The following is a 72,089-nucleotide window of genomic DNA, read 5'->3' on the forward strand; positions in this document are numbered from 1 at the left end:
TCAGTAACACAATAAAACATTTCTTTACATGACATTGTCAGTATAGTGCAATGTGTACTGCATCAATAAAACGAACTGAATAGTGAAAAGAAATAAACAATATATTATTTCTAATAGAATTACAAGTGGATGTTAATTTTTGACCACAAACATCAAAACATCACTAAAATAACATATCCACAAACCTGTGAATATTAGGGACATTCTAAAGTACACATCATACATACTACAAATTGACAAACCACTATAATGTATAACAATATGCTCAAGTTCACTGCCCATATATATAGGTGACATAATACTAAGTCTTTTAATATTAGAATACATTGTTTGATCCAGGAAAAGCTCCAACAAGCTCCTAATTTTACTACTCACGAAAATATTAACTGCTGTGAAGGACAAACTTAAGAGGTACTGTGCAACAACATATTCAAAACGTGATGTAAATTAAGTGTGTATTCTCAAAAACTCCAAAGAACTACAAGAAAATTTAAAATCACTGATTTTTTTTTTAAAAAATGAAAAGCACCCAAACATACGATTTTTCTAAGCTTGATAGAGTCATTCCTCACGACAACTTAAAGACTGACTTTTTGACATCATTGTCAACTACTTCTTCAATTAAAATGGTTCTCGGAAACTTTCACATGATTCGTGTGACTGGTTCTTTACAATTTTAGATATATCTAAATGTCGAGTTGAAGGCCTGGCAAGTGTTTTCTTCTTTTCACGTACAAGATTTTGGACAAATTCTGCTTCATATGAATACAAAAAAAGGTCTGCTAATAATGGGGCGCAATTGGTACCCATGGGAATTCCAACAGATTGTTGGAAGACCTGGTCTCCAAAAACCACATAGATAATGTCAATCAGAAACTCAAGCATCTTTCTAATGTCAACTTCAGAGTACTTGTGTGTACAATCAGAATTTTATTTAACAAAATAATTGCAAATGACCAATGACAAGGTAAGTATATTTACGAGTTCCATTTTTATTGAAAAAACAGCAGTCAATTATATCAAAAAGCCTGGACTTTAATTTATCGTGGGGAATGGTAGTGTATAAAGTAGAAAAGTCGTAAGTTTTTAAGCTGTTGATTTTGGTAAAATCTTGTGATTTCAAATTTTCCAAAAGTTCCTTGGAATTTTTAAGTATCCACATCTGATTTACACCACTTCTCGAATATATTGTTGCACAGTACTCTTGAAGTTTCTCCTTCACCACTGTTAATATCTTAGTGAGGAGTTAAGAAGGAGGCTTGGTTGAACATTTACTGGAACCCGCTATGTATCTTTGTTTGTAAGGATTTTTATGAAGTTTCGGAATCCAGTATAAATATGGTAATTCAAATTCATTTTGGTTGTTTGGAATATTAAAAATATTCAAACCTGACATATGATTTTGAAGAATTTCTTCCTTAGAAAGGGAACTACGAGTTGGATTACCACTTGTAGAATTAAATCCAAGTTCCTCTAAAATACATTTAATATAATGAGCCTTACAAACAAAGACAATGTTGTTACCTGCTTTGTCAGCAGGGACCAGTATGTACTGATCATGTAATCTATCTTATTCTTTTTTCACTTCTGGATTATTGAATACAGAAGGATAGATGGCTCTCATCTTGCCCCTTAATCTTTTAAAGCGTGATTTTAACATACATCTGATACATTTAATCCATTCTGACAAAGTTTCAAGGTCTTCTTTTTCATGTCTGGCCCATCGCCTTGCGTAGTCCTCTACAGAATCCATAATATTTATGAATTTCCGACGCCAGTTGAAGGATCGGGGTTCTCTAAATTTAGGACCTTTTAAAATTAGTGATCTTAGGTCCTCATTATTAACTATATTTACGTCACCAGTAATAACGTGTCCAGCAGGACTAATAGTTATAGGGCGAAGAAGAACATGAACACGATGGAGGATTATGTTTCAGATATTCGATATCCAGGCCCTGTAAAGTTTTCTTGTAATTAAAAAGTTTGAGAGCAATAGTCGATGTATATTTGTAGGAAATACAAGGTGTACCGTATATACTAGCCTATAAGTCGGTTTTTTGGGAGTTAAATATCGGTCCAAAACTCTATGTCCGACTTATAGGCGAGTCATAAAAAGATTAGTATTTTTTTCTGGAGGGCAAAGTGTAGTATTTTATTCACATTTACCCACGAATATCATTGAACAAAATCTAGATATATTATATCATTTATGTATTCTAAAATTACACATAAAGTACAAGTATTTACATATTTTAATAACTTTATTTTTATCTTAAGTGTGTGCATGATATATTTTTTTAATGATTTAAAATTAAGTATTTCTAAAAAAAATATTAATCGAAACCAGGTTAAACATCAGAGCATTGATTTGAAATTGTAAACTGATTCTGGCAAAAAGTTGTTCCGACTTTTAAGCGGGTCAATAGCAAATCCCTCCAAAATAACCTCAAAAAATACAACCGACTTATAGGCAAACCGACTTATAGGCGAGTATATACGGTAGTCTTTAACTTGAAATATGGTGAAATACAAGACTGGACCCTTTTGTGATTAAGAATATTACTTATATTAACCGCGTCAATCCCTTTGTTGGCATATTGAATTTTAAGGAAAAAACGGATTGTTGTGGAATTAGGCACTGATTTTATTTCTTTGTTCATATTGTTATGAAGCAGTATTCATTCAAGAACTTTTACTTGATAAGAAGAAATCTCTAATGACCTTAATATAACATTGAGATATATTGACGACGTCTTATCAATTAAGAATAGTTATTTTCCTTCATATGTCGACTCGATCGATATATCCCAGTAAACTCTTCCATTATTTATGCAGTAATGTCCCAATATCACATGCATATGGTGTTAATTCAACAGGCAAGAGCATGTTGCGAGTACGATCAATTTTTAAGCCGAAACAGGATATTACAGGTCTTTTAACAATCTCGTTTGAAGTTAGCATATTGCATTGCAAATTATATGGTCGATATAATGACCTTGTTTGCAAATACAACTTATCGATGGATCGTATTTTTAATGACTTATTTCGTATCAACTGTAAAGTCATGCTTTACACTAATTTTGACACAGAGGGCCTAGGGCAGGTGAAAACAGTTGACAGTGATGCTCCACCTAGTCCCTGATCTAGGGAGAAGTGTTAAGTTGTAAGCCCAGGCCCCAAGACCATAAACTGAGAACAGACTTAAGTCAAAATTTCAAATCAATATAATTTTTGAAATAATGTTGGTAATTAAACGAAATTTTCAACATGTGTATGAATTTATGAATTAAACAAACCTGAAAGTTTTCATGTTTATTAGAATTCAAGATATTCAAAATCAAAATTTGGACTTAAGTCTGTTCTCAGTTTATGGTCTTGGGGCCTGTTCGCGATTCGTTTTGCTTACAGGATTTACGAGATCGATCATTGTTCGTTATCTTCAGCTTTGTTTTATGTATATATGAAAAATTAGGACCATGGTGTTATTGTTGATCTCATATATGGCACATTATTACCACGGGGACAATGATTTGAACAAACTTGAATCAAGACTACCTGAGGAGGCTTGGATGTAAATATGAAGAATCATTGCCTTGTTGCTCTTTACAGAAGATTTTAAGTTTTTCCCCTACTCAGCTATGTTAAGGAAGCAAATGGAAAATGCGATCTTAGTACATTCTTAATACCGTAGGTATTATTTTTAAAAAAAAAAAAATCTTTGTAACAAAGTAAATGTTAACATGTAGGAAAGGTAATATAGATATCCATAATGGATAGGTTTGTGGCTTACTCAGTACCAGTTACATTGCATGTATCAGCTGTGTGTCACGTGACTGGTATAAAAATAGAATTGTTCAGCTGAATGTAGAAAATGATGCTAGTGCAAGGGCATACGCATGTTTTTGGAGAAAAAAAATATACATATTAAAAAAGATATACATCGGCTTCCCAAAACGTGCTGGGAGCTACTTTGAGCTGTTAGGGAAATACTCGTAATTCTGACGAAAATGCGTATAATAGCTCAAAATTTTCACTTTGCTTAAATTCTGTCATAAATAAAAATAATGTTATGCCGACCAGAATCAGCTCCCAGCACTTTTCTAAATATACTTGATATAAGCAATTGATATTCCGCATTTCATCTCAAACAGTCTAGTCTATGCCCTTGCACTTTTGAGGTTAATCGGGTATACAGGTATCGTGTTAGCAATATTCTTTACATAAATTATCTGTCTTTGTGCAGCTCCATAGCACCTAGATAAATTAATAATCTACATTATTGTTTTAAAGAAATAATTTCCTTTTAATTTCATTGATTAGATTTAAATATTGGTGATGGTTTTATATTTATTTAAGCATTTTTGTAATTATTAAACCAATGGATCCACTCCTCTGGATCACTTGTACTGCATCAAGTCAAGGCTAGTGACGTCATTTATGACAATAGATTTGCTTCTTATAAGTAATAACTCGGCAGTATTGCTATCAAATGTTGTGACTGTACAAGCTTTTATGAATAATTGATAAAATAAATGAATGCAAGTTGTAAATTACACATCATCATGAGGTTGAATAGATTTTTGTCTATTGTTAAATTTTTAATGACGTCACAATGAAACTTCCCATACGGTGCATCACAGATGTGAACTTAGGCCTTCCTTAACGTAGCTGAGTATATATTACCATTAAAACTTTGATCCATTATTGGGGCCCTATCCGATCCTGAAACCCCTATCCCCAAGATTTTTCTTAATTCAAGGGTGCTTTGAGGCAGGTTTGGTTGAATATGGTCAATTGAATCTGGAGAGAAAGGACAGCATGTAATTAGGCATCATGTTCAAAAGCAGTCTTATACTTCAGTCAAAATTTCAGATATTCCTAAAATGACTATTTATTAATCACTTAGAATTTTTTATTAAACATCATGAAAAGAAAACAAATTTTAATTAAACTTCAGATTTTTATGTGTTTCTTAAAGAAAAAAAATGAAATCAATGTACAGAATTAAATATGACCTCAGTCTAAAATGCTACATGATTTGGGACCAAAAAATATCATTTAAACTTTTGGTTCAGGTGATCAAGAAATGGTGAAAACACCAGAAAAAGATATTGATTAATATATATATATATATATATATATATATATATATATATATATATATATATATATATATATATATATATATATATATATATATATATATATATATATATATATATATATATATATATATATATATATATATATATAACATTTGTCTATATTTCCTAGCAGTTTCAAATATTGTCTGGAATCAGTATCTCGTATCCCTTCAAACCCATAAGTTTTTTGGTACTGATTACTTATTTCAATATTTATTTACGAAAGTTTAGGGACAAATTGCACCGATTTGACACGCTCCACTATCTTGATCAAATTGCGAATTCTCTGGACACTTTGTAGCTTTTGCATGGCCATTTTGACATTTATAAAACGCGTCACATGGAAGTTCAAGAAACTGGTAGCTGCCATTTGTCTTTCCAGCGCATGATGGAAGCTTACCATAGGAATACTTATCCCTTGGTATCTCAAATGAAGATAGACATCGTCCATTATAAGGAAATGATCTTGTATTCCATGTTGGGTCAACCGGACAAAAGCCCTCTCTAAGAAATCTTTCTCCATCACAAATCATGAAGTAAGGCGAAGGCTTTTTCACGCCATGTTCATGCAATCCATCGGTTTTGTTATCACAACTTGGGAAACTCAATAAACATGGTTCTGGACTCCAGAAACTTTGAATCATTAGTCGATATTTACCTGACACAAGATAAAGAGCATATAATTTATTTATCTGAAATTATCAAAATTGCAAAATACTTGAAAATTTTTATTTCTTTTTTTTTTATCAAAAGAATTACTTTTCATAAGCATTCAAGCAGCTTGAAAATATAAAGCCACTTACATTTATCCTTAATTTCACGTCTAGTTTTGCATGCCACTTTTCTAAAATTGTCACACCTATTGGTTTCGAGTGAAAATAAATTTGGATAGTCGCATTCCATTAAGTGTTGCTCCATTTGTTTTGGGATAATAGAATAAATCACTGAACAATTGTAATACAATTGACATTCCTCTGGATGGGGAAGAATCAACATGTCATTCACAGAACAACTGATATTAGGGGGAAGCAATGCTGAAAGTAAATGGAAATGGTGGACATATAAATGTGAAAATAGATTTTTTTATGTTTTAAAAATTATTACTTTTTACTGGCAAAACAGTTTAAAAAAAAAAAAAAATAATAATTTCTTGTCTTATTTTAAATAATGTTCAATGCCTTACCTGCAAATGTATTCAAGATCTTTATTTTTTCCAAGACATTTAAAAGATGCTTATTTGTTTCCTGATATATTTTGTAGTTTCTCATTTTTTCCTTTTTCAAATCCTGTTGACATTCGTTTATGTAGTAATCCAAGGTATGCTTGAAATCAATGATGAGGTCATATTCCTTGGCATTTGTTTCGTAGATTTCCTGAAGTAGCGCAGTATTGAATGAAATCAAAATTAAAAATGAAAACATTTTTATACGATGTTTTCAACACCTGTACGCTAGGAATAGATATCTTTGATTTAAACTTCCATGTTCGCTTATCAGACCACGATATATGCACCCCGGCAAGTTTTATTGTAATTTAAATACAAAACACGTGATCTCAAAAGTTGTAAGTTAATCAGTTCCAACAAATTTCTGCAAAATAATCAGAACATTGCTTTGGTCTGTATCTTTCACAGACCTTTAAAAAAAAAGAGGTATTATCTATGCATCCATGTTTGTCAGAAAAGAGAGCTCTCTAGACTAAATGTGAACGAAAAAATAAGTAAATGATACTAAAAACATGGCCACTTATTGCAAAATTTAAATAAGCACATGTTAGAGAGAGGGGTGTGTGTGTTGTGTGTGTGTATGTAAATAAGCACGTTAGAGAGAGAGAGAGAGAGAGAGAGAGAGAGAGAGAGAGAGAGAGAGAGGAAGTGTTTGTGTGTGTGTATGTGTGTGTGTTACTAGTTGAAGTGTACATTGGTCGATTACTGGGGTAAGATAGGGGACATATAGGGCTATCATTTCTCGCTGTCAGAATTAGACTCTAGTAGTAACACCTAGTGGTGCAAAGGGTTAATTGCATATTGAATGAAAAATGTGAAGATAACGAACAGTGATCGATCTCCAAAAAAATCTACAAACCATACAAATCTGTGAATAGGGCACAAAACACGGAATCCCGGAAATTCCAGAAGTGGGATCAGGTGCTTAGGAGGGGTGAGCGTCCCCTGTTGATGGGGCACACCCGACGTGAACCCTGTGTTTTGAAAACCACGTTTTGAGTTAGTAAAACGTCCAAATATGAAACAGATGTGGCAGACTCTCTGGTGTCTTTTATTTCAGGTTCACTGGGATATATCGAGTCGTCATATGAATGAATGTAATTGTTGTTAATTGATAAAACGTTGTCGATATATCTGAATATTGAGTTGATTGATCGATTGATTGTATATTGTTTAACGTCCCATTCGAGAATTTTTCACTCACAAGAGACGTCACCATATACCGGTGAAGGGTTTCAAATTTAGACCTTTACTCGGGACTCAGGGCCATTGCAGCGAGAGATCTTTATCATGTCAACGCCTGTCGTGACACGGGGCCTCGGTTTTTTGAAGGTCTCATCCGAATGACCCGCAACTCTCACTTCAACGTGCCGAGCTCTTGGCGTTGTTACCTATTTTTTATTGACAGGTCAGTCGCAACCGGGGTACGAACCCACGACCTTCCGGAGTGAGCGCTCTACTAACTGAGCTACGGTGACGATTAGTGTTGAGTTGAAGGTCGCAGTTGAAGGCCATAGAAAGTGTTTCCTCTGTAGAAGTTTTTAAATAAATTTTGCTTAATAGGAATATAAAAGCAGGTGGGCTTATAAAGGAACAAAATATTAATGCCCATCGAAATTTCTACATTTTATCGGAAGACCTGGTCTCCAAAGGCTACATAAATGTTGTCAATGAGGCACTCCAGCCACCTTTAAATATCAAATTCACACTACTCTTGTGTAGAATCAAGGTGACTTTTAGCAAAGTTATTGACCAATCACAAGATACTAGAGTTCTATGTTGAAAAAGTAGTTATCTATGATATCAAAAGGTATATATATATATATATATATATATATATATATATATATATATATATATATATATATATATATATATATATATATATATATATATATATATATATATATATATATATATTTTATTTTATTGTGTTATTTTTGTGAGGAATAAAGTTTGGAAAAGTCGTATGTTTTGATGTTTTTTTTTTTTATTTTGAAAAAAAAAAATGTAATTTAAGTTTTTTTTTTTAAAGTTCTTTGACATTTCTGAGAATCCACATGTGATCTACATCACTTCTTTAATATGCTGTAGCACAGTACGTTGGAAGTTTCTCCTTTACAGCGGTTAATATTTTTGTAAGAAGTAAAGGTAGGGACTTGGTAGAGGATTAGCAGGAACCAGCAATGTTTCTTTGTTATTAAGGATTTTCATGAAATTTAGGAATCCAGTATAAGTAGGGTAGAACAGAATAAAATCACCTTGCAGGGCTCTGATTGGCGGCTAATTTAGTCGCCATGGCGCCTAAAACTTATGATTGGCGCCTTAAATTTTTCTATAAGTTGCCAAATTGGCGACCATTTTAAATTGATTTAGTGATTGTCAAATTACTGAACTCTACTCATTTTCATTTTAAAAAAAAGAGCAGAAAAGAACTTTAAAAGTTAGCAATGGACATGTCTCTATATATATTGACATCAGTTTTTAGATTAATGCTTATTAATAAGAAAATTTTACCTGGCGACTAATAATTTGTATTGGCAACTAAATTTTTTTGATTAGGAGCCAAATGGCGCCTATATTTTAGAGATCACATGGAGGCCTGCCTTGGTTGACTGGAATGTTAACAGTTTTAAACATTGAAATGTGATTTTGAAGAATTTCATCCTTTTTAAAACCAGGTTCTTCTAAAATACATTTATAATAATGAGCCTTACATACAAAGTTACAAACTTTGACTGCTGTTACCATAATATATTGTTTCTGTAGTCTTTATAATTCTTATTATCTTCGATTTAGTGAAAACGGAAGGATAGATGGTTCGTAAATTTCCTTAAGTTTTAAGTTTCTAATAGGATTCTTTAATATATTTCTAAAACATTGATCCATTCTGACGAAGTGTTCAGATCCTCCCTTTCATATTTAGGGTTCTGTCGACAATTGAAAGATCATGGCTCCCTGTATTTAGGACCCTTTAAGATGATTCCATTTAGGTCTTCATTTTCAACTATATTTACATCACCAGTAATGTCCAGTGGGACTGCAGTTAAAAGAAGATGATCTTTAGTAGACTGGTAACACTTGACAAATGACACACTTTGCAAATGGCAAAAAGCCCAGTGGGCTTTGCGAGTGATTCTACAACTAACAGATAGAAACATGGATACGAGAACATGAAACAAATGACTATGACGTCATAAAGAAAGCTATTCTAAAGCGGTAAAATTGCACGGCAAGCACGTACAAATTTAGGTAAGTTCAGAGGTTGTAAGCAATTCCTAATGAGACATTTAGGAAGTTTTGTAACCGTGCTACAATTTTTTTTAATATTGGTGCCAGATGGAAAAGGTAAACAAAAACTGCAATACTTTAGTTGACGTTCTTATGCGTGAACAACTTACTAACAGTTCTTCCAGAGATCTACAAATCTGGTTAAAAGAAAGACAACCAAAGTCAATGGAAGAAATGATAGAATTAGCAGGGGCTTATCCTGCACATTAAGGTTCAGTGGAAATGACCAAAGGACCAATATCCCAAAGAGAGGTAAGAAACAAAAGTATCAGAGTCTGAGGCAATATTAATCCTTTGGTAAGTCAGAACTGTTGCGAACAGTCGCAATTTCAAGAACTTTTACAGAAATTGAATGAATTGATTTAATCATGTGAAATCTAGAATGTTCTATATGTTACTTGAATAAATAATCAAGAATTCTCTAGAATATGTGAGAATATGATGACCTAGAATTTTACAGAACTTTCTATTTCTAGATGTTTCCTTCATAGTATATAAGTGACAGTTTTTGAGATTGAGAAAAGGATTGAGATTAGATTGAAAACAAAGATTAAGTATATATCAGAAAACATTCTGAATATCTTAGCCAATGTGGTATTGTGTTTGTTAGCCCTTGTGGATTTGTTATTTGCCTTTAATCGCCATGATAAATGATAAAGATTTCCGTGTGATTGTGAGTTGCCACATTGTTTGGTGCCGGAACCCTGGATTTGGAACCTGAAATTAAGAAATTATCACGGAAAAGAAGATGTCAACCTCATACTTGAAAGGACTTTGTACAAGGCACAAGAATTTACTTATGAAAGAAATGGTTAAAAGTAAGGCATTTCTTTCATCAGAAGCTGTAGAAGAGGATTTGACAACCAAGTTAAGGCAGATTCAATCTTTCTTGAGGCGGTTAAAGGACTTTGGTGCAAAACTTGAGGAATCGATGAAAGAATTTTCCATTGCCTTAGAGGGCAAAGTCGACAACGAGTCTGAAATTGAAAAATTTACTGAAGATAGTGAGATGCTGTTTGAATTGCTCTCTGAAGTTACAGAGCACTCTGAAGGACTTCTACTACAAGAAAAAAGATTGGAGCAAATGGACATTTCATATTTGAAAACGGAAGCATCAAATGACCCAAGAATAGACCACATGATAGATCTGCAGACACGAATGCAGGAACAACTTTTGCATTTCCAAGAACTCCAAATTCAGGAATTGCACAGGAAAGAGAAGATTTACAAAGAGAAAGAAACTCCAGTAGTTAAACTTCCAAAGTTTGAACTACCTTCATTTAATGGAGATAAATTAAAATGGAAAGAATTCTGGGACTCCTTTGAAGCTTTAGTGCACAAGAACTCGAGGCTTTCCAATATTGAAAAGTTCAACTACTTGAAAAGTAAAATGGAAGGAACGGCACAATCTGCTATTTCCGGCCTTATGCTCTCCCATGAAAATTATGATGTAGCTCTCTCAATATTGAAGGAACGATTCGGAGATGTGCAGTCTGTAATAAACAAACATTACATGGACCTTATCAACATTAAGCCTGCACTCAATAACACTTCCAGTCTCCGTAGATTATTGGATGAACTAGAAAAACATATGCGCTGTCTAGAAGCCTTGGAACAGGATGTAAATCAAGATGTCTTTGTTTCCATGATAATAACAAAGTTACCAAAAGAAGCCAGATTACAATTAGAAATACAGAAAAGAAAGAAAGAAAAGTGGACTGTGCAAAAGCTGAGAATATTTCTTGATAATTACATAGTAGCCAGGGAGTCTACAGGTATGGACAACCTAGCCTCTCATCAAGAACAATCTGCTACAAAAACACCATTACCTGGCACGTCATATATAAATACCGTAAAAGGACACGTGCATCTGCAGAAGCCCTAACAACATTATTTCAAGAATCACAAAGAAGAAACAAATATGAAAGAAAACATCCCATATGTATCTTCTGTGAACGAAATCATTGGAGTGATGAATGCAAAGAATTCAGGACAATTGATGGCAGAAAACAGAAGATCAGAGGAAGATGTTATATTTGTCTTAAACCAGGCCATCTGAGCAAAGACTGTAAAATAGACAGACCGTGTGTCCATCGCCATCAGACAAAGAGACATGATCGAAGTCTCTGCAATAAGAGGATTCAGCTTTCGAGAGAACCCTCACACTTTGCTGAAACATTAGAAATTTATGACATAGAACCAGTTAACAGTGTTCCAGAAAACAGTCTACTCTCCTCAGGTAGTATGGTGCTAATGCAGACTGCAAGAATTGATGCATCAGATCTGAAAGGAAGGAGAGTTGAATCTGCAAGAATATTGATGGACTCTGGGTCTCAAAGAACATATGTTACTGAGGAATTAGCTTCAAGGTTGAATTTGCAGAGGAAAAGAACAGAAGAAATATCTCTCATCACCTTTGGATCAACGAAACCAAAGATAGTTAAACTCCAAATGTATCTTTAAGAATTAAAGTAGAGGATGGGCACTGCATGAGAATTGACTGCAAATGTTGTGCCTCAAATAACTGGATCAATACATAGAAGACCGTTGCCACCTAACATCACTGAAAAGATGTAGCACCAATGGAAACATTTACAATTTGCTGATACTCTACCAAAAACTACAGAAAATTCAACCATAGACATCCTTATTGGAAATGACTATAATCTTGATTTAGTATCATCAGAGAAAATTGAAGTTAACCCTGGACTTTACTTACTATCATCAAAGGTAGGATGGATTCTTACTGGAAGAACACAAGAAAATTTGGAGGCGTCCAGAGATCATTTACATGAAATACTGATTGTAAATGGAAATAACTTAACAACAGAATATTGTCTTCATTCCTCCGTCGATCAATGTTTGCCCTCGAAACCATCATTGGATGAGTATTGGAACTTGGAAACGATTGGAATCAAAGACCAGCCTCACTCATCAGATGATGACAAGGCTTTGAAAAACTTTACCGATACAATAAAACTAGTCAATGACAGATACCAAGTCACTTGGCCATGGAAAGATGAGCAACCTGAACTCCCAGAGAACAGAGAACTTGCTTTTGGAAGGTTGAGATCTTTAATTCAAAAACTTAAAAAGAACTCTAAGCTACTTCACAAATATGATGAAATAATTCAGGAGCAGTGCAAGCAAGGCATCATTGAGAAAGTGACAAAGAACAGTGAAGTAAAGAATAGTGTCAAACACTACATACCCCATCATGCTGTTATTGATCCAACAAAACCTACCACAAAAATGCGGATCGTTTATTATGCATCAGCAAAGTTAAAACCAGAGTATAACAGCCTGAATGAATGTCTTTACAGAGGACCAATGATGCTAAATGATTTGTGTGGACTGTTGTTGAGATTTAGAATGAAAAAGATTGCAATTATTGCTGACATAGAAAAGGCATTTCTGCAGATTGAATTACAAGGAAAAAACAGAGATGTGACAAGATTCTTTTGGTTAAAGAATATTGACACTCCAACAACAGAGAACAATATTCAAGTGTATAGATTTACGAGAGTTCCATTTGGAGTTATATCAAGCCCTTTTCTGTTGGCTGCAACTTTAGATTACCATCTTGGAAACTACAACACTGCAACAGCTGAAGACATAAAAGGTAATATCTACGTAGATAACGTTATCACTGGTGTAGAGTCCGTCTCAGAGGCTAGGAAACTATACACAGATGCTAAAGAAATCTTCAGTGCCCTGTCAATGAATTTACGAGACTGGGCATCAAACTCCAAAGAATTTAGTAAGTATATTCCTCCAGCTGATCAAGCTAACAGAGAAACCATAAAAATTCTTGGTTTATCTTGGAAACTTTCTGAGGACTCCATATTTATAAACAGTCCAAAGGATGAAACTCAAATTCCACCTATCACAAAGAGGAAAGTCCTTCAAAGAATTGCTTCTGTTTTTGATCCACTTGGATTCTTCACCCCAGTTACTTTGAGAACAAAGTTGTTTCTACAAAAATTATGGAACCAAAAGAATGAGTGGGATGAAGAACTGACCAAAGAAGACATTCAACACTGGGAAAACATATCCTCAGATCTGGATGATATTCCCAGTTACCATATTCCTCGTTTTAATGGACTTTCTGGTACAGTGACATACAATTTAATGTGCTTTTGTGATGCATCAACGAAAGCGTACGCCTGTTCGGTTTATTTACACCAGAGCAACAATGAAAGAACTTCAGTCAACCTGCTGTTTTCAAAAACTCGATTAGTGCCACTTAAGAAAATAACACTACCTAGATTGAAACTGTTAGCTGTTGTCATTGGAGTCAGATGTGTACACTTTGTTGAACAGCAACTTAAGTTAACTATCACAGAAAAGATCCTTTGGACTGATTCCCAGTGTGTATTGCATTGGATTAGAATGAAGAAACCTCTACTACTTTTGTGGAAACAGAGCAAAAGATATCAGGAACAACAAAGATATCAATTTTCAATATGTATCTACAAAAGATAATCCAGCTGATATTGCAAGCAGAGGAACAACAGTTACAACTCTTCAAGAATTGGAACAATGGTGGAATGGTCCATAATGGTTAATTAAAAAGAGAGATGACTAGCCTTCATGGAACAGTCAACAAACCTGTAAAGAAGTTCAAAATGCCATAGAATCAGAATGCAAGACTCCAAAGATACTTTATGAAGCTAAACTGATGGCTGGGGAGAGTCCTAACGGAAGTAAAAACAATTCAGATTCTGACTCAATGGATATCCAGGCATTATTGACTACCACAGATTTTCATCATTTTTACGTCTTATTCGAGTTTTAGCATGGATTCTAAGGTTTATCAAATTCGAAGAAAATTCAGATGCATGCGAACCATCTAACTTCCTCAGAACTACAGAATGCCAGAATTCTTGTGATAAAGAATATTCAAACTCAGAATTTTAGTGATATCAAAATCGCGCTCAAAGAAAATAGGAGAAACAATTTAGTTAGTCAACTAGGACTGGTATTAGATCAGGAAGGAATTATCAGATGCACTGGAAGACTCGAAGATGCTCAGCTGTCAGAAGGAGCAAGAACTCCCATACTTCTTCCAAGAAAGAACCATGTGACGGGGCTAATTATTGATTACATCCATAAAAAAATCATTTCATGTCGGAGTTTCCCACACGTTATCATTGGTTCGTCAAGAATACTGGATTCCACAGGGAAGATCAGAAGTAAGAAGAATACTACAGAAATGCACAGTCTGTAAGCGGTTTGAGGGTGGTCCTTACAAGATGCCGCTAATGCCTCCACTACCAAACAAACGTGTGAGTGAATCAGCACCATTTACATACGCCGGAGTGGATTACTTTGGACCAATCTTCATTAAAACAGAAACTGGCAGTAAAAAGGTATGGGTGTGTCTATTTACCTGCTTGGTAGTAAGGGCTATACATCTTGAACTCATGCAGGACATGTCCACAGAACAGCTTTTACTAGGACTAAGGAGATTTATTGCACGTTTTGGCAAGCCAAAACAAATCATCTCTGATAACGGTGCTCAATTCAAACTTGCAAGCCTGGTGTTGGAAAAAGGTTGGGAAAAAGTCACTTCGGATAAAGATGTCCAAAGTTATATTGCAAATGAAGAGATTCAGTGGCAATTTATTGTGGAACTGGCACCATGGATGGGAGGATTTTATGAACGTCTGGTTGGTGTCAAACGATGCTTAAGAAAAACTATGGGAAAACTCTGTTTAACAAATAAGCAGATGAGAACTATGCTTGCAGAAGTCGAAGCAGTTGTGAATACTAGACCCTTAGTCTACATTGGAGATGATATTAATTCAAACATCACCTTAACTCCAGCACATTTCCTCACTTTGAACCCAAAAATAGGACTTCAAGATAGTGAAAATTTTGATCCCATGGATCCAGACTATGTACCCCATGCAAGCTCTGTGAACACTTTATTGGCAATTTGGAAGAAAGGTCAACGACTTTAGATACATTCTGGAAGACATGGAGAGATGAATATCTTCTAAGTCTAAGAGAAAGAAAATCTTATAAATTAAAAGGAAAACGAATTCAACACAATAGACCAGTAAAAATTGGTGATGTTGTTCTTATCAAACAAGATTTACCTAGAGGAAGTTGGAAGATCGGAAAAATTTGCGATTTGACAATAAGTCAAGATGGTCAGTTCAGATCGGGAAAAGTAATGTTACCCAACAAAAGGACATTAAACCGACCTATAAATTTACTCTATCCTATAGAATGTACCGATGACTCAGATCATGGTGACAGTGATGCAAATAAGGAAAAACCAACAGTCAGTGATATTCCTCCGTTGCCCAGAGCAAAGAGACAGGCTGCTGAAAAAGCCACAAAACTGATTAAAGAACAATTAAATTCGTGACAGACTTTCCTTGGCCTTGGGAGTGTTGCGAACAGTCGCAATTTCAAGAACTTTTACAGAAATTGAATGAATTGATTTAATTATGTGAAATCTAGAATGTTCTATATGTTACTTGAATAAATAATCAAGAATTCTCTAGAATATGTGAGAATATGATGACCTAGAATTTTACAGAACTTTCTATTTCTAGATGTTTCCTTCATAGTATATAAGTGACAGTTTTTGAGATTGAGAAAAGGATTGAGATTAGATTGAAAACAAAGATTAAGTATATATCAGAAAACATTCTGAATATCTTAGCCAATGTGGTATTGTGTTTGTTAGCCCTTGTGGATTTGTTATTTGTCTTTAATCGCCATAATAAATGATAAAGAAGATTTCCGTGTGATTGTGAGAGAAGGCATAGAAAAGATGTTTTCAGGGTCAAAGAGTGAGTGACTTTATAAGAAATAGTCCTTTATGGAAGCAAATGTCTAAGATTAGTACTACTGCCAGTTTAAGACAACCAGTTCTTGCGGAAAGAAATAGCACAGCACAGGGTCATTCCGGTAAAGATAAGTCAGGTTTGATTCATACACCAACTATAACTAGGAAGGCAGTGGTAATGAAATTTCCAGTCATAGCAAAAGAAAACGAACTTAATGTAGCGTTTCCGAGCGGTCTTAGTTAATTCCTTCTTGTAATATTCAGGTAGCGTAAAAAATCCAATGTCCACAAATATTCATATGGTAATCCCTTGTCTTTAATATCATAGGTTTCTCCTCTTTGTAATAAAACTCAATAACTGGAACCTTACAAATGTTTTTTAAATCCAATGTAAGATAGAATATAATCCAAAGAAATTAAAACAAAATAAATCCAAAATATTAAAGGATGAGTTAAAGGCACTATAAAATCACTTAAGAAAACTTCCTAACCACGATTTCTTCACAACTCCTTCTATAACTACTTCCCCTAATTATTCAATTATCCCGTTTATTTACTCTATTGACTCCTCTTTCTCCCCTCAACTCCCCCTGATCTATTTAACCTAGTCTAGACATAATTAATTACTAACATATTCTCCTCCCATTGATTATAATCGCCTAACTTTCTCCTCCTTACTTAATTACCACTAGCTCCCCATGACCTGTCCACAGTCTGGGTCGAACCTCCAATAAATCTATCTAAGTGACTGGTGTAGTAAAATGGTACATTTAAACTAAAGCTACAGAATAACATGAATTCATAAGTAAATATAAAATAAAAAAAACAAAAGAAAAATAATATATCTACGCTACATTATTGTTAAGTTTGATAGTCAGATCATAGAGGACTAAGGTTGAAGAATACTCAACGAACGGTAAAAGTACACCTGCACTGAGAGATATACTTCGATACAGGGTGCACAAATATCGACATTTCACTTATTTTTATTGTATTTAGTAACTATCTGTAAACTTTTGAGTTGAAACGGGGTTAAAATGCACAGTCTGGTGTAAGTTTAATTCTGATCAGATGAGAAAGTATATTGGAATTGTGCAGCAGTTTTATCAATCTTGACTTCACAATATTCTTTGTTAGCATTATACATTAAAACTGAAAGAACAGAATTTTAATGCAATTATTCAACAATTTCAGTTCTCATGACCTTTTTAGTCATTTGTGGTAGACTTTGCATTCATTTTGTTTGCATATATCCTTTCAACTTATATCAAAATCATAGGTTATTAGTTATATCAACTTATATCAAAAACTTACATTAAAATCATATGACTGTGATGGAGAAACATGAAAAGCTGTTAATTCAGAGATGGAAATGTTGAAAGTGTGGCAACATATTTCTCTGGCAATTTGCCCAGATGATTTTTATATTGTATCTTTCTTCTTGTTTTGTTTTACTTTGTAATTTTTTCATTCATTTTCATATTATATTTTTTGTGTTTAATATACACTGTAGTTGTATTGTGAAACATGAAGATATTAACGAACAGTAATCAAGCTCCAAAATCCATTAAAACAATATACATTTGAAGCAGAGCAAACACTAAATCTCTAAAAATATCAGAGGTAGGATCAGGTGCCATGGAGGAGTAAGCATCCCCTGTCGACCAGTCACACCCGCCGTGATTTACATGTACATGCACACTGATGTAAGGGTTCAGTAAATATTTTAGTGAAATTTTTTTATGTTGCATAAAGATTCTTACAATAATTAAATCGACAAGCCAATGAAAACGGTACCCCGGGCCTGCTCTGGGACTGCTTTTTGTCAGGTTGGGTCTGGTTGGTACTGTAGATGACGTCTATCAATGCATGACAACAAACTTACAGATGTCTTCATGATGTTACTTTTTGGAATTCTTTTTCAGTTCACCCAGAAATCTATCAAATTTCTCACATGCTGTTTTATTTCCATGTGTTTGAATAATCTTTAATCGTGAAATTGAGTTATTATATTAGAATTATTTGAATATTCCAAAGTTCATTTCTATATTCATTCTGTTAATTGTGTGTTGATTAACTCGTTTAGCGTCGAATGTAAGAATGAATGACGTTAAGGCTGGATTCTTCTCATATTTATTGTATCTAAAAATTAATTAGTTATTGGCTTGAACATAAAATAAAAAAAAAATATTCGTATGACGTCACAGTCTATGTCACTGTGTTAAGAAAAGACAGAGGCAAAGGCAAAATCAAAGAAAATGTAATAAACAGAAAATCCAATGTTTTGTAGTTGGCTATGGAATTTATTTCACGAGTGGGGCAGGATTTTTTTTTATATTTTCACTCATGCTTCGCACGAGTGAAAATATTAAAAAAATTCCATCCCACTCATGAAATAAATTCCATATCCAACAACAAAACATTGAATATCCTCTCTATATATAATATGAAAATGAATAATGTACATGTTATACTGCCCTAATATAATAGTTCTCTTCTAAACAGAACAAAGCAAAATTGTCATTCCTTTTTTTTTTATTCATGGTTTGGAAATTTTTAAATTATATCAGCATGAAAGACAATTAAAGATTTTAATTTTTATAGTCTAAGAAGCTACAAAATTTTCTGTACATACCATTACAATTGGCTGACATTACAAAATGTACTGAAGAAAAAAAAAACAGGAAAGAAAATGTTTCTGAATTTTCATATTACAATCAACGTTCCTGTTTTCTATTTCTAAATTTTGCCGCTTAATAAACTAAGATGCATGCAATTATGTTAATTGATGATTTAACATAATTAATACATAATAAAAACAATAATATTATTCATTAAAATGTACATAAAAATACATAAAACAAACCAAAATACATTAAATTAAGTCCTTAATGCTTATTCACATGACAACAAAATTATAATCCATCACACATACCCACATACATACAAATATATAATCTTGATGAATTATATTACTGTTTAATGATAATCCTAGCCTGATAATAGATTTATCTTATTATAATCATGATTTTCTTAGTCTTTTCTTGTAATTCTCTTTTTTCCTTTCCAAATGGCGACATCTACCAAATGCCAATTCCAGCTTTGTTTCTGAAGGCAAACGTTTAAAGATGCTGCTTTCCTTATAAGAATCCAGAGAAAAAAATCTCAGATGATGTAAAGCCTTCTGGTAGAGTTGTTGAAATCCATAGGTTGTGGCTATATATAGGCTGTCTAGTAAATATCTCAATCCTTTAGATACTTCTAAACTTTGTAGAAGTATATTTTGACAATCTTTCTTCAGATAGTCCACTTGATATTCATCTACATAGGGTAAAATCTTTGTGAGAACATCCCCTAAATCATGGAATAAAATAAGGGAATTACTATATTTATAGCTTGCAGGTTTCCAAGAATGGATTTTAATCTGTAGTATCATCTGAGGAAGGAGCCAGCAGCAGACACAGCAAACATATGCTACATTGTTTAGAAGTTTAAAAAAAAGAGAAATCTCGCAAAACCTTTTGGGTGATCTGCATGATATAGAAAACAGTTGATTGATTGATTGTATTTTGTTTAACGTCCCTCTCGAGAATTTTTCACTCATATGGAGACGCCACCACTTGCCAGTGGAGAGCTGCAAATTTTGTCCTATACTCGGCACTTATGGCCATTGAGCAGTGAGGGATCTTTTTCGTGCCAGCACCTACTGCGACATGGGACCTCGGTTTATATGGTCTCATCTGAAGGACCGGTCTCCACGTCCCACAGTGGGATTCGAACCCGGGACGTAAGGATCAACTCCTTACTTCGCGACTCTAGAGCAGACGCTCTAACCACTGCACCATGGGGGCGACAAAAAACAGTTGAATACACTGCATTCTTTCTCATTTGCATGCATGATGTAGAAAGGAAAGCAGCATTATTATATCAGGTTCTGACAATATGAAAATAAATTATCTAAAGCCCAGTAGCTGTTCCACAAGTTGATGACCTAGTAACTATATAGTAACATATTACATGTATATTGCATAATTTTGGGCAAATCATCATATGAATTACTAGGATGTTAATATATATAGGAAATGAATTTAATTTTTGACATTAATGAATGAAGTACAAGAACTATGAAGCTTCTTGCCTGAATATTTAACATGAAAGGGCTGATGGTTTCATGGATTATGAAGCTGCAGATCTTCAGTGCACTGGTCTGAAAAATTTAGGATGGATGACAAGAGAGCTGCAGTGCCACCTATTGCAGCAAATTATAGCTAAGGTTAAACTTTCTCAAATGCAAATCAAATATGTTGGTACCCAAAGTAAGGTCATGTCTTGAGGAATAAAGCCGTGAAATAAGAAAGCCCTAGCAGCAACCATTGAATACACTTGGAAAAGGTTAAAGCTTTTTTTTTCAAAAGTAGGTCAAACATCAAGGCCAAGGTCAAAATTAATGGTGGCCAAGGAAAGGCCTTCTCCCAAGAAATACACAGGTGAAATATGAAAGCCGAAGCACCAATCGTTCAAAAGTTATGGCCAAGGTTGGAGTTTTCAAAAAGTAGGTCAAACTCCACGGTCAAAGGGTCAAAGTTGTTGGTATCCAATGGAAGTTCTTGTCACAAGGATTACACATGTGAAGTATGAAAGCCCTAGCCTGACCGTTCAAAAGTTACGACCAAGGTTAAAGTTTTTCAAAAGTAGGTCAAACTCCTAGGTCAAGGTCAAAATTGTTGGTATCCAAAGGAAGGTCTTGTCACAAGGATTACATATGTGAAGTATGAAAGCCCTAGCACCAATTGTTTAAAAGTTATGGCCAAGGTAAAAGTTTGGATTTTGCAAAACTGATACAAGGACATAAAAAAAATGCAGATGGAGAAAGAAAAAAAAAACCCATCCACCTTGACTTATCAGCTTTTGCCTTTAAGTCGAATTGACCTCAAAATCAATAAGGGTCTTCTTTAAGTCACTGTAATTATGATATAAAATATTTCATTGAAAAACTCAATGAAAACTAAAGTAACCTTGATAAAGTAACCATTTTTTGCAATGTTTGAATTTTTGACATTGACCTTTTGACCTCAAAATCAATATGGATTTTCTAAAGGCTGTAAGGAATTATAAAATTTCACTGCAAATGAAAAGCTTAAAAATTGATGAGATATCTTCCAGAAATAAAAGTTTTACACATAGACAGAATGTATGAATTTCTGACCTTGACCTTTTGACCTCAAAATCAATAGGGATTGTATTTAGGCCATAAGAAGTTATGATATAAAATTTCATTGTGAAAGACTTTTTGAGATAATGTCTGGAAATGAAAGTGTTACAAACAGACAGAATGATGGATGGACAGAACCAAATTAATATCACCCATTCACATGGAAAGCAGGGGAGAAAAATATTACATGTACATGTTTTTTTCCCCAAAGTAACGTGAAATTTTTATCCCTTGAAAACCATTGTTGACCTCCATTTTGCATCTGTCAACAATGGTTTTTGCAGGATAACAATTTCACAAGTAATTATAATTTAATTGTAAGAACCTTTAACAGCAGAGGGTAGTCATTTTTGACCAACATATTGGGTTTGTTGCCATTTTATCATCCACTGAACTCTGTTAGCATTATCTAGTGAGGTGTGACTGACCTTTAAGGTATTTCTTGTCACGTATAAATGCTGAAGCCAAAGAAAACAGAAATTTTGCTGTTTTGGTACTGCACCTGTACTGATTGGCCACCATATTTACCTGTGAGAGGAGGTCGTTCCCCAGGATAAATTTGAGCTAAAAACAATACAAAGTTGTCATATTTCTTTCCAGGAAGTTGAATCTCTTGTTGCCTCTTTTCTTTGAAGTCTGATGTAAACATTGTTTTAAAAACAGGAGAAACATGCATGAGGATAGCTTTCGTCACATAAATTCTCCTCCCCTCTACAATTAAAACAAGATCTGTAACACCAGGCTCTTCTTCAAATTTACTCATAGTGTCTGGGACGTAGGATTGTCAAATTTTATTGTTTCAGAGCAGTTCCTATGTAGAACCTTTGATAAATGTTTGTAAAACTCCTCTCCTCAGACTCCTGTGATTCAATGCATCGAAACGGTGAAGTAATCAGGTTTTGGTGAAATAACTTAGGCTAAACCTGAAATAAGCAACAAAGCACTGCAATAACTTAATAACCTCAAAAATCAATTAATAGTGATAGCAGCTAGTGGCGCAAAGCGCCGCTCGTCACTGCGAGCTCTATAAGCAAGCCTGGGCGAAGAGAAAATTCGGACTTTGCACATATTGATCCAAACAAATTTTTTTCCGCTGTAACCTGTGGTTCCATAATGCTTTGTGAATTGCATCTCACCACAAATTACGTTATCACAGTAGCAACAAAAGAAGCATTCTTCATTAAAACTAGCACTGTTCAGGCTTCCATTTGGTAATGCAACTTACATACGACGTCAGGGGTACTACTAAACAGAGAACTCCAGAGAACCCTAAGAAAGCCCTAATGATTTTGAATTATTTATCGTCTGTAAATGAAATATTTATGTTTTAAATAACAAAAAAAAAAAAAAAAAAAAATAATAATAATAATAATACTAAATAAAAAAATAATGTGAACGAATAGTAAACTTATGTTATAAAATTATTATTTTCAATAAACACCGTTTTTGAAATTCAATCGGGATCGAGATGACATTAAATATTTTTTTAACCATCAATTTTGTGGTGTCGGGTGGTTACGTTCCGATTCCGTGTTCGACCCGCGTGGTTACGACCCAAGTGGTTTCGACCTTCTCTAATATATATCCCTACATGTCAATACCTGAGTACAGGGGTATACACTGTGAGGTAAACAAATGGATATTCGGTAGCTGTATATTGTATGGCTTCAGAGATGTGCGTGTCAATAGGTAGTTGTTTCCGTATATGTATAGTCAACATGCAGTGAGAAGGTTTCCTAACATTTTTTTTCTACTATCGCGGAGCATGGATGTTGATAAATTTGATTTGTAATGTATTATATTTGAACAGTTTTTCCATAAAAATTAATTAAATACTTCTTCAAATGTACCGTGATCACATATGCACTGTCTAAACAATGTATGTTTCTCCAAATTAAATTACATACGATAAATAACACAAATATACGTGGTCGATATAAAAAAAAATGTAGACGAAAAAATGAAATGTAAAACTGTTGAAAGTGTTAATTAATTTCGTTCCGAAGCAATTAATTGTTAATTAATTGCTTTGGAACGAAACCACTCGGGTCGAACATGGATTCGTGTCGAAACCACTCGGGTCGAACAAGTAATCGGAACGTAACCACCCGCATTCAATTTTGTTACTTTAAAAGTTTTCGATTATTTTCGAGGGAAAACATTCATAAAATGATCTTGTTTTTGTTTGAATGCATAGAATATGATTTAAAAAGTGAAAATCAACTCAATTGAGTATGAAACTTAATTTATTTACCAAATAAACGCTGAGTTCTCTAGGGTTCTTTGTTTAGTAGGACCGATCTGCACTCGCCTTAACGGTCGCACCGTCAACATATTAGCTAAGAAATATAGAGCTTTTAAGTTCAATTCTTACCTATACCGTTATATTATAGCCGATTTTATCGTAGATATTGGAGCCGGAGGAAATCGACCGCCATTATCATGATTACTGGGTTAGAAAGCTCGTATTTCATGCCCGATTTTTTTTTTTTTAAATCATGCTTCAGTTTTGTTTATGTTTATTTCATTTCCTTTTGTATTGTTTTAATATGAATATTCCAGTATGATATGCCATTATGTTTGATTTCAGTTATAAAATTAATAATGGACTATCCGGATTTTTTCGACTTCGAATCAGATTTTAGTGTAAAGGTCTTTTAAATGTTTCAGGAATTGATTATTTATACTTGAAAAACACATTTGCTCTACATCGATTGTTTGCCAACATGACGGATCGAGATAGTACTGCTTCGGAAACTTCGTCTACTCCAGCAACTAATCCTCTGTCAAGGAAGCTGAACAAGATTCTGGAAACTAGACTTGACAATGATAAGGTAGACCACAGGAGTCTGCATAAAACAACGTAAACAACAACCAGTGAGCTTCGCGAGCGAAGCGATCGCTACGCTCGCGAAGCTCACTGGTTGTTGTTTACGTTGCTTTATGGATAAAACTACAGACTCCTGTGGGTATACATACAAATCCAAATAATCTGTCTGACCATGCAATCTTGTCCGGGCCATAATTTTGTAATGGAGAAACACTGGAAGCTAATACATGTACTTGGCACCATAGGGGCTTGTCTTCCGGAGTGCGGGACGGTTCGCCCCGAAAGACCATTCGCGCTGAGACGTTTCGCCCCAAGACGGTTCGCGCCGAAGATCAATTAATCAATTATGTGGTAATTATCACTTGTTAACAGCAATTATTAACTTCTTAATAACTTTTGTACTGTGCTATATAAATCCAATCCATTGGTTCAATCAATAACCCGTAATTGGCGACTTCATTGTATATCCCCCCCGGCCCGCCCATAACCACACTAAAATTGAAAAAAAAATTGTCAGACCTGATTTTTTTTTAATGAATTCCTGTTATTTAAAAAAAAGAAGATATTTCTAAATGACCTGATATTTTTTTTATGATGTGAGAAAACAGCAACTCGTGATTATTTTAATGACATGATGATTTAAAAGAAAAAAAAATATCTATTTTGATGTAATAGGCATAGAAATGTCACTTTTGAAATTAGTTATATGAAAAGATTTTTTTGAGAAGTATATTTTTGATAAGAACTTATCATGCTTATATAGCATTACTCAAAATCGCAAAGAAAATTGGAGTCAGTGTGCATCCTAGCTATTGAGCAACGGTAAAATGAACTTGACACCCGTCTCATAATTTAATTCTCCTCTTTATCTTGACATGATGAAGAATCTCCAAATTATAGTTATAACACCTTACTTACAAAACTGAATCAGCCAATTATGATTGCTGAATAAACATAATTATATCTGCACATGGATAATTATACATTTAATTATGGTATAAGTCTATTTTCAACAACTTTTAAAACATAAAAGTTTTTTAGTAACCTTAGAACTTTTTTTTAACACAGTCAATATTAACCTTATATATAAATATTTATCTTAAAACATCGTAATATATCGTTGTAGACAATGTAGACAATGTAGATTAAATTGGACGCGAAACGTCGCGGCGCGAAACGTCTTTTGGGGCGAATGGTCTCGGCGCGAAACGTCAATAGGGGCGAAACGTCCCGTCTTCCGGATTGTTAAATATAAAATAAATTTTAAAAATTTTGAATCTTCTTTAAATACACTTAAAAGTTGTTAAAATAGAGATTCTGACACTTTCAGTCAAGAAAAACCACAGTTAAAAAAGACGTACCACACCTATATACATAAACTCTACAAGGGACGAAAGCTCTCGTCTTGGAAAAAATACCCCAACCGACTTCAGCACCTATTTCTGGACTCTAAAGCATTAATTTATTTCGTTGCCATAGTTCTGTCCCATACGTTGATGATTTTCCTAAATGTTGATGCGTTTGTCAGTCGTCAACACACGTTTAATCAACAGAAAACGGATACAATTTCCTCGATTTGGTGGGGCTCATTTTTCTAATTCGACCTGGGTAGAATGGAAGTTTATGTGGTTGCATGGTAACGATGCAAGGGCATTAATCGTGGTATAACATATAGCTCACTTGTATAGGAAGTGTCCTGTAAATTTTGTAACAAATTAGTTATACATTAAATAATATGAGTCTTCCCGGTGCCGCCTTAGTCCCTGAAAACCAAACATTAGCCAGTTTTTATCATTTTCACTGTCTTTTCTTGTCGGTAAACATTTTTTCCGCGAAACTGGAAGTCCATGGGTGTTACCATTCGCTTTCGATTACCCTCTGAGTTTTCCCTATACATCTATTATCTGCCCTTGCAATTTTGTAAACTTCCATTCTTTTGAGATCGATGAGCTTTCGTCCCTTGTAGAGTTTATGTATATAGGTGTGGTACGTCTTTTTTAAACATGGCTTTTCTTGACTGAAAGTGTCAGAATCTCTATTTTAACAACTTTTAAGTGTATTTAAAGAAGATTCAAAATTTTTAAAATTTATTTAATATTTAACAATCCAGAAGACAAGCCCCTTTGTTTGGCACAGAGATTGCTTTTGACCCAAACGTAAGTCATGACCTTAACCCAAGGTCATTCCTGCAAGTTCAAGGTCACTGACAGAAAAAAAGTATAAAATTGGGCTATATTTTAAATTTGTAATAGAGTATCAATGGAAGCTCATTCTTGGCACAGAGATTGCTTTTGACCCAAGGGTAAGTCATAACCTTAACCCAAGGTCATTATGGCAAGTTCAAGATCACTGGCAGAAAAGTAAAAAATTCTTGTCAGGGCTATAATTTTGTAATGGAGAATCATTTTAAGCTCATACTTGGTACAGGAATTGATTATAACATGTGGGGTTAATCATGACCTTTAACCAACGTCATTCTAGCAAGTTCAAGGTCACTGGCAGTAAAGTTATAAAATTAGTGTCTTAGCTTTAACTTTGTAATGAAGAATTACTATGAGCATATACTTGATACAGAGATTACAGATGGTTCAAGGGTGTTTCATGACCTTGACCCATGGAATGTCAGACACCTCGGCCCAACGACACCTCGGCCCATTGACATCTCGGCCCAATGACACTTCAGCCTTGACTGGTTGGCCCAAAATTGAAGACACCTTGGCCCATACATAAAGCAGTTAAAAATCGAAATCGTGCACAGTCAAATTGTAGAATAAATAACTTTATCTTAGTCTCAAAAAAACTTTACCCTAATCGTAAATAAATAGTTCAAAAACTTTACCCTAATCTGCACCAAAACTTTGACATGCATTTTCTTTTTAATTACGCTAAAGTTGAATTCAGTCTTCAAGTGAGCATGTAAAACTGAAGCTGCCAGACAAATTGTGCAAAATAAAGAAAAACTTTACTCTAGAAATCACCAATATTTGTTTGAGAAAATGTGAAGTGTTTTTGCCTATCGCCATCTTGGACTCGGGTAACGCACTTTACCCTAGTCCGTTTCTACACAGTGTGGATTCTCCAGTGCGTGTCATGTTGGTGACAATGATGGAATAATTACGAGCAGGGTTAATTTTGAGACAGTCATTCTGAACATTTACATCCATTTATTTCTTAGGAATTCCACTTACATTAAAAATAAGTTCGAGCCCTGATTTTTTTTTTTTTTTTTTTTTTTTTTAGCTATCTGTATCAAACTGTGTTTTTCAATCAATGAACATCATACGAGGAACTTAATTCAGATCATTCTAATGCAATTATTTTATGTACTTAAACTATTATTTTATACGATTATTTATACTGACATAAGTATTTAAACAATAAAACGTTCTTCTTTTTTTTTTTTGTTGATGCAAGATTAACGACCGCAACCATGTAGCAGAATTTCTTCGTTTATCTGATTTATGCAATTTTCCTGTAATATAGCTGCAATTGTTAAATTCTCGCATTTACAAAAAAGTTACTGTTTAAATGAAGTCCATATATCTCATGTATATATCTTTTCACGAATATTATCAGCCCATCTCAGATGTTTCATATCGTCAGAGAAATAATGCAAAATGTTACGATAAAGTTCCGGCAATTCTTATAGAAAGTCAAATCATAAGAATGCTGTATATATTGGGGATTTTCCACAAGAGATAGATGTTATTTAAGGACCAGTTTTCTATTATGGAACCCCCCCCCCCCCTTTGACTTTTAATTTAAAAAAGTCTTTTTTAAAACTGTCAGAAAGAATAATTACATTGATAATAATAACAATTCAGACACTGAATTATTTTTTTCTATCATAAAATTTCGCTTGGGCCGATGTGTCTTTTAAATGGGCCGATGTGTCAATAATCTTGGGCCAACCTGTCAGGGCCGAAGTGACATCAGACCTCACGGGCTGAGGTGCCGTTGGGCCGAGATGTCTGTCTACTGACCCAAGTTCATTCTGTTAAGTTCAAGATTACTGGCAGAAAAGTGTAAAATTCTTGTCTTGGCTATATTTTTGTAATGGAGAATCATTGGAAGCTCCTTCTTGACCCACGACCAGTACAGAAATTGTTCATGAGGGTGTGTCATGACCTTGACCCAAGGTCATTCTGGCAAATTCTAAGTCACTGGCTTAAAAAGTGGAAAATTCATAGCAGATGTATAATTTTTTTGTGGGGAAACTTTTGTATGTCTATATTTCACTGAAAGATTACTAATGATCAGAGAATGTATCTTTTTTTTTTAACCAAGATGTTTTTGTCAAGTTCAAGGTCACATTTACAAAGTTAGAATGGGCACTTGAAAAAAAAGATTGTGGGGTGGTTTTATTTTGTGAGGTTACTCACAGTACCTCTTGTTTACACAATTTTCTGCCTATTGTTGTAGGATAGGTGATCCAAACTATTGCAACTAAGTTTAACTTGCAAACCTCAGATGCTGAAAAAGGGGGGGGGGGGATTAAAGTAAAGATTAAATATATTCACACAAGACCAGCTGTAGACATGGAGACTGTGAAATGAATGAAGAAATAAAATTTGATTCAGATACTTGGCAATATTCAGGCAGGTTCCTTATAAGGTATGACAAAGAAGCTTCATTTGTAAACAGGTCATGGAAACTGTAACTGAAGTTCCTTTCAGTAAATCCAATTGTTTAAAATGTTGTCTAATCTAAATTATTGTCTAATATTGCTAATTTCTTTGGAACCAGTGGTGTCTGGATTAGATAAGTTTTACTGGATTTGAATTTACCTGAAGATCGAATCTTGAAATCTTGGTAATATTTCAGTTTTATTATTCTAATGTTTCTGATGTAGACCCTTACTTTTTGTCTGATTATAAATTTTAAATGTAAATAAGTTCTGTAATTCAAGTGCTATATTTTTGCAATTTATATCTTTGTTGTACAAACATTTTTGTTTTCATTTTATTACATATATTCATATAGACAGTCATCATTGAAAATTAGAATAAAATATATTATTACATGATGGGTACATGTATATATTTGGTTTTGAGTTGTTTTGAGTACAGTACATTAATTAAAAGTGTTTGTATTTTTATCTGTATGATGTTAAACTGTTATCTGTAAGATTGTTGAAGGTATATCTGAACAAGACTTTATTGCATTTACCGGTACGAAAGTTTTATGTGTGTTTCCTGGGTAGTTTATTGGACATGTTTATGATGTGCAACTACAGGGATAAGAAATCATATTGCCTAATTCCCAGGGCTAGTGATTTTCTTTATTAACCACTTGCCCAAGGTCAAATAACTTTAAAAAAAAATTAATAAATTTTGGTTTTACAACTAGACACAGGGCTTAATTGTCATGACCAATTTGTCTTCTACCTTTTGAAATTTATGGTGGCTGGGGCAAGTTAATTTAAAAATTGAGATAGGGCAAGCAAATTTGGACCATGCACTTGCCCATGGGCTAGTGCTTGAAAATCTGTTTGTCAGCCCCTGTATCAAAAATATGTACATACAATTTTCAAATATTTCAGGAAATGCTTGAATCTCTCAAAGCCTTGTCAACATTTTTCATGGAGAACAGTCTTCGAACAAGAAGAAACCTCAGAAGTGATATAGAACGCAGGAGCCTGTCTATAAATGAGGAATTTTTACAGACTTTTCAAGGAGTTAAAGAGGTGGGTTTACGAATAATGTTGGTTTTAGATAACAGTTGAACTAACAACGAGTGCCAAATTAATTCAAATTGACTTCATATTGTGTTTTCTGAGTTAATCAATTGGATATACCGGGTATATTTTGTTTAGATGAGTAAATTTATAATTCGATACATTCAGTTTTCTCGAGTTGGGTTCAGTGAATCCTGATCAAATTTTGTCTGTCATCTGTCTGTTGTGCATCTATTGCCTGTAAATATTTTTATGTTTTCAACTTCTATAGAACCAATGTGGGTCAGTTATATTCAAGACTGGCACAATGAAGCATCCTTGGGTGATGGAAATTTAATTTATTTTGAATGAAGGGCAATGCTGCAATCAAAGGTATAATGATAAATCATTATATGAAAAATTAGCCTAAGGATAACGAGTAAGTAAAAGGTTGGGTTGAAGTTACACTAGTAGGTTTTCTGATAAATATCACAGCTAGTGCACCATCTGTAGTTGCTTCTCTCACAGGAGCTGGTAATTAACATATACTGTGCTTTATTTTAATGTGATGTATATACATATATATACTAGACTAGTGTACAAAAAGGTATATACACAATGGTGTATAGTGATCATGTGATATCAAGCATAGTATGTTAACAGGTTACTGGCCCCTATGACTTCTTCGAATTGTAGCCTAGATATGGGGTCCTAATGGAATAATATTTGAGATATAATGGAACATTTTATGAGATAATATAAGGTGTTGAAACCCTTGATTTCATTGACAAGTTAATGGTCATATTAAGGCATTTCATTGACTTGTATCTCCATATTCAATCATCAGATAGAAATGTGCCTCAGGTTAGCATTATGAACTAAAGGTCTTTGGTGATAATGTATATACATGTGTACCGGTACACAGTATGATATCACTGTATATAACACTTTGAAATTTACATTTTCAGAAGCTTATTTTTGTTATATTTTATTTTTTTTCACACAAAAGTTTTTTTTACTTTACCATTATTAGCAACTTGACAGTGTGTATGCAGATGTAAAGGCCATGAATGACTGTTGTGAAGATATGACATCACGATTGAAGGTAAAAAAAAAAAAAATATGCATACATCTGTCTGCCTCACGAAGTTCTGTTGCTGTAGAAATTGGATCTACATACAGTCCAAAAATATAAAGTAAAACCTGTCTAATTTAGATTTGGTGTATTCCAAAACATTGCCTATCACAGTGAAAAGTTTTAGTCTCTTGCAGTAAATCATGTTGTTTAAAATATTGCATATTCTGGAATGTTGTCTAATGCAGCATATAATATTGGGATTACATGAATTGCCAAGATAGACAAGTTTTACATTATATTTACATATATGCTTCAGATTTTGAATAACAATTGTTCATTTACCATGGCACTTTAAAAAAATAATTTAAAAATTGTGAAAATTGGCTTTCTAACATAATTTGTCCTGTTTTTGCTGCTTTCGTGTAATTTCAGCCAGAAATTACAATAGAACAATATACTTTTTATATGCCAGTCTAATGTTTTAAAGTATACATGTACATACATGTATATATACACAAATTCACCTATATAATTCTAATAGGCAGCAAAAGAACAGACCCAGGATTTAATATCTCAGACTACGAAACTCCATGCTGAAAGGTTGGTTCATTATTAATATATTACTTTTTTTGTTCAATAAAAAAATATTTATTTTACAAACATAATAAGCCAGAAACTGCTTCATGGAGAAGAAATACAGAGAATAAAAAATATATATTTTATTATGTTTAAGATACTGTGTATAAAAAAATGTAGTTAGAAATTCAGTTTTTGATTTGTATGATCATACCTATGTGTTAGTCAAAAGGTACAAATGAAGTCACAAGTGGCTGATGTTTTTCTGGATAAATTTCAACTGAAATCAGAGGAAGTTAAGGCCCTTAGAGGAAGTCGAGATGGATCACTAAGTCAGGTAAAAGTTCAAGTCAGTCAGGTCAGGGGTCAAATATCAGCTAATAAATTGATTGATCACATGTCAGTACATGTTGTACAAATAATTGTTGTACTAAATAAATTAAAAAAAAAATTGTTTTGGTATAGAAATGAATTAAAAAGAATTTTTTATTCACATGCATACATGTACATGTAGATAACACATATTTATAAATTTAATATTGCCTGTTCCAAAAACAATGCAGACTTCTAAGAACAATAATCTGCAACATGCATATATTTATAATCACACAATTCTTAATTTGCCAATTGCAGAATTTGGTAGCAGTTCTAAATGTATTAAATCATCTACAGCCTGAAGTATTGTATTTTTTGATATTCATAAATGCCTTTTAATTTTTTTTAAAATCACTTTGAGTATACAAGTAATGTTATACCATTATGAAAATTAGCTTTTATTATTGTATATTAATTATCTATTAACATTTTAATTTACTTGTTAAGTATAAAAAACTAAAACTTTCAAAATCAAAATTGTGCATGTTTCTCCTTTTTTTATTTTTTGTTTTTCTTAAATGGTGTAGATACAGGGGTATTATATATGCTTAGCTATGCAACTAATTACTCAAACATTATTTCAGGGATCCCTCATGTACCAATCTTTTTACTTGTGTTTTATCAGCATTTAAGAATGTGTTGGCATTGAAGAAAATTTTTGCTTAATTTAATTAGTGTAATTAACAACATACATAAAACATTTGTGTGTGACAGTACATGTAATTTGCACTGATAAAAATCATAGAATTTTTTTTTCTAATTTTAATTAGGAGTTTTTTACCAGCTTAAACAAAGTCAAGCAGATTCATAATGACTGTAAGATCTTGCTGAGGACCAATCAACAAACTGCTGGGTGTGTACAGAGATTTAATGTAATATATACTAGTATGTATTCATGTGTATACATTTGAACCTCTTTATCTTGAACTCAATGGGACCAAGAAAAAACTTACAGATATACAAGAATTCAAGATATTAAGGTTAAAATACATAGAAAAAAAGAAGTTTGGACTTCCATCTCACGTTGACACACCCATCGTATTTGAGATATCGGTGTTCGAGATACCAAAGTTCAACTGTATATCTATAATATTATAATATACATGTACCTACTAATAAACACATAAGTTCTGCACCATGCGATACAGTTTCATCATAATTAACACCCAATATGAGTGATGATTTAATTGTTATTTATCCATGTACACTTTATGTTATTTACATGTGTTTGAAATGTACCATGTTTTGATTGGGCCTCTTTGAGAGATATTGGTCCTGTTTGTACAACTCTAATCAAATCTAAAGTACATCTCTACTCATTGCAAGTCTTCTGTCTTTTACACTTATATTATATTTGTTAGGTTAGAGATTATGGAAGCTATGGCCCTTCATCAAGAGTCATCATATGAGAGATTATACAGATGGACCCAGAGTAAGCCTACCTTATACTTGTTTGTAGAGAAAAGTTGTGTACTCCATTTTTGATGCATATTAACCAAATTTCATACAATGATACATATTGGTGAGATGTATTCAACTGTAGCAGAATTTTTTACCTTGACCTTCCCTGTGATCTTGACCTCATTAGTCTTATTTTGTGTTTACCTACTGTATGTCTGATTGGACATATTTATAATTTATCATTGAATGCCATCAAATTTTTTGTGTAGACAAGTCAAGGAAATATTATTTTACAGTTTATATGTATTCTGCAATATCAGAAATTGCTAGTTGTAATCTATAATATTATTTTAAAAAAATTATTTTCACAATTTTCATTGGCTGAAAGGACACTTGATATTCATCCTTTTCTGATATTGATACAAAGGCACGTCCATGGAATATATTAGTGCAAAACTCACCATTTTTAGCAAAAATGGCCGCACCAAAGTTGCATAGAAAATGACCTCACAATTTTTACAATTGTGACATTATGACAGTCTGTTTTGATAGGACGGTGACAGATTATTCACTCTGAGTGATTATATAATATAACTATTATGGACTTCAGGGAACTGTCAATATATGGTTATGAGGATCCATGTCAAGTGATATTGACCTCAGGCGAAAAAATGATAGCAACCTCGCAAGCTTGGTCAATATAATCACTTCCTGTGTTTTGGTCAATATCACTTGACATGGGTCCTTATAGCCACATATTGACCTACGCTGAAGTCCATAATTGTATAGTACTTATTTTTAGATGAGTGTAGAACCTTGACGGGGGACTCCCCTGATGTGTCCCCCATGCTTTGTCAGAGTATGGAGGCCCTTCAGGATAGACCAGTCTTATTTAGGTAAGTAAAGAAAATTGTAAATTAAAACCATATTTTCTTTATGCATTGTTTTGAGAATAGATATTAACATAATGAATGAGAAAAGATACTGTCCATTAAATGAGAAGTGACTGACAAATCAACATTATGTAACAGCGTATTCTTCAAAAATAAATGTACCTCTCTCCAGAAAACCTATGCATGTAAGTGAGATCCAATAGAAAAATTATCTGGACTTAAATTTTCAATATGCGAAGCAAGTATATGTAACAGTGTTACATGTATGTTGTAGGTATTCATTAGATGAATATGGAACAGCAAGACGTACGGCTGTAGTACGCGGACTTATTGATGCCCTCACAAGGGGAGGTAAGTAATAAGAACAAAAGTATAGTCCCTTGCTCTCTCTCCTTCTCTCTCACATACAGTATAAATATATACATATTTGAATTCTTAACTTATATGATGACATAGAGTTCATTTACAGTTTAACTTCAGTGTCTCAAACATTTATACCCTAAATACCATAGATGTATCAAAATGAGTTGGAAGTCCAAACCATATGTATTTTAACCTCAATATCTGGAATCCTTGGATATCTTCAAATTTTTTCTTGTCCCATTGGGTTCAGTATAATTAAGTTTCACTGTATGTTCACTATGTTGATTTGCAAGAAACTATGAGAATCAGAATTTGGAAAGAACAATATCTTTAATTTATACTCTTAAGATATGGGCACATGAACAATTTATTTTAATGAAAGAATCACTGGAACAGTTTTTGATATATTTTTTTCGTAGGGCCTGGAGGAACACCAAGACCAATTGAGTTACATTCCCATGATCCTTTGCGGTATGTTGGAGACATGTTGGCATGGTTACACCAGGCAGCTGCCTCGGAGAAGGAGTATGTACACACACTGCTGAAAAAATGTGAAGGTAAAAATATAAGTCTTTGGAAAAACATTTATAGTAAGTACATGCATCTACCATAGTCATGTACTCATTAAATGTTCTTATACATGTATGTTAAAATATGTTTATGCTTTTTATGCCCTCCTTTGAAGAAGGGAGGGCGTATTACTTTGCTGCTGTCTGTCGGTCGGTCTATCCGTCGGTCCACCAACAGTTTCTGTTCATTTTCTTCACAGAGGTTGCACATACTGAGATGAAATTTGGTATACAGATTTATCATAAGAATATCTAGGTCAGGATCTGTTTTGGGTACGATCGAGCAATTTTTTACAGAGTTATATGTATGCCCCTTGGACTTTGAAATATTCCATTATGGGGGGGGGGGGCATAAGTGTTTCATAAACATCTCTTGTTATCAAAGTTTTTTTTATGAATTACATTACAAACATGTATTTAAGCATTTTTTGCAATTACTGTTCTTCAAAGAAGTGTACATACAGTTGAATAAGTAAAATATGATAGTATGATTTAAAACATAATAAAGTGATAAAAAAACAACAAAAACTCTATGCTATTTCATTATGGATTGTTCAAACTCATTGAAATGTTTATTTTACATAATTATCTTTCTATGTGTTAAATAATGGATTGTGGAGTTCAGATGCTAACAATAATAAATTCTTTGCTTCAGAAACATATGATTCATTGTATTTTAATCATTAATTACAGTTACTTCAGAAATGATTCAAGACATTCTTGGACACATCTCAGAGGGTGTCTGTAGGCCATTTAAGGTAACTCATATACATTTTCCAAAGATATTGGAAGAATAGGATTTTGAAAAAAAAACAAAACAAAACATAATACATCAAGAAAGTAAGACACAATGACTTTTTCTTCCATGTTAGATTTTTTTAAGCAGCTATTGAATATTGTAAATGTACTTTTTTTCCATGAGGTCAAAATTCTGTGGAATCACAATATTTGTTCAATCCACAGGTAAAAATTTTTGCAGTTTTCTTAGATAGCCACTATATGAATTAAATGCACTTTAAATATGCTGAGAGAAATTTCTGTGGAAGATTTGTGACCATTTAATTAGAGTAAATTAATAACCATGAGGAAAAAAGTACTTTTACAGTATAAACACAACACAGGTAGAAACCCTTTCTTGATAGTTTTAGATTGAAAAAAAGATTAAATGTCATTCACATACATTGTTCTTTGCTTTTATGTTTTTAAATTATGTGTAAATTAAAATGCTTTGTAAAAGCTTTGAACTGATTGAATTATTATGCATTCATAATGTAGTCATGAATTTTAAAAAAAAAAGCCCGCATTTAGAAAAAAAAAAATCTTGATTAAAAATATTCATCCATTGTGTGAATTTATATAACCATGGCAAAAAAGCAAAAGAAAAAAAGGTTATGATTCATTTGTTTGCAAGGGGCAAGGCCCACTAAGAACTTGTATATACTGTACACAGGGAGATTTTTACCCTCATTTTATTTTCACCCAATGGGCATATAAAGTCCTTGTTGCAAGAGTACAAATTTAAAATGGGGCAAATTCAAAAAGGTAGAATTATCTCTAAAATACAGCTGTGTCTAGGCAAATTTAAGGGGCAAAATTGTTTGCAAGTGCGAAAGGGCAAAACATAAGGTGAAGATAACCCTGTATACAGAAGAGAATGCCCTATTTTTAGGTGAGGGTGGAACAAGTCCTGGTGTCCGAGCAGGATGCTGTCACACTGTACAAACTCAATAACCTTCTCAAGTTCTACCACAACACTATAGGGTAAGTCATTTTACCACAACACTATAGAGTAAGTCGTTCTACCACAACACTATAGGGTAAGTAGTTCTACCACAACACTATAGGGTAAGTAGTTCTATTACAACACTATAGGGTAAGTAGTTCTATTACAACACTATAGGGTAAGTAGTTCTACCACAACACTATAGGGTAAGTAGGTCTACCACAACACTATAGGGTAAGTAGTTCTATTACAACACTATAGGGTAAGTAGTTCTATTACAACACTATAGGGTAAGTAGTTCTACCACAACACTGTAGGGTAAGTCATTTTACCACAACACTATAGAGTAAGTCGTTCTACCACAACACTATAGGGTAAGTAGTTCTACCACAACACTATAGGGTAAGTAGTTCTATTACAACACTATAGGGTAATTAGTTCTACCACAACACTATAGGGTAAATAGTTCTACCACAACACTATAGGGTAAGTAGGTCTACCACAACACTATAGGGTAAGTAAATCTACCACAACACTATAGGGTAAGTAATTCTACCACAGCACTATATAGTAAGTAGTTCTACCACAACACTATAGAGTAAGTCGTTCTACCACAACACTATAGGGTAAGTAGTTGTACCACAACACTATATAGTAAGTAGTTCTACCACAACACTATAGAGTAAGTCGTTCTACCACAACACTATAGGGTAATTAGTTCTACCACAACACTATAGGGTAAGTAGTTCTATTACAACACTATAGGGTAAGTAGTTCTACCACAACACTATAGGGTAAGTAGGTCTACCACAACACTATAGGGTAAGTAGTTCTACCACAACACTATATAGTAATTAGTTCTACCACAACACTATAGGGTAAGTAGTTGTACCACAACACTATATAGTAAGTAGTTCTATTATAACACTATAGGGTAAGTAGTTCTACCTCAACACTATATAGTAAGTAGTTGTACCACAACACTATAGGGTAATTAGTTCTACCACAACACTGTAGGGTAAGTAGTTCTATTACAACACTTTAGGGTAAGTTTTGTTTGTTTGTTTGTATGTTGTTTAACGTCCCTCTAGTTATATCACAATGCTATAGAATAAGTAGTTATACTACAACACCATAGGGTAAGTAGTTGTACCACAACAGTATAGGGTAAGTAGTTCTACCACAACACTGTAGGGTAAGTAGTTCTACCACAACACTGTAGGGTAAGTAGTTCTACCACAACACTAAGGGTAAGTAGTTCTTTTACAACACTATAGGGTAAGTAATTCTACCCCAACACTATAGGGTAAGTAGCTGTACCACAACATTATAGGGTAAGTAGTTCTACCACAACACTATAGGGTAAGTAGTTGTACCACAACACTATAGGGTAAGTAGTTCTATCACAACACTGTAGGGTAAGTAGTTCTACCACAACACTGTAGGGTAAGTAGTTCTACAACAACACTGTAGGGTAAGTAGTTCTACCACAACACTGTAGGGTAAGTAGTTCTACCACAACACTGTAGGGTAAGTAGTTCTATTACAACACTTTAGGGTAAGTAGTTATATCACAATGCTATAGAATAAGTAGTTCTACTACAACACCATAGGGTAAGTAGTTGTACCACAACACTATAGGGTAAGTAGTTCTACCACAACACTGTAGGGTAAGTAGTTCTATTACAACACTATAGGGTAAGTAGTTCTATTACAACACTATAGGGTAAGTAGTTCTACCACAACACTGTAGGGTAAGTCATTTTACCACAACACTATAGAGTAAGTCGTTCTACCACAACACTATAGGGTAAGTAGTTCTACCACAACACTATAGGGTAAGTATTTCTATTACAACACTATAGGGTAATTAGTTCTACCACAACACTATAGGGTAAGTAGTTCTACCACAACACTATAGGGTAAGTAGGTCTACCACAACACTATAGGGTAAGTAGTTCTATCACAACACTGTAGGGTAAGTAGTTCTACCACAACACTGTAGGGTAAGTAGTTTACAACAACACTGTAGGGTAAGTAGTTCTACCACAACACTGTAGGGTAAGTAGTTCTATTACAACACTTTAGGGTAAGTAGTTATATCACAATGCTATAGAATAAGTAGTTCTACTACAACACCATAGGGTAAGTAGTTGTACCACAACACTATAGGGTAAGTAGTTGTACCACAACACTATAGGGTAAGTTGGAGGTAGACTTAATCCAATCTGTTTTTCAACCAATAATCTACAGTATGTTTTTGGACTTTAAATTATTTAACAATACATTTAATAGAATTATATCACCTTTTTTTCATGCAAAAAGTTAATTAAAATGATAAAGTTTGATCTAGGTATCAGCATTAAAGGGTTGCAGATTTTCTTTGGAAGACTTTTATATCAATTAACCCAAATAACATGTATATCTTATACTGGAACTGCCTTGAAATTCATTAAAATATGATAGAAAAAATGTGAAAATAGTTTGAAAATATTACTGGGAGTTATTATCTATTGATTCCACTTAATTTCTAAAGCAACAAAATGCATCCCTAATCTTCTGCTGCTATAGAATATGCCTTGATATATATACAATAAACCTACACTGCATAAATATATCAGATTCCATGTCATCTTTTATTCAAGAACTGTCAATGAAATGCTGTGTGTGCCTATAGGGATATCCTACAATTGTATTTCTGATACAAAAATGCATTTGAAAGACCATCCACCCCCATCCCCCCAAAAAAACAAACAAAAACAAAAAAACAAAAACACAAAACAATTAAAAAAAAAAACCCTGTCCATTTCAGGAATCAATGTGATACACTGTGAGACTTATATGGAGACCTTGCAGTGATATACTGTGAATAAAAATAGATTCTAAAAATAGAGTAAGGAAATCACTAGCTTTTTCTTATCTTGTAAAATAAACTAGACAGGAATGCATACTATCAATTTTGTGAACGTACAAATTATGTGATTTCTGTCACAGTGCAAAAATGATCATTCAGTGCGTAGATAATTGAAAGTGAGCTTTCTTTTATGAATTATATTCAGCTGTTAGTGACTATTTTGCAACAAGAAATTTTTATGACTGGGATTAACCCACAAGTCTTGTAAATATTTTTTGCAGTTAACTGTTTTTGTGTGTACATGCAAGTTTTTTTTAACAGGTTTGTAAAATTTGTTATTAATTTTAAATAGAATTTCAATTCAGTTTCATTATATAAAAGTATTTCAAAATATTTTTTTTTCAATTATGATCAACTTGTAGAGGCAATAGGTAAGTAAAGTTGGGAACATGCATTATAAGTTTTTCTTCATTTATTTATCTTTTTTTTTTTCATCTCAAACTGGTATTCACTGTTTGTTTTTTTTTTCTTTTTTATTTATTTAATTTTAACCTTTCGATATGGATAATATTTGGAGTTTAAAGTTATTTAAAAGTTACTGAAACTTAGCAGTTATATATGAATTTATTTTTGTATCTGTTTAATACTTTCCTGTAAAATGCTTAGAGACACTGATACATTTTACAAACATATGAAAATATAGAATTTATTATCAAATGTTTATATTATATTTTAAATCAAATAGAGGCTTAAATTTCATTTTATAGTCATGTAACATTGTTCTATCATACTCATCTTCCTGGTATATTTTAAGCCATGTACATTGCTTAATTAATTTTCATCATTTTTTTATAATTGGAATTGCTTAAACTTATAAGCTTTTGAATATACTTGTACTAAATATCTTTTCAAAAATGCCTTTCAACGTAAACTTGTAAACATTTACTTTCATTTATTTACAATTGGGAATAATTTAATTCTGGTTGTAACGTGCCATTTGATTAGATAAAAAATAATATTGTATAAACTGTGTTGCCTATGTCACAATGACTTGCGTCAAAAACATCTCTATCCTCCTGATGTTACATTTAAATTTTGTACAATTTCAACCCCTTTTTAAGGGCAATCATCTTATTTACTTATTCTAAATGAATGAAAATTAAATTATAAATAAGGAATGAATTTAATACCTACCTAGTTTATACAGTACAAACTGGGTTGGGGCAGTTCACACTTTATAAATCACAAAACTTAAGTTTGACAAATAGCTGCTGAAAAGCTGTGTAATTTTGTTAGGAAAATATCTTTATATATACATGTATCCACAAAATAAATAAATAATAAATTAAAAGTGCTTTTATAAAGTTTTGAAAATAACTTTTTACGAGCAGTTGATGTAATGAATTCTTAAATGATAAGTTTTTAAACTTATATACAGTACATTGTAATCATAGCATTGCATAGAAAAAAACATTTTATAATTTCAATGTTTAAAACAGACAGATACTGTGTAAAGACGCCGCCTTGCTGACCACCATTACTGAAATCCAAGACCTCAGCCATAGGATGTTCTTCAACAGTCTGAGCTGTCATGCAAACAAACTGTTGGATAAAGTATGCTTTATCATATCTTTATTTCTTGTATCTTATATGCATGAGAAAAAGGATCTTGCAGATTTTTAAAAGATGATAAGAGTCGGTTTTATCTTATTTTATAATTACAGTAAAACTTGTCTAATCCAGACACCACTGGTTCCAAAGAAATTTGCCAGTTCTCATTATTTACTAATTCATCTTCTTATAACTGTTCAAAGTATAAGGTCAAATGATAAATGATGCATTTAATGATTAAGAGAATATGTTCAAGTACCAGAGTCATCCAGAACCTGTTGGGCCTTTCAGAGAAAAACATGTCTAAAAAGCCAGAGGTGTTCTGGATGGTACCACAATGTGATTTTGTAGGTGGAGCTGCCCCCTGCTGACCTATCTACCCCTGCAGCTCTGAGTCAGACGATGCAGCTGTTGAAGGATGTTCTGGCCTGCCATGATGCTTCTGTTGTAGCAATTGATGATAAGAAACAGGATTTCAAACAGGTTAGAATTACGATCAGTAAAGAAAGCATGGAATGTAAACTTAATGGTAGAATCTGGGATTAACATTGCAGGAACTATAATATTTTTTTTTAATAATTCATTATCAATGTTCCTGGCACCAATAATTTAGTAAACATTGCTCATCATATATTCAATCCCTCTATTTATCCTACATGTAGTCACTGGGGTAAAGTTTTATAGTAATTAAAAAAAACTGCAGGGAAGTAGGAACTTCAAGATAATTTATAGTAGAGGAGGATTTCCCAAATTATTCATGATAAATGTACTTGTTGTTACTTTTTTGCAGATTTTATCCTGCATTGTGGACCCCCTTGTTCAGATGTGTTCTGTTTCTGCGAGCAGACTAAACACAATTGACATGGCCTGCTACATGGTGAACTGTATATATGTAATGCAAACTACCCTGTCATTGTATGAATTTACAGACACAAGACTGGAAATGCTACAGGCTCAAGTAAAATTAAACACATATTTGTTCAGATTTTTTAATCTATGTATAGAGCATTCTGTTTGATACACACTTGCACATGTATCAGGAAAATTCTTCCCCAAAAGAGTAGAAAGCACTTTATAAAAGATCTGGTACATCTGAAAACTTACGTTTTCTACCCAGAACATAACTTTCTAACCAATCCAAATACACAAAGCCTCTACATCAGTTGGCAAGGATATTTGAGAGGGGTCTTTTAATGAAAAAGTAGGTTTGTTAAATATAGTGGAAGTATTATTACATGTGTGTGTATAATTTTTAGGTTGATGCACAATTAGACACCCTGGTTAATGAGCAGGCAGCCATTGTCTTGAATCGTGTGGGACTAGCAGAAGCCTACAGGACTGTACAGGCATACCAACCCAAGCAGGTGACTATGATATTTCTATGCAATCTTGCATTGTTAAGCTTAAAAATTGGGAATTTCTGTTTATGGTATCTGTCACAGAGGTTTCATTTCACTTCAATATGATGACTGTATCGGGCAGTTGTAAGAACATTTTGATCCACCTGAGAACAAGACATTTGATTGATTTTCTTTTTTGTTTCTAAGATTTAAAAACCTGTACATTATGAAAAAAAACATACCAAATTTAAAAGATTTACTCTGCAGTGTTCTTCTAATGTCAACCATTTCATGTTCACATTTTCAATGAGGTTAACTAAATACTAGTAAATGTTCAAGATTTACTGACTGTACATGTATATGTGATGGTGCAATTTTCAACATTTTACAATGTAATAATGATAATTCCTCCGTGAAAATCACCATTCCATTCATTAATAGGAAAAAATCTTCCTTTTGAAAGAGAAAACTTCTGTTAGAAGCAGCAGTAATGTTATTTTTCAGGGTCCTCTCTCTTCCCTCCAAGGCATGGATGCTGGAACATTAAAAGCAGCAATGGTATGAAGCAGAACTCATTCAATTATATACATTTTAACTTGAGTGTGACTTTTGTTAACTACATTTGATAAGTATATAAATGTTGTAGTTATCTTGAGATTGAATTTTTGATGTAAAACTATATAATTTATTATAAAATCCATGAGGGAAGAGAACCGAATGCAATTGTATATTATACATTTGTTCTGTGTTCAATGTAGATGCAGTTTGACAGCTTTTTGGCCAATCCTGATGCATTAGTCCTGCCACAGTGCAGTCTAATACTTAGTGCACGGATACGGTAAGACACTTTGTTAGATAATGGAGTCCTGTTGGTCCACAATGCATTAGTCTATAAAACACAAATGCAAAACCTAACAAAATTCTTCCTGTGGAAAACTCTTGTGTTTATAGTATGAATGTGAAACAGATGTAAGGATTGCTTGGAGACATAAACTGGTGCCTATAGAAAAAACGAAATCTTTTAATAAAATTATTAGAGTTTTTATAGAAGGATGTTTTATTCAAGCATGTTTTACTTATTCATGGAAAAGGTGTGATTTGAGGACTTTAGAGGTCTTTGATAATAAGTGTTCATAAAATCACTGTTCTCTAACCCAAGCTTGTGCAATGCATACAGGTCCAATAAATTGCTTTGCTTAAAACTTGAAATATTCCAATTTTTTTTAAATGAACACTCTACATAATTGTAAGGACAAAAATGAAAGCCAGAAATGGCCTGCAGAAACTGTTTTGAAAATAAGAAACCAAACACTATAAATGTACATGTATTTAGTGTGTATAATATTTAACAAAAATTTATTTTTCAACAAGTTTGATTTAGCACACTTCATAACAAATATATTATTTTCTATGTATACAAAACAATTAGCAATAATTCAGTGGAAGCTGCTTTCCTCAAAAAGTGCTAAATGGAATACATATCCAAATGTAATATGTTTACAGTGTGGTTTCTGTAGGTTTATTACTGTACTATGTACTGTTCCTCAAAGTGTTCTTTAATCTTGATCTGAAAATGAAAACACAATAGAATTGAAGTACATTCAAATCATTACAAATGGTTTATTATTCAATTGATTTTCTCCCTAAACTTGTAAATGCTGTTGATAATCACTTTTCTTTTGCCTTTTAGGGAATCAATAAAGAAAAGATCTATGGAATTGATTAATGAATCATATCGAATATTGTATGACCACATCAAAAATCCAGCAAATGAATATAAAGAACCACAGGGCATTGTTCCCAGAACACCAGACCAAGTTATGAAGCTTCTACATTATTAACATGACTTATGATTATTTATTATGCCATATAAGTATATTATTTTCATGTTGAACATGTTTCTTTTATTTACAATAAAATATACTAAAAAATGTCAGTCTCTTTCACTGATATGGAAGCAAAGTTTTGTTTCTGAAAAAGCACACCAAATTCACAAAATGATCTATGAAGCGTAGTTTTATGCTTAACGAGGCATAAACTGTAGTTAATGATTTGTTAACAAGTTTCCATTTATTCAACTAATGATTGTAATCTAAAGTTTACCAAATGTTAAAGCAAGTTAATCTGCCAGTGAATAGATTTAAATAAAAGGTTTTGTTGATGAATATAAATTCTCACTTGCAAACAAAAATTAACATTTGTGAACCAGGGTTGAGTTGTTAATCATAGTTTCACAAATGAAACTACATGTATATCAGATCAACTACTACATGTAGTATGCTAAACGTGTGTAAATTATAGGTTTGTTAATTTAGTTAAGAGAAATTTATACTCAATAAACTATATTAAACAGACACAAACTTTAATTTATAATCTGTAGCTTTGAGAGAAACTAAACTGTATTAAAATTTGTCATTAATTTTTATTTTCATAAACTATATTTCACACTCCTAAACTGCTGGTAAGGTTAGAGATGTTAGATATAGTTTATGAATTTTAAAAATCTGTTGATGATGATTTTGAATTTAAAATATCGAGGAACCGATCGATTTACAAACAAAACTATTGTTAACTATTGCTTTAAACATAGAGTTATAAAACAAAGTTTCACAGAAAAATGCAATTTCGATACAAAATGGGAGATTTTGTTTTGAAACTATGATTCTCAAATGTAAAACAATATTCATTTTGTGAATTCAGCATCTAACATAGCTGTAAGCTAAAATTTTAAAGCCATGAAGTTCTAGGGATGGCAATTTCTAACCGGTTAACCGATTACTTGGTCGGAACGATGGTAATCGGTTAGAAAATCTGTAATCGGTTAGTTGGAAAAAATAAAATATACCCCAGTATTTCAATTTAAAATTTTTACAATTCATTTCTAAAAAGAAAACTCTGCATAAAAGTTAATAATTTAGCCTCTTCACATATCTATTTAAATCTATTTAAGCTGATTTGGAGGTAATTATGGCTTTTCAGATCGAGATCGCGGGATAATTGTCTTAATTACTGTTTTAAAAAACACAGTGTCGTTACCCCACTGTCCTGTAATTCTTTAATGATATTTAATGAATCATCGTTGAGCACTGTGTATTGGCATATCTATTACATTATTTTATTAGACAAACAGTAGATTACATTAAAGTTCAGACATACTGCAGTTTTCATTATGGTGACAATTCAGAACTAATAGGGCTTCTGGTGTGACATCTGCACTGAAAAATTATTAATGTTTAATTTCTCAGGGATGTTTCATGGTTTTCTTAACATTTTTCTTAACTTTTCTTAACTTCTTGTCTAGTGAAATTGAAATAAAATAAATGTACATAAAGTTTCCTTATCAAGATAAACAAAATGTTCCTAGCTTCTAACGTCTTTTTTAGTCTTCTAATTTATAAGAATACAGCTACTTGAAAAAGAAAAATATGTCAAGAAAATATGTACATGTACCTTGATACGATTAACCAGTTAATCGGTCGGAACGTCTTGCGGTTAACTGATTAGCAATTTTGTATTCGATTGCCATCCCTACGGCATAAACTATAGTTAAAATTTATTTACTATAGTTAGAATTGCTAACAAGAGTTTACTAATCGACGAATGTATTGATCATATGAACCGTGTGTTGAGTTTGCGATATATTGTTTTCACCGTTATATTGTTTACACTTGTAATACATGTATAGATTGAGGCGCAACCTATGGTTAAGCCGTTACATAAAGAATAACTTCACTAACTATAGTTAACACTTCTTAAGCTATATAGTTTACAATTGATAAACCTTGTTTATCAACTGTTAAACTATGTTTTGCTTATTTTTGTGAATTTAGCGTGCCATAATAAAGTCTGACTTTATAACTACACGTTTACAAATGAATACATGGAATATGAAGAATTGAAAATTCAGTTGAATTGGATGTTTCAGATTTATCTCTTTTAACATATCAGGAATGTTTATGCATATTTACAATGTGGATGTTTAACCTGCTGCCATCTAATGTATTGCAGAATGAAAGGGCGACAAGTCGGTATAAAGTTGGTGACCACAAGGGCGTTACAAAACTTTAATTTAGTGAGCTGCTGCTCATCACAATCCAATGACAAGCAAAGTCCAGAACTGCATTTCTTCCCTTTCCTAAAAATTACCAGTTGCTCTCACGATACATTTAGTATTGTGTACATTCTACAAAGTTATTGATAACATTCATTACAATATGGTATGACGACACAATCATACTGGCATCAGCATACTCACCTCACCTCACCTATCCTCTCCGTGCCCAATGACACATAATGTCCCAATACACTGAGTCAACTTGCCTCTGTCTCTGGCTGCTGCCCTTGCTGAGTCCAGCTGTGACCATTCGTGCAAAGTTTTTGGCCAGCTCACTTTCCGCCTTCCTTTTTGATGCCATGTTGACGTTATTGCGATGGTGCATATGTGTATATATATATATATACCCTGATGTTTTCCATAGTACAGGTTAAGATAACACGCAACGATCAATCTCGTAGAACTAGTAAAGAAAACGAATCATGAACAGGGCAAAAACACGGACCCCTGGAAACACCAGAGGTGGGATCAGTTGTCCAGGAGGACTAAACATCACCTGTCGAACGGTCACACCCGTTGTGAGCCCCATGTATTGATTAGGTAGGCGGAATGCTCAGTGAAATAAGTATAAATGCATGCAATTTGACCTTTAACAAATAGTATGAAACATGTCAGACAAGGGTGAATTAAAAAAAAAATGACCACCAAACTGAATTTTTTTTGGCAAAATTCAACTACTTATGTCATATTTTTCACTTATATCATCATATTGCAAATGCATTCTAGTTTAAAATCCTGAAGTGGCAATAGAATAGACAATTGGATTATAAAGTTTCAGAATTTTTATTAGTAAAATTTCTTTTGAAAAAAGAAAATATCATTACACCTTAAAAGACTTTTTAAAATACATAATCACAAGAAATTATAGTTTTTTATGCTTCAAAATGGTAAAAGGGGTATAAATGATTAAATCTAGACCTTGAATGAGTATCTTCTCTTGTACATGTGACAAAAAATTGGCTTTTTGATTGTTATTTTACATTATTTTTTCAATTCTGGTTTGAAAAGTTTTAATATGAAAAAAATATGTAGCAATAAAATTCCCCAAAATTCACTTTTTTTGTCCGTTCAAGTCAATTCTTTAAATCTAAGCCAAAAAAGAATTGTTATATACGAGTTCTCTTACAAAAAATACTAGATTTTGAAGTGACCCTATGTTACATTATTGTGTTGCACTCCTGACATTTGATATGTATTTTATTTAACATTGTTTAAAAAATTATAACACACAATAACCCATTCTTACTTTGTAAATCAATTTGTTGTGTTGATATTTTTCATTGTTTACAGCAGGTTTTTCATATTTTGAAGACCTTAAAACATGATTATTTGCAAAGTGTAATATATATAAATTGTATATAAAATATATGTGAAATGATGAAAACTATTCCCTGAATTGACTGTAAAATTTCTGTAATTTGTTGATAGACATGGTGTTTTGAACATCAAATAGTATCAAGCATTTTTTTTTTCAACTTATTTTTTAGTAAAGATAGTTAAAAAGCATCGGTAATTATGAAGCAGTTTTGTTGCACTCCTGACTGCAGTACAGTTTAAAATTAAAACCATAGAACACAAAAATTCATAAAGTGTTGGCAACATCAAGTGGTAATGAAAATGTGCAATACTTATAGTCCAATACTTCATAATTAAAACAGATGAAAGTATTTAAAATTTGCATTTTATCTGGAATTATACCCTATTTTATGCCGAAAAACTAGCTTAAATGTATATTTAGAAGATAAAATATATTTTAAAGCATATTTTCCTTTAGAAGACAAACACAGTAACCCACCAGAAAAATTCTACTCATCATTTTTTTCTTTATTTTTATTCTTTTTGGATGATTTATAATTCTAACATATTTGTTGCACTCCTGACCAAAAGCATTGCGGCCTTTAAAGTAGAATTGTGAAGTGAACATTACATAAGAACTTGTTCTGTTGTTTCAGTGAAGTTGAGGAGGAATTACTTGAATTTTATGGCAATGTTTTAGTGTGTTTATTTTTAACGTTCATTAAAAAAATCACAAAAAAGATAAAAACACATCTGAATTGATAAAATTGAAAAAGGAAGGATTTTGATAATAAAACTGTCAATAATTTAGCATTTAATTATACAAAAAGATCATTACTAATTAATGAATACTTCTAAGCATGAATAGAAGTCTTTTCGTCACACAACTTGAATCTTTAAAAAAAATGTGTTGCACTCCTGACCATAGAAATATGGATCTGAAGCACAGACAGAGCCTGTAACTGATAAATCTATTTGGTAAAAATGTTCTTTGTCTCTTTATTTTCCAAAATAAAAATCAGAAAATCATATAATGATAATAGTTTTTTCATGCTTGGGAGGAAAAAATCAAATGTTGCACTCCTGACATTTTTGGGTATGCACATATACTTGACTCTCATTAATGCTACTTGTGATTTATATAACATTTTTAAGTTTTAAAATGTATATCAGTTATTATTTTACACTTCCAAAATTCTTTTTTGTCTTAATTTTCTATCAGAATTTTACAATTGATGTTTTTTGGCAACACTACATTTTTTCTGTTGCACTCCTGACATGGTATAACATTTTTTTAAACATCAGCCATGACCACAGTCAACCTGATTAAACAAAAGTTTCAACAGTCCACCTTTAAAGCTCAATACTTTGAATATTATCAGGAAAGTCTTTATTTTCAACATGAAGCATTATTTTTTATTTCACAGATCTCCAAAAAATATTGAAATTTCAAAATGTCACAAAAAGGTGTTGCACTCCTGACAATTTTAGCATCATTTTTGGGCATAACTTTTTTGTTAATTGAGATATCAACGAGATATTTGGCAGGTAATTAGACACTATCTAGAGACATATGTTGAGACATGGAAATCTATTTTCTTTGCCTGTATTTTTAGTGGGCGTTGATAAATATGCATTTGGTCATTTTTTTTGAATTCACCCACAAAAAACAGCCAAACGATAAGTTGTATTTACAAATAAGGTCCTTATAACGACTGTAGAATTTGCGAAAATCTGACTTTAAACGAGGTTGTTAATATCCTTGTAACATACACTAATTTGTAACTAGCCTGCCTCGGTTTAAATATTGATCGTATTCAGAGCATGCTCTTTAGTATCGAATTAGTTTGGAGACATAAACACTATATGTAGGTGAAGTTGGAATATTTTTTACATAAATAAGGTGACGACGATGGCAAAGCTAAGTCATTCCGTTTGTCACACAGTTGAGTTATTAGCCATTATAAACTATAGTCAGCAAAACATCCTAATTTGAAACAGATGTGGCAGATTATATCGTCTCTTATTTTACGTTTTATGGATATGGTGTTGTATTTTTCAGGTTCAAGGGATATATTGAGTCGACATATGAATGAAAGTAGCTATTGTTAATTGATAAAACGTCGTCGATACATCTAAATGTTGAGTTGAAGGCCACAGCAAGTTTTCTTACTCTCATGAAGAAGTTTTTGATTAAACTCTGCTTCATAGGTATATAAAAAAAAAACAAGTCGGCTAATAAAGTAATGCCCATCGAAATTCCAACAGATTTTCGGAAACCTGGTCTTCAAAGGTTTCATAGATATTGTCAATAAGTAACTCAAGCATCATTTTAATATCAACTTCAGTACTTTTGTATAGAATCAGAATGATTTTTAACAAAGTAATTTTGTAGGTGACCAATTATAAGAGATGAAAATTTTGATGAGCTCTAAATTTTTCTGGGCCAATTCTAAATTGAACTTTTCCCAATTGATTGGCAATGTCCTCGTCGGATACTCCCTTTGATTTTATCTCTCCTCCAAGGTAAAGGGATATTTCTTCATGTTTATCCTAAGGCCAACTTGACTTGCATTTTCATGTAGTCTCTGTTTTTTGTTGGATGTTTTGAAATTTCGAGGAAAGTAGAACAAGGTCAAGTGCGAAGTCATAGATTTTCAATTTTTAGGTAGACTTGCATCTTCCTGTTGATTCTATTTCTGTAGTTCTTTTCATTATATAGTCTACTATAGTCTAAATTAGGAATACAGACATTGCGCAACCTTTCTTCCCTACTGTTGTTACCCGGGATCAGTCGGATTCTTCACCATCTTCTAGCACTGCACATTGAAATGATTAAAAGATTCACCATTCTGACCAGCTGGTCTAGGATGTCATACCGGAAATTTACAATGTTGAGTTCCATTCGATACATTGTTCTATCATGTTAGGGAGTGTAAAAAGATGTCGGGTTTTTATTTCTTCTAAAACCAGCTTGTTTTTCACTCAGTTACCTTTTCACCCCATCCTGAATCCTTTGTATCACTATTCCAGTAACTATAGAGAGCTTTTCAAAGTATTAGCTGTTGTTTCTGTCTCCATTTAATAATTCTGATGTTAAAAATCAACTCCTCCAGCTTCTCCGTTCTTTAATTTCTTTATAGCCTTGAAGATTTCTCCCTTTCTTATGGGACCAGTATCTACCTCATCTACCGAATCTCTACTCTCAACTTCGTACGGATGTTCAGGTTGTGAACGGTTCAATATTTCTTGAAAGTGCTTTTTTTTAAAAGAAAAAAACCTTTTCTTTACTTCATCTTAGCTGCTCATGATTTTGCCCTTTTTTTCATTTATTGCTGTTGTTCTTTTCTTCTCGTTATTCAACACTCTGGTTATGAGATGAACAGTTTTTATGTGGCCAATGCTGGCTGCTCTTTCTGCATCTGTAATCATGTCTTAAAATTGTCCACTTTCTCCTGTCTCATGCTGCCTTTTACCTCTGTCTTTATCGCTTTATTTTCTTTTTTAAGTTTCTTTTCAATCGTTCTAATTTACTCTTGGCAAGTTTCAGTTTCAGCCGTTTCCTTTCCTCTACCAATTTCCTTGAATCTTTTGTTCTTTTCCCTCTCTTGTATAATGTCCGCTGTCTCAGTATAACTTTTCACAGCTGTCTTTCAATTCCTTTAGTACTTGAAATCTATTTTTGAACTCCATTGTGAATGCTTTTCTCTGGCTGTTGGGAATTTGTGTCACCATTATAATAGATGTCTTTTTATATGGATTCCCCCCCCCCTTTTTTTCTGATCTTGCTCCGTATCAGTTTTTGATTACTGCTTGCATCAGCTTCTCCCATTGCGAAGTTTGATTTTTAGTGTTTCCATCAGGTGAAATCAAGGAGAATTTTTGTCTTGGTTTATGAGGAAATATTGTTTCTGTAATGACTATGAATTTTTTATCTCGCAAACATCCAATAAGTTCTCTCTATTTTGATTCATTTCGTTCTATTCCATGCGTCCCCATAGCACTTTCTTGACCTATATTGTTGCTGCTAACTTTTGCATTAAAATCTCAAATTATGAGCAAAATATGTAAATGTTAATGACTTCTTGTAATTACTCAAGAGATACCTCTTTTGTCTCTTCAGGACTTTCATTTGTAGAATATATATTTCCTATGATCAGGCGATTTTTAACATATAAAGTTTGAATTAATTATTGTCCAAGGTTCCAAATTTTTAACTTTGGTGTGATTTCACTACATAATTCATTTACTTTGACCATAATTGAGAAATGACTTTGCTGTAAGATCATACCGTTACATAGCAACAAAAGTTATACAAGTCAGGATTTCAAGCACGGGAGGGTTTGTGTCAAACAAACCGATAAACATTCATAACAGAAACAATATTCCCAGTCTGTTTTGGAGAGGGGACAAAGTTTCCAGTCTGTTGGAGAGAGGAGACAAAGTTTCCAGTCTGTTGGAGAGAGGGAACAAAGTCTTCAATCTGTTGGAGAGAGGAGACAAAGTCTCCAGTCTGTTGGAGAGACGAGACAAAGTTTTCAGTCCAATTGTAGAGAGTAAACAAAGTTTTCAGTCCAATTGTAGAGAGTAAACAAAGTTTTTAGTCCAATTGTAGAGAGTAGATAAAGTTTTCAGTCTGTTGTAGAGAGAAGTTAAAGTCTCCAGTCTGTTGTAAAGAGGAGACAAAATCTCGAGTCTGTTGTAGAGAGTAAACAAAGTCTCCAGCCTGTTATAGAGAGTAGACAAAGACTCCAGCCTGTTGTAGAGAGTAAACAGTCTTCAGTCTGTTGTAGAGAGTAAACAAAGTCTCCAGCCTGTTGTAGAGAGTAAACAAAGACTCCAGCCTGTTGTAGAGAGTAAACAAAGTCTTCAGTCTGTTGTAGAGAGTAAACAAAGTCTTCAGCCTGTTATAGAGAGTAAACAAAGTCTCCAGTCTGTTGTAGAGAGTAGACAAAGTCTCCAGTCTATTATAGAGAGTAAACAAAGTCTCCAGTGTATTGTAGAGAGTAAACAAAGTCTCCAGTCTGTTGGAGAGAGTAAACAGTTTCCAGTCTATTGTACAGAGTAGACAATGTTTCCAGTCTGTTGGAGAGAGGATACGAAGTCTCCAGCCTATTTGAGAGGGGGGTTCTCCGGTCTGTTGTAGAGAGTAGACAAAGTCTCCGGTCTGTCTGAGAGACAAAGAGATTACGTAGCCCATTACAAGCAGCATTAGCGAAAATGTCATTACATGTACATATTATTCGATTTTTTTTTCAGAATAAAGGTCCTCAATTCTGTGAAAGGTAGTAATACTGTTTAGAATGCTATAACTATGATTCATCATTCAGACAAAAAGTTCAGCTTGGTGAATGAATTCATAATAAAACAAATTCTTGAAAGACAGAATGACACTGTGCTAGAAGTTTATCATAACAAGTCTACTTTGTGTTCATAATTCAAATATTCTAAAGGTAATTGTACGAAAAATTTGGAATCACGCTTCCGGCTGGGGGTAGAGGGAGGGGGTTGATATGCCTTTTAAGTGAAAAAAAAAATGCAGAAAGGCAAAATAAGATGAATTAAAACAGCCTCATTACCCAAAAAGGCTTATTTAATCGAAAAGGGGCGATCTTAAGTCTTTCAAAAACTTGTCATTTTTTGCGACATTACGGCCTTTTGTCGAAATTGCGATTACTAGATCTTTTGAAAGTAATTAAGAAATTAAGCAAATTAAGAGATGCCTAACGTCAAGAATTCTTTACTCTTATAGCAAAAAATACATTATCGAGGTTCTCTCCTGAGCTTTTGAGCAGATTTTTATCTTAACCTATATTTCAAAAATTCTGCATAATATTTTAGTTCTTACAATAAATTTGGATTCTACAATGCTAATTAAACGATATTCAGTTAAAACTCCTTGATCAAATTCCATACCAAAAGCATAAAGTGAGGATATATATTTTGTGGCGGAACGATCATTTTTTTCTCTTTCAAAGTATTTAAAGTATGTTAAGTTTGGATTACTATTTTTCCATGCAGCCAGCACACAGAGTTATTCTGTGTCGTGAACTCTTTTATGCTGGCCCTAAATTATATATTAAATAAACTATCATGAATTCTATCATCATATTTGATAAATATAGCAAATATATTGTAAAAATCCAGAACAAAATAGTCCTAATTTAAGCTTAAAATTAGCACTAATTATTCTGCTTAAAATCAGTAAAATGTCATTACTTTCAAATGATTTTATTGCTTGTTAAATTTTTAATACCAAAAAAAAAAAAAAAATGATATTTTTTGAGTGCAAAAAGGTCAAATAATTGAACATGCGACGTAATTTAAAAATTTTTGTTGTCACAAATTTTAATGTGTCTTTTCAAGATGAAATAAGACTGTGTTTGTTCCTATAATTTAGTTGAATAAAAAATATTGCAGGAAAAACTTTATAAATTGATTTATGTGTAAGACGTATTTACAGTGCAAAAAGGTCAAACTACATGTAAATGCTCTGTAGCGCCAGAAGAAGCGCATTGACCCCCATTTTTTGTTTTAGATTTTAATTAAGCTATGTGTGTAGATTTTAAAAATATACTTGATAAAAAAATTGTCATTACTTTTGATGGCAGGATCCAACCTCCGTAAAAGGATTAATTCATCAACTTATTCGTCTCAGTTGGCTCTTTTAAATCAGGTAAGTTCAAAATTGGACAGTCATTTTGTGACATGAAAAATATGTATTTATTTAATTATTAATTATTTAGTTTCGATTTGCTTGCTTTAACTATGAGACCTGGTAATAAGAAAATTACAATTACATGTCTCTAATTCATGTTTAAAATATATTATATGCGAGTAGATAAAAACCTAAACAACAAAATGCACTTATTCGTAACACTTATCACACTGCATAAAAGAAAAGAAAAGCAGGGCATATATCAATCGTGTTGTGTTTTGCATTAAGAAAAAGAAAGTCATGACAGTTCTCTACAAAAAAAATGTCGAATTCTGATAATTTTCTGAGTGAAGGGGAACATAGTCCCATGGAAATATCTCATTTTCAGTAGGCTGACACATGTAACTGACATGTTCACATATCAATTCACGTGGCCATTTATTCAATAAATACCGAGGTTTTCCGAGTTTTGTACAGAGCCATTGTCCACTCCACTGATCAACGGTAAGAAAATTAAATTAAGTTTTATTCCGAGTAAGATAAAAGAAAAAAAGTTAAACTTATTTCTTTTTTCTTGGATTATTAATCATTGTACAATGCTGCTTTTATTGTGAACATTGCAAGTACCTAAAAAATAAAGCTTCTTAGTTCTGATAAATTACAGAAATTAAAATTTCTGAGAGCATTCTTTGTATATATAGTGTTGAAACTGAATTAACTCTGAAAACATTGCAATTGGATGCGTATAGTTATAGCTTGAATTTACCAGGCAAAACAAATATACAAAAAAAAAGTTTACTAGAGCCATATACATTTTTTTAATAAAGTGTTCTTAGAGAATAGTGGAGAACATAGCTCCTTGATCGGCAGAACAACTATACATGCTATAAGAGACCAAAAATTAAACGATTACATTTATGTGATTAAGTATGGCGTGTACAATGTTACATTTTTTAAAAAATACAAATCTTGTGATTCGTAAAACCTGCGATTGATATTCAAATTATTCATATTCGAAAACTCCTTATACATATTCATAAACTGATTTATTTTCTAAATCTTGTGATTTATATTCGATAATTGGTTATTCATATTTGTAAACTTATGATTTATATGCGAAATCTTCTGATTTGCATTTAAAAAAAAAATTGATACATGTATTTATATTCAAAAAAAAAAAAAAAAAAAAAAAAAAAAAAAAAAATGTAATAACATATATGCAAAAACTTGATTCGTATTCGATGATCTTGTGATTTATATCCGATTAATTTGATTTAGATACGAAATCTTTTTATTTTTTCGAAAAATGTTAATGTTACTTAATTTCGAGAAATTGTTATATTTATATACAAAAACTCGTAATTCATATTTAATAATCTTGTGATTTATATCAAATAATAAATATGTTTGATATGCGAAATCTTGTTATTCATACATGCGAAGTCTTGTTATCTATATATGCGAAATCTTGTGCTTTATATATATGCGAGATCTCGTGATTTGTATTTTTCACATTATTTGTATTTTTCACATTAGAAACTTGTTAATTATAAGCAAAATTTCGTGATTCATATCGGAGACAAAAACAACATTATATATGTCTCTTTTAATATTCGATTAACTTGTTATCTATATGCAATATGAATGACAACATAATCGAATATGAATCACAATTTTTTGAATAAAAATAAGTTTTTGAAGACGAATATCACATTTTCGCATATTAATCACAAGATTATTGTATGTATAAATCAAATGTCCACAGATATGAATATTTAACAATTATAGAACATAATCACAATATTTAGAATATGAGTCATATATTTACAAATATGAATCTAAAGTTTTCGAATATGAACAAGTTTTCAAATATGAGCAAGTTTTTGAAAATAATAAGTTTTATCAAACATAAAACAATATTTGTATAGTACAACGTTTACACCCCACAATTAAACAGAAGTGAACGAAATTAAACTTATTTTAGTTTGTCTTTAAAGAAATGATAAATACTTAGTCGGAAATTTTGCTTAAGGAGTTATAGTCAGTTAATTTAAGAGATATTTAAAGATATATTATGCAATTGTACTTAGGGTATTTTTTTGTCGATTTTAAATTACTTTATAACATTCTAGTCCATTCAATTAAATTTTTTTCTTTTAGACCATGAAGACCTTCGCCATTTTTTCTGCTGTCCTGGTAGCTGTGTCCGCCACGTTTTATGGTGGCGGAATAGGAGGCGGCATTGGTGTGCCATATGGCAGTGGTGGATATGGTAGCATTGGTGGAGGATACGGTGGATACGGTGGATATGGTGGCATAGGAAGTGGATACGGTGGATTGGGAGGAGGATACGGTGGATTGGGAGGAGGATATGGCGGACTTGGAGGAGGATACGGTGGACCTGGTGGATTTGGTGGATACGGTGGACTAGGGGGTGGATATGGCGGACTAGGAGGATATGGAGGACTAGGGGGAGGATATGGTGGATTAGGAGGATATGGTGGACTAGGGGGTGGATATGGTGGACTAGGAGGGTATGGGGGCATAAGGGGCGGATATAGTGGACTAGGAGGATACGGTGGATATGGAGGATACGGTAGCAGGGGATTTATTGCCGGTGGAAGGAGTGGATTTATCGGTGGCGGTGCTGGAGGCATTATTGGTGGAGGAAGAGGAGGTAATAAACTTTGAAACTTTTTTTTCGAATCACTGTAGGTATACTTATTGTTGAATATTAAAAAGATTAGCTCAAATTATGTTAGAAGATACTTGGAAAAATTGAATCCTGAATTATCCCTCTAACTTTCTCTCTCTCTCTCTCTCTCTCTCTCTCTCTCTATATATATATATATATATATATATATATATATATATATGAGAGATAGCGAGAGAGAGAGAGAGAGAGAGAGAGAGAGATTTTGGCATATGCATAATTCGCACTCAAGGCATTGCGCCAAAATCGTTAAATTGAAAATTAAGTATATATTAGTATACAGAAAAACTTTTTATGTTAATAAATCTAAGGATTGTCTTTTAACTCCGCCCATACTCGCTTTAAGTAATGTGTCGGGGGGGGGGGGGGGGTCTTAGTGAGTCAAGTTCATTAATTTCAGCTTTATCACTCAGTTTGTCAAGTTTTCGAAATTGAAGTTGAAGGAATTTTATAATAGCATCTGCACATTCCTATTTACTCTTTTAGGTATCATTGGAAGCAGCTATGGAAAGCCACGTAAGTAAATTTGCTCCAGAATTTGCTGGGGCGATACGTTCTGTAGTTCAGGTGCGATGTTATTTCCTTTATCACCGCAACATCTATTACACATGTAAAATGGTTAACAATATTCTGCTTAAAAATAAAATATAATCCACAATAAATTTGGCGTTTTAGAAACCTAGAAGAGAAAATTGAGCGATAACGATCTACTAGCATTAGACATGTTTATATTATTTTATCATTAAAATTATATAGCATAGGTTTCTTGAATTGAAAGTTCACAATTTCTATAGATATTCTTTAAGATATAAAATACAATAACCTTTTTTTTCTTGCAGAATATTAATCTCACAGACCCACGTTAAGAAGCTGGAGGAGTTAGATTATCTATCATTTATTTTTAATTAAAGATGTTTGCAAATTTTTATCTTTTTATTAATTTAATAAAAAAGACCAACATAGTCGCAAAGTTAATTAAAAATTCAAATATACATGTACATATATACAAGACGGCGTACTTGTGTCATAACCATAACTTTATGTTTTTAATGTTTTTATATTATGCATACATATTGCTTATATATGCATGTACATGTAGTGATTTTTTAATAACAAAAATATAACTTTAAAGAGTAGTCATGAAATATCAATGTTAAGTGCATTATTATTCATTATCACAGTGAACATGATGAAAAAAAGGTACATGCATGTCCTTTTTTAAAATTCTTCAGATGAAGTCATCACGGTTGCTCATTCGGTAGTCTATAGCTAAGAGCGCTCGCTTCGTGATTGGAAAGCCGTACGTTCAAGCCCCGTTCGCAACAAACCTAAGTCGATATAAAATAAGTGGCAACTGTTCCTTCACCAAGTTCATCGAAATGAATTTTGCATCTTTTGGATGAGAGCTTAAAAACTTATTTCTTGTTACGGCAGGTGTTGGCACGCTAACAAACCCTCACTACTCAATGACTTTAGGTACCGGTGTAAAGACGAATAATGACCCCGTAGAAAAATGACCGCTGGTCATTATTTGATGTCAAAAAATGATCCTTTTGCCTGAAGAAAAAGTGGCACCACCCTTAAAATCTGCATACTGTATGTGAAGAAATATAACCACCGTAGAATAATGAAGCCTCGTAGATTTTATTAGGGATATAGTTTTCTTTTTGGTAAAAAAAATGAGAATTTTAAATCGAGAGGCCTGTGGATAAAAATGCTCAGCTAAAAATATTCAATAGCTTCAAGTCAGATAAGGGAATTTCTTAATTTTTAACACTAAATGAAAACATCGCTTAAAGTTAAACAAGGTTATTGCAAGTTCAGGAAGCTCGTCTTTGAATCGTTTTTGTTTTCTCCTTTCCGATTACAGTATTTTTATTTTCCAATTCTTCTATGATCAATAAAAATTATGTTTTAAAATAATCATTGTAAACTTAAGATCAAACATTGCTGTTTCATAAATAATCACATTTAATTGTTTTTGTTCAGTAAGTTCAAATTTGATGGATATCAGCACTGAGACAGTCTGACATTACACTTGATATTAGACTGCTCACTAATATCGGACTGCTGCAGGTAAACTTTTAGACTGCAAGAACAAAGGAATGACATCACAGCAATTTTAAAAGAAGAATTACTTGATGATTTAGAGGCATTAATTAACTATCCAGTGTATGTGGCAAACAAAAGTTGAGATGCAAGCAATTTTGACGTACACTGCAAGAAAACTTCCATGAAAACCCTCGAAACTGCAAAGGAATAGAGTCAATAAAAAAACCTGATCAGATATCGATATCTGGTAACCAACGTGCACTTGATGCATGTGCAATATACATGAACCATCTTTGGTTTCCTGGATGCTTTTCTTTATCAGAGAAAAGTCTTGTCCAGAGAAGAAACATCAAATCTGTTCGAACAAATACATATAATATTCGCTAAATTATACAAGTAAATATCCAGTTCGTCTGAACAATTCCAAACAAAAACAATTTAATCTACTTTCTTCTAGAATACGAGTATACCTAATTCGTCGGAAGAAAGAACTAATTTATCCACATGAATATTTTGATCTCAGGGTAATATTGAAAATTCCAAAACTTTATTGCACATCTACGTACAGGACACCATCTTTCATATTCCAAAAAAAAAAAAAAATGGTTACTGCTAAATAAGAGGAGTTTGACGGAAAAGAATGTTAGACTGACGGACAGTGCAGGTATAAATACTTTAATTAAATGCAGACACTAAATATATGGTTTAAATGAAAAGAGAACACATATACATTCAATTACTTTATATCTGCATTTTTTTTTAAAACATCCAATCAAAGCTAACATTTTTGTTAGATTTTTTGTTTTACAAGACTTCAGACTTATCTTCCAGGTGTTTTATAAAGTTTGTATATTTGATATACATTTTTCCCCTTATAACCGCCCCCAAGGACAGGTCCGACACTTCCACCGAGAACAGGCCCGACTCCTCCACCGAGAACAGGCCCGAATCCTTCACCGAAAACAGGTCCAATTCCTTCACCGAGAACAGGTCCAATTCCTCCTCCTGCTCCTCTGAGAGGCCCAGCTCCTCCTCCGAGAGGTAGAGTTTGGCCGTAAAATACAGGATAAGAGCATGTGTTCACACCACCATTGTATCCTTTACAGCAATTAAGCGGCCCATAGCATTGATAATCGTGATTACAATATCCGTATCCTGACTGGCTGAACTGTGGACAGCCCCCGGGTTTGCTATATTCTTCTAGAACCTTGCATACTTTAATCAACGATAAGGATATGTAACAACATTTCTGGACCCCTGGACAGCTATAATCACTTACACAGTTCCTACTGCCTGCTCCTCCTGCGCCATAAGATGGACATGTACCGTATTTATTCTCTAGGCAATGAGAAGACAAAGGTTACTTTTTGCATTAGTTCTAGACGAAAGGGGCGAACGGGAATTTCATTTTGACTCAAATTGAAAAATCATTTCAAAAATCAATCAAAACATGTATCATCAAGATAATGCAAATGCAGTTCAATTTGAATCAAATTACACTCAGTTAACTCTTTTCCTTGGTTAATTTTCCTTAAAGTTTCAGTGCTAAAACAATTTGTCCACAGAATTGCTCTGATTTAATAGGTATTAGGACCGCCGAACATTAAGTAACGAGATTGGAAATATGTAGCTTACGTTATTTTCATCTGTTAGAGTCGAAACATTTGATGATAGACAATGAAATGGACGGATGCAGTTCGATACGGACGTCTAAGAAAACATTAGATCGAAATTCTTGTTTGAAATTCATTTCAATCCACCTCAGCTATGCTCGTAGGCAAATGTTACTGATTTCTCCAGAAGACAAATAATCTTAATTTTGAATAGTTTTTTTAAAATTAAATCAGAATTTTCTGTCCAGTGTTTTTATAGAAATAAAAAGAGGATGATAATTTGTCTCCTGTTTGGAGGATCCGGAGGGGGTTGAAATGTCTAGGAAATTAATCAGAAAGTTTTGAGTTTGGGAACCTCTCCCTCTTTTGATTGTCAAACATTTTTTAGTGAAGAAAAAAGTAAAAAAATTCTCTTGTCATCCTAGAAATAAGTATATTCTGTTACGTGAAGGCACGAACATAAATTATCTGATTTGACAAAATTTGTCAGACCCCTCCCCCTTTTTAGAATCAAATTGCCGTCCCCTGAAAGAATACATGTATAAGTTATTGAGTGTTCTTAAAATCTTTGTCTTTTGGATTATGCATTAACTTTGCGTTTGAAAGTAGCTTAGATGGATTGCAAATGAATATCGAACTAGAATTTCAATCGAATCTTTTCTCAGACGTCCTTGTCGAATTGTACCAGCCCATTTCATTGTCTATCATCAAATGTTTTGACTTTAGCAGATGGAAATGACGTAAGCTGCATATTTCCAATCTTGCCGGTTAATATTCCGTCGTCTTAAGTTATAGGCAAGCAGGATGGAAGTTAAGATGATAAGCTGTCAAAGCAGGTAACAACATTGTCTTTGTTTGTAAGGCTCATTATTTTAAATGTATTTTAGAAGAACTGGGATTTAATTCTACAAGGGCAATCCAACTTACACCCATAGCTCCCTTTCTAAGCAGGAAATTCCTCAAAGTCATATGTCAGTTTTGAATATTTTTAATATTCCCAACAACTAAAATGAATTTGAATTACCATATTTATACTGGATTCCGAAACTTCATGAAATTCCTTACATGTACAAAGATACATAGCGGGTTCCAGTAAATGTTCTACTAAGCCTCTTTCTATACTATATAGATTTCTTACTATATTAAAAGATGTAGACTTTAACAATTTCCTCCAGATGCATGACCCTAATGAAATACTAACTGAATTCTACGAATTATTTAATAGCGTACTTGACCAGCATGCACAAGTTAAAACCAAACGAGTAAAGAGTGAAATCCGTCCTAAATGGATGACACAAGAAATAAACGATGCTAGACACTTACGTGACTCTTACCACAAAGAAGGAGATATGGAAAACTATTGACTTTATCGGAACAAAGTTAGTCTTCTTATAGATAAATCAAAATCTTCATACTATAAAACAGCGATTGAACAGAGTTCAAATCCCAAAGAAATGTGGAACTATCTTAATCAATTAACATGTAATTCAAAGAATATAACTCCATCTCGTGTGTTTTCTAACGGGGGAATTATTGATAATTTACAGGATATTGCAAATACTTTTAATAACCACTTTTCAGATGTCTCAAAGAAGCTTCTTTTGAGAAAATGCCAAAACATGAGTATGATCCAAATATATTACGTAATTTTGTTAGGTCTAAGCTTGATGATGAAACCTTTTTTAGTATTCATCTAATTGAGGAAAGTGAAGTTTTTAACATGTTAAATTCTCTTAATATCAATAAATCAGCTGGCGTTGACTTTATTGGACCGCGACAAATTTAAAACAAGCCAAAGTAACACCTATTTTTAAGAAAGGTGACAAAGCTGACCCGAATAATTATCGTCCAATTTCTATTCTACCGACTATATCTAAATTGATAGAAAAACATGTAGCTAAGCTAATACAAAATTTCACTAATGAATTTAATCTACTAACACAATCCCAGTCGGGGTTTAGAGAATTCCATTCGTGTCAAACTTCACTTACAAAACTAACAGAAAGTTGGCTTAATGCAATGGATCGTGGTGAACTAATCGGTATTACATTTATAGATTTTAGTAAAGCATTTGATTTGGTGAATCATAATATTCTTCTAGAGAAATTAACCCATTACAAATTTGACCATACAGCTATAAAGTGGTTTAAGTCATATCTTTACGACAGGACCCAGTGTGTTAAATTTGGAACATGTGTCTCCAATATTCTACCCGTCACAGCAGGAGTACCACAGGGCTCAATTTTGGGTCCACTTTTATTTTTATTGTACATAAATGACCTTCCATTACATGTAAACAATTCAAATATTGATATGTTTGCTGATGATGTAACTCTGTATTCTAATAATCATAATGCAAGATGTTTAGAAAATACACTAAATTCAGATATTTGCGAGATTGAGAAATGGTGTGCTCAAAACCAAATGGTATTGATTGATTGTATATTGTTTTACGTCCCATTCGAGAATTTTTCACTCATATAGAGACGTCACCATATACCGGTGAAGGGCTTCAAATTTTGACCTTTACTCGGCACTCAGGGCCATTGAGCAGTGAGGGATCTTTATCGTGCCAACGCCTGCCGTGACACGGGGCTTCGGTTTTTAAGGTCTCATCCGAAAGACCCGCAACTTTCACTTCAAAGTGCCGAGCGCATGGCGAAGGAACAGTTGCTACCTATTTTTTATCGACTTAGGTCTGTCGCGGCCGAGATTCGAACTCACGACCTCCCGATCACGAAGCGAGCGCTCTACCGACTGAGCTACCGTGAACGGTCACCAAATGCTATTAAATGTAGACAAAACAAAATGTATGCTAATGGGGACATAGCAAAGAAAATCAAAACTAGATAATCCAAATTTACAACTTTATGCCTCAGACAAAACAATTGAAATGGTTGAAACTGAGAAACTTCTTGGTGTACATATTGATGATAAGTTACAGTATGCAAATCATATTGATTCAGTTTGTAAAAACCATAAACTATAAGTTATTTACTCTACGTAAGATAAAAAAAAATTCTTCCCCTACATACCAGAAAACTATATTACAATGCTTATATTCTACCATCTATTAACTATTGTTTGACTATTTGGGGTAATGCCCCCAAGCAGGACATGGGTAGACTATTTAATTTACAAAAAAGGGCAGCCAGGATTATTCTTGACGCAAGTCCTGATTCTTCTTCTAAACCACTGTTTGAGAAACTTGGATGGTTAACTGTTTATGAGCTAGTTGATCCATACAAATACATATTATTATACAAAATTTTCAGCAGAATGACTCCCGAATATCTTTGTAATTTATTTGAATTTCATTACTCAACTTCTTATAACCTGCGATCTGAAACTAATTATCACCTTAAATTACCTAAGTTCCGTACAATCTTATTCAAAACCTCTTTTCAGTACTCAGGTGTGCACCTATGGAATAAACTTCCCCAGCACATAAGACTCTCTCAATCTCTACGAGCATTTAAGTGTAATGTAGAAAATTACATTATCAGCTGTCGTACAATTATTTGAGCACAGTAAGATTTTGATATCCTATCTACAATGTGATTGTTAGTTGTATGTACATATTACCAGACATGGACACTCTATTCATAATTTTGTGATTGTAATTCCTTAAGACTATATCTGTTTTATGTCGAATTGTATATTTACATGTGTACTTGTTTATCTCTGTAATTGATATATAGAAGGCCATGGGGAAGAATAGTGCATGCACTAACCAGGTTACCTTCTTTAAATAAAGTTTTATTATTATTATACTTCTCACTAAAATATTACTGCAGTGAAGGAGAAACTTCAGGAGTACTGTGCAACAGTATATTCGATAAGTGGTGTAAATCAGATGTGGATACTTAAAGATTCCAAGGAACTTATGGAAAGGACGAGATAGGCTAAAGCCCCTTTTATGGCCCCTGGTTTGGAGTGCTTTTCAGAATGATGTAACAGTTTATCAATAAACAAGGAACTTTTGGAAAATTTAAAATCACAAAATGTTACCAAAATCAATAGCATAAAAACTTAAGACTTTTCAACTCTGTATACAACCATCCCCAACGATAAATTAAAGTCCAGGCTTTTTGACATCATTGGCAGCTGTTTTTTCTATAAAAATGGAACTCGTAAATTTACTTATCTTTTCATTGGTCATTTGCTAAATTATTTTATTAAAACACTATGGTTGTACACACAAGTACTCTGAAGTTGATATTAAAAAGATGCTTGAGTTTCTGATTGACAATATCTATGTGCTTTTTGGAGAACAGGTCTTCCAACAATCTGTTGGAATTCCCATGGGTACCATTGCGCCCCATTGTTAGCAGACCTTTTTTTGTATTCATATGAAGCAGAATTTATTCAAAGTCTTATAAAGAAATCTCTTGATGGGGCCTTCAACTCGACATTTTGATATATCGACGACGTATTATCAATTAACAATAGTTATTTCCATTCATATGTTGACACGATATACCCCAGGGAGCTTGAAATAAAAGATGCCACAGAGTCTGACACATCCTGTTTCATATTTGGATATTTTACTAGAAAAAGACGTTAATGGTAATCTAACAACAAAGCTTTATTGATAAACTTGATGACTCTAACTTTTCAATCGTCAACTTCCCTTACTTATGCAGCAATATACCCTTATCACCTGCATATGGAGTGTCTTTCTCTCGGTTGATTCGATATGCAAGAGCATGCTCTACGTATGAACAATTTTTAAAACGAGGCAATTTATTGACAAACAAGTTGATGAAACAAGAATATCAACAGTCTTTTAAATTCATCATTTCGTAAGTTCTATGGTCGATACAACGACCTTGTCAGCAAATACAATCTATCATTAAGTCATATGCTGACTGACGTTTTTCATACTAATTGTTAGGCCTTATTTACACACTGAATTGTCGACGGATTTTTCCGTTATTTCCAGATCATGACAAGGAGCACATGGCGGGTGTGACCGGTTGGCAGGGGATGCTCACTCCTCCATGCCACCTGTTCCCACCTTTGTTTTTGGAGGTCCGTGTTTGCTCTGCTCCCGATTTTTATTGTTTAATGGACTTTGAGCTTGAATACTAATCGTTATCTCCATGTTTCATGATACAAAATACACACGAAATCCTCCTCTTGGATGTACTCCTCCATGTGGATACACTCCTCCATGTGGATAAACTCCTCCTGGTTGATATACTCTTCCTAAATTTCCTACTGAATATCCACCTAAATGACCTTTCATGTCGTAATCACCACTGCAGAGCGCAACGGAAACAAGAAGTACAAGCGCTGTCATAGTAACCTATTCTGAAAAAATGTACCGGTACTTTTATTTATAAAACCATACAAATAAAAAAGGTGATTTTTTTTGTTTTGCTTTTTAAAAATGAAATCAAAATATACCAGGACTGAAAAATAATCAACAAAAATTATTTAAGGAAAAAATCGGCGTTTTCTGACATCAAACTTCACGTATGAGATAGATTTAGAAAACGTAATTACATTTCAGTCAACTTGCAAAATAAAGACCTTATAAAAATCATCGTTATAATGTATTTTAAGGGATACAAAACAATAAAATTCCATGGAATTAAAATGCATTTAACAATAGGAATATTACCAGTTAAACAACGTCGTGCAAAATATTAGATTTTTTTTAGCAACAGTGAAGTATACTTTGATTATACATGACAAATCTTCATTTGATTGAATATTTTGGATGGAGAATATCTGTGAGGAGGATAGGGTAATGATTATTTTAGAAAAAGAGAATTAAATTTTTTAATACAATTATAATTTTATTTATTCACCAATCAAGGGTCTCACGGGGCATTTACAATTACATCAGAATGATCACATTTAAATAATATTAAGATATCGTAATATCATAGAATATTAACCATTTCTACCATAGAGATACAAATGGAAGATGTACAATACCACAATTATGATACTCGTGAAAAAATATTGAATAGGTATAAAACCACATGAAGGCATAGAAAATGATGATACATGTAATAATAGCAGCATGCTATTGACTAGGCTAAAAAAAGATGGATTGAATACAGATGGTGCCAGAGGCCGATGCCCCTGCACAGTCAAATCTTACTGGCAGACCTGTGCTTTAAGTATTTAAGACACTCATTCAAAATACATTTAAAAATAATAGGGAAAATAAATTTAAAAAGTTTATGATAATAGCAGCATACTTAATAAATAATAATACTGAAAGGAAAAAAGAATCGCAGGGTAACATAATATGTGAAAAAGTTTTGACTGCATGACTGGAATTTACGAAAACTGGTCAAAGGGGTATCTTGGTAACTGTGCACTCAAATCAGTGTTCAAAATTACTCAACCGTGAAATGTATGACGTCACCTTAGGGAAAATAGTAAAAGGCCAAAACACATGCATATTGATGATGACCGGTTTGTCAACACATCTTGTAATACGTCTTTATGCACTGAAGATAAACACATTGTTTTTCGATGTTTAAAGACAATTTGAATTTTTTATAATCATGGTGTGGCTGACGGAAGTTTCATGGGGTCTGGCTTTTGCATTGCCTGAGTAAAGAAAAAAGAAAGAACAAGTTGTTATGCAGTTTGTTGGGAATTTTTTTCACCATAGAACGTCTTATACGTTGTCAGATAGGGACTGAAAACATGTCCAATCAACCGTGACGATGAGGTTGGCGCGTAACAACGCCATGTCAAGATTGGACTATTCTTCCTGCCATCTTTGTAATCGCCACTTATGACCACTGAAACTATTATTAATACAATAGGCAATCATAATCGTTACAATCACCCCAAAACTGAAAAAAAAAACCCACTGGGCGATTTTGGTTTGTGATCTCGTCAACTTTACGTCAGTGTGCCTCTCATTCGCGCGCGTTTGCGCATTATGGCTAATTTTTCAGCATGTAAACCCACGGCCCAATGTAGCCAGGGTTTGTCAAGACTTTCTCGCAAACATTCACATTAACCCACTCGACTAGTGTCCGATTAATCCATGTTTTTTCTCCGTAGAACATCTGTGGGACTAACTGGACGGTAGGGTTTAAAGGCGTATGATGTCTAAGCTATTCTGATCAACTAAACGCTGCCTTGTCGAAAGGGCTGAATAATATCCCAGTGAGAAAGATAAGTGCACTAATGCACTCCATGCAGAGGAGATTTAAGGCTAAGACAGACGCATGAGGGGGGCATAGGAGATGTAATGAGAATTTCGATTTTCACTTTTGGGGGTGCCATCATTTGAGTTTCAGTAACTCATGAATTATCGGTCAAAATCAAATGAGATTTTGCTTACTTATTAATAAAAGATGAGTTTAAATGTTAGATTACTATACCGGAAAATATGCCCGAAAATATAACATTAACTCACTTCAAAAGTTTACCCTACGTTTCTTTTTCCTTTCAGTATAGTTCAAATTATGAGAGATAGTAATGATTGATACAAAAAATATAAGTAATAACTGCGAAATTTTGAAATACCTGTATTTAAAATTTCAAGAGCAAATATTTTATACTTTTTTATACAACTTTTTTTTACCCCCTCTAAAGAAATGCAGTTTATCATGACTTCAAAAAACACAAATTTAGGATGCCCATCTACCTATCAATTAAAAAGATCGTAAAAATAGTTCTTTAACATTGTAATTAGATTTTTTTTTACTTGTGATATCTTAATTTTGTTAAATTTGATAAATTACGTGAAAATACTTGCATTAATTGAAATTGTAAATACGCTAAATTTTCCTATGCTGCGCGAAGTATTACGCAATGAAAACCCCAGTCGGCCCCCTTAAAACGGTTTCCTCTAATTTTGACTGCGTTCACTAGGAAAAGGATAGATGTATCTTTTTATCGAGAAGCAAATTGTGGGACAAAATGACTTTGGGTTCGGATTACATAGCACAATTTCTAATGCTTGAGATACAAATGAACGGGAATAGTATTCAATTGTGATATATTCAATTGTGTCATAAGACCCTTCTAATGACGTCCAAATCTAGCTTCTGCATTTCTCCATATATAAGTTTAGATATTCGCAGAATAGAAATACTTCCCTCGTCGGAATTGTTGGAGTATATGCCCTTGAGTCTCGAAATTTCGTTGGCAAATAAAAACGTCGCCATTTGATCTAGGGATTTTGCCAACAAAATCTCTTGATTATCGAATATATTGACTCCAACAGTTCCTCCGTCGCGGGAATTATTTCTTAAACATGCACTTAACTTGCTATAACATTACAAGGATACCAAGTTTTTATAGTGAGCGCAGCGAGCGGCGTAAACGCTGCTCGATACTTCGAGTTCTTTAAACAATGCCTGAGCGAAACAAAATTAGGAAATTGACCCTAATGATTTTACCCCTTATAGTAACCTAGAGACCCACAGTACAACGCAAATGCATCTAACCGCTTACCACTTTCTCGCGGTAACAACAAAAGTTCACCAAATAATGAACTCACCTTGATTTAATGTACTAGGGTTGTCTCAAAACGTCGTACATGTAGATAGGGAAAAAAATTAAGTTCCTCTTTGCCATATTTTAAAAATTTTAAATTTGAAGCGAAGGTTCTAATTTAAAATCAAATTGGTATCCAGTAATACACATGAATATGCGCTCGTGCTACTGCACACGCACTGTCAAAATATTAAGAATTGAAATTAAACGTTTTCTGTATAAACGATATAACTTTTATGCATTTAACGCATTCCAAAATCAAAACAGAAAATCTTTTTTTCTGTTTTAGGCATTTTGCCCTCAGGTATTGACAAAATCTAACAAAAAACACAGTTTTATAAGATATTTATTCATAAGATTGTGAAAAATCAGCATTTTTCTAATGGATACATGATCTAGTGTCACAAATAAACTGAAATTTAAATATTTGGAGGAACTATTGACAATTTAGCAAGACTTTACGGGGTAAATTTCCCCCGAAAGAAAATCACTGATTCACATCTTAAAGATAACAAAAACATACAGGGTAAATTTCCTCTCAAAAATGACATTGAAACAGTACCTAAAGTAATTCAAAACAAAAGCAACAATCTTTTAGATAGCAAGACTTTACGGGGTAAATTTCCCCCCAAAGAATATCACTGATACAGTTTTCACTACTCTTATAAAAAGCGAACATTACACTTTGAAAATCGCAGAACTCTACAGGGTAAATTTCCTCTCAAAAATATGACATTGATTCAGTTTATGTACAGTGTTTGAAAGCAAAAGCAACCATCTTGATGATAGCAAGACTTTACGGGGTAAATTTCCCCCCAAAGAAAATCTCTAATACAGTATTTATGATTCGCAAACATCGTGAAGATGGCAACAATCTACATAGTAATTTTTCTCTCAAAAATAATATTGATACTGTTTACACACAGTATTTCTAAGCAAAACACCAATCTTGTAGAAAGCAAGATTTTACGGGGTAAATTTCCCCTCCAAAAAATATCATTAGCTGACACAGTATTCATTACTCTTATAAAAGCGAACATTACACTTTGAAAATTGCAGAACTTTACAGGGTAAATTTCCTCTCAAAAAAACATTGATTTAGTTTATATACATTGTTTGAAAGCAAATGCAACCATCTTGATGATAGCAAGACTTGACGGGGTAAATTTCCCCCTCAAAGAAAATCTCTAATACAGTATTAATGATTCGTAAACATCGTGAAGATGGCAACAATCTATAAAGTAATTTTTCTCTCAAAAATGATATTGATACAGTTTATACACGGTATTTCAAAGCAAAAACAACCATATTTTAGATAGCAAAACTTTACGGGGTAAATTTCCCCCAAAAGAATATCACTCATACAGAATTTAGGCTTCACAATATCTTGGCGGTAGCAAAAATCTACAGGGTAAATTTCCTCTTAAAATAATTATTGATACAGTTTATCTTATAAAAAGCGAACATTACACTTTGAAAATCGCAGAACTCTACAGGGTAAATTTCCTCTCAGAGATGATATTGATACAGTTTATATACAGTAATTAAAAGCAAAAACACCTATCGTTTAGATAGCAAGACTTTACGGGGTAAATTTCCCCCCAAAGAAAATAACTGATATAGTTTTTATGATTCACAACATCTCAAAGATAGCAAAAATCTTCAGGGTAAACTGCCTCCCAAAAATAACATCGATACATCTTCCATATATTAATTCAAAGCAAAAGCACCAATGTTTTAGATAGTAAGACTTTACGGGGTAAATTTCCCCCCAAAGAAGGTATCACTGATACAGTATTCACTACTCTTGTAAAAAGCGAACATTACACTTTGAAAATCGCAGAACTCTACAGGGTAAATTTCCTCTCAAAAATGACATTGATTCAGTTTATATACAGTGTTGAAAGCAAAGGCAACCATCTTGATGATAGCAAGACTTTACGGGGTAAATTTCCCCCCAAAGAAAATCAATGAAACAGTATTTTTGATTCGCAAACATTTTTAAGATGGCAACAATCTATAAGGTAATTTTCCTCTTAAAAATGACATTGATAAGTTTATATACAGTATTTCAAAGCAAAAACACTCATCTTTAAGATAGCAAGACTTTACGGGGTAAATTTCCCCCAAAGAAAATCACTGATACAGAATTTATGCTTTGCAATATTGGGGGTAGTAGAAATTTACGGGGTAAATTTCCTCTAAGAATATAA

The 72,089-nt window shown here is 33.1% G+C and overlaps 5 protein-coding genes across 5 annotated transcripts; 3 read left to right on the plus strand and 2 right to left on the minus strand.

Annotated features, from left to right (window-relative positions):
* Window positions 1–5,265: 5,265 nt before the first annotated feature.
* Window positions 5,266–6,588, minus strand: LOC133176922 (uncharacterized). The gene is made up of 3 exons (XM_061311982.1): window positions 6,328–6,588; window positions 5,948–6,178; window positions 5,266–5,802 (listed from the first exon to the last, which is right to left on the minus strand). Exons 1-3 carry the CDS (start codon window positions 6,563–6,565, stop codon window positions 5,372–5,374), a joined length of 900 nt encoding a protein of 299 aa, XP_061167966.1. The 5' UTR covers window positions 6,566–6,588; the 3' UTR covers window positions 5,266–5,371.
* Window positions 6,589–14,915: 8,327 nt separating this feature from the next.
* On the plus strand, window positions 14,916–16,039 carry LOC133176911 (uncharacterized). The gene is made up of 2 exons (XM_061311969.1): window positions 14,916–15,612; window positions 15,897–16,039. The coding sequence occupies exons 1-2, from the start codon at window positions 14,916–14,918 to the stop codon at window positions 16,037–16,039; spliced, it is 840 nt and encodes a 279-aa protein (XP_061167953.1).
* A 3,172-nt stretch (window positions 16,040–19,211) lies between these two features.
* LOC133176877 (speckle-type POZ protein-like) lies at window positions 19,212–24,132 on the minus strand. The gene is made up of 3 exons (XM_061311931.1): window positions 24,052–24,132; window positions 22,206–22,600; window positions 19,212–19,819 (listed from the first exon to the last, which is right to left on the minus strand). The coding sequence occupies exons 2-3, from the start codon at window positions 22,438–22,440 to the stop codon at window positions 19,488–19,490; spliced, it is 567 nt and encodes a 188-aa protein (XP_061167915.1). The 5' UTR covers window positions 22,441–22,600; window positions 24,052–24,132; the 3' UTR covers window positions 19,212–19,487.
* Window positions 24,133–24,379: 247 nt separating this feature from the next.
* LOC133176883 (conserved oligomeric Golgi complex subunit 6-like) lies at window positions 24,380–44,831 on the plus strand. Its single transcript, XM_061311940.1, has 19 exons — window positions 24,380–24,511; window positions 30,050–30,193; window positions 31,197–31,268; window positions 31,783–31,841; window positions 32,043–32,154; window positions 32,963–33,045; window positions 33,554–33,624; window positions 34,396–34,489; window positions 34,761–34,837; window positions 35,269–35,406; window positions 36,112–36,176; window positions 37,088–37,179; window positions 41,495–41,609; window positions 41,958–42,089; window positions 42,397–42,564; window positions 42,863–42,970; window positions 43,451–43,504; window positions 43,705–43,784; window positions 44,637–44,831. The coding sequence occupies exons 1-19, from the start codon at window positions 24,404–24,406 to the stop codon at window positions 44,785–44,787; spliced, it is 1,923 nt and encodes a 640-aa protein (XP_061167924.1). The 5' UTR covers window positions 24,380–24,403; the 3' UTR covers window positions 44,788–44,831.
* A 7,793-nt stretch (window positions 44,832–52,624) lies between these two features.
* LOC133176912 (keratin, type I cytoskeletal 9-like) lies at window positions 52,625–60,796 on the plus strand. The gene is made up of 8 exons (XM_061311970.1): window positions 52,625–52,635; window positions 52,734–52,912; window positions 53,150–53,392; window positions 54,968–55,032; window positions 57,175–57,691; window positions 58,214–58,243; window positions 59,742–59,803; window positions 60,611–60,796. Exons 1-8 carry the CDS (start codon window positions 52,625–52,627, stop codon window positions 60,794–60,796), a joined length of 1,293 nt encoding a protein of 430 aa, XP_061167954.1.
* Window positions 60,797–72,089: the final 11,293 nt, after the last annotated feature.

Source organism: Saccostrea echinata, unplaced genomic scaffold (genome assembly GCF_033153115.1).
Source record: "Saccostrea echinata isolate AGI-Se365-2 ecotype Australia unplaced genomic scaffold, CSIRO_AGI_Sech_v1 ptg000084l, whole genome shotgun sequence".
Taxonomy (NCBI): domain Eukaryota; kingdom Metazoa; phylum Mollusca; class Bivalvia; order Ostreida; family Ostreidae; genus Saccostrea; species Saccostrea echinata.

What these genes read in the sequence shown, in the direction of transcription:
- LOC133176883 (XM_061311940.1), top strand. Translation starts at nt 24,404, where the DNA reads ATGACGGATCGAGATAGTACTGCTTCGGAAACTTCGTCTACTCCAGCA. An exon ending in GAGATGGATCACTAAGTCAG is followed by an intron (nt 32,155 to 32,962) that starts GTAAAAGTTCAA and finishes AATTTTAATTAG; the next exon opens with GAGTTTTTTACCAGCTTAAA. An exon ending in ACCAATCAACAAACTGCTGG is followed by an intron (nt 33,046 to 33,553) that starts GTGTGTACAGAG and finishes TATATTTGTTAG; the next exon opens with GTTAGAGATTATGGAAGCTA.
- LOC133176922 (XM_061311982.1), bottom strand. Translation starts at nt 6,565, where the DNA reads ATGTTTTCATTTTTAATTTTGATTTCATTCAATACTGCGCTACTTCAG. An exon ending in GATCTTGAATACATTTGCAG is followed by an intron (nt 6,179 to 6,327) that starts GTAAGGCATTGA and finishes ATTTACTTTCAG; the next exon opens with CATTGCTTCCCCCTAATATC. An exon ending in ACGTGAAATTAAGGATAAAT is followed by an intron (nt 5,803 to 5,947) that starts GTAAGTGGCTTT and finishes ATCTTGTGTCAG; the next exon opens with GTAAATATCGACTAATGATT.
- LOC133176911 (XM_061311969.1), top strand. Translation starts at nt 14,916, where the DNA reads ATGCCGCTAATGCCTCCACTACCAAACAAACGTGTGAGTGAATCAGCA. An exon ending in ATTGGCAATTTGGAAGAAAG is followed by an intron (nt 15,613 to 15,896) that starts GTCAACGACTTT and finishes TCTATCCTATAG; the next exon opens with AATGTACCGATGACTCAGAT.
- LOC133176877 (XM_061311931.1), bottom strand. Translation starts at nt 22,440, where the DNA reads ATGAGTAAATTTGAAGAAGAGCCTGGTGTTACAGATCTTGTTTTAATT. An exon ending in GGAACGACCTCCTCTCACAG is followed by an intron (nt 19,820 to 22,205) that starts GTAAATATGGTG and finishes TCCATGATTTAG; the next exon opens with GGGATGTTCTCACAAAGATT.
- LOC133176912 (XM_061311970.1), top strand. An exon ending in TCTCCAGTCTGTTGGAGAGA is followed by an intron (nt 53,393 to 54,967) that starts GTAAACAGTTTC and finishes TTTTGATGGCAG; the next exon opens with GATCCAACCTCCGTAAAAGG. An exon ending in CTAATATCGGACTGCTGCAG is followed by an intron (nt 59,804 to 60,610) that starts GTAAACTTTTAG and finishes CTTATCTTCCAG; the next exon opens with GTGTTTTATAAAGTTTGTAT.